Source organism: Leuresthes tenuis, unplaced genomic scaffold, assembly GCF_036924035.1.
Source record: "Leuresthes tenuis unplaced genomic scaffold, fLeuTen1.0.hap1 SCAF_1, whole genome shotgun sequence".
Classification (NCBI taxonomy): Eukaryota; Metazoa; Chordata; class Actinopteri; order Atheriniformes; family Atherinopsidae; genus Leuresthes; species Leuresthes tenuis.
In genome coordinates, this window is record NW_027325355.1 from 26,215,970 (window position 1) to 26,288,058 (window position 72,089).

At 43.7% G+C, this 72,089-nt stretch overlaps 2 protein-coding genes across 2 annotated transcripts in view; one reads left to right on the plus strand and one right to left on the minus strand.

Moving 5' to 3' along the window:
• Positions 1–30,855: 30,855 nt before the first annotated feature.
• On the minus strand, positions 30,856–45,394 carry LOC140291054 (uncharacterized). The gene is made up of 11 exons (XM_072379389.1): positions 45,328–45,394; positions 45,152–45,222; positions 43,557–43,841; positions 40,400–40,899; positions 39,102–39,400; positions 38,844–39,008; positions 37,784–37,954; positions 34,887–35,060; positions 34,275–34,436; positions 32,639–32,685; positions 30,856–32,514 (listed from the first exon to the last, which is right to left on the minus strand). The coding sequence occupies exons 2-11, from the start codon at positions 45,213–45,215 to the stop codon at positions 32,021–32,023; spliced, it is 2,361 nt and encodes a 786-aa protein (XP_072235490.1). The 5' UTR covers positions 45,216–45,222; positions 45,328–45,394; the 3' UTR covers positions 30,856–32,020.
• Positions 45,395–61,196: 15,802 nt separating this feature from the next.
• Positions 61,197–72,089, plus strand: part of LOC140276980 (uncharacterized) — a 21,119-nt gene continuing 10,226 nt past the window's right edge. Inside the window, exons 1-7 of the mRNA XM_072371884.1 lie at positions 61,197–61,239; positions 64,316–64,367; positions 64,455–64,889; positions 64,985–66,605; positions 68,616–68,879; positions 69,368–69,799; positions 71,210–71,638. Coding sequence (XP_072227985.1) covers positions 64,502–64,889; positions 64,985–66,605; positions 68,616–68,879; positions 69,368–69,799; positions 71,210–71,638 — 3,134 coding nt within the window. The 5' untranslated portion in view covers positions 61,197–61,239; positions 64,316–64,367; positions 64,455–64,501. The remainder of the gene's footprint in view (positions 61,240–64,315; positions 64,368–64,454; positions 64,890–64,984; positions 66,606–68,615; positions 68,880–69,367; positions 69,800–71,209; positions 71,639–72,089) is intronic.

Consider the following 72,089-nt stretch of genomic DNA (forward strand, 5'->3'; position numbering starts at 1 on the left):
GTGATACAGAAACAGAACATTATCGTGGACCAGAGACGGAACATTACCGTGAAACCGAACATTATCGTGGACCAGAGATCGAACATTACCGTGGACCAGAGACAGAACATTACCGTGGACCAGAGACAGAACATTACCGTGGACCAGAGACAGAACATTACCATGGATCATAGACAGAACATTACCGTGAAAAAGAAACACAACATTATCGTGGACCAGAGACGGAACATTACCGTGGACCAGAGACGGAACATTACCGTGGACCAGAGACGGAACATTACCGTGAAACCGAAACAGAACATTATCGTGGACCAGAAACGGAACATTACCGTGAAACCGAAACAGAACATTATCGTTTACCAGAGACGGAACATTACCGTGAAACCGAACATTATCGTGGACCAGAGATCGAACATTACCGTGGAACAGAGACAGAACATTACCGTGGACCAGAGAGAGAACATTACCGTGGACCAGAAACGGAACATTACCGTGAAACCGAAACAGAACATTATCGTGGACCAGAGACGGAACATTACCGTGAAACCGAACATTATCGTGGACCAGAGATCGAACATTACCGTGGACCAGAGACAGAACATTACCGTGGATCAGAGACAGAACATTACCGTGGACCAGAGACAGAACATTACCGTGGACCAGAGACAGAACATTACCGTGGACCAGAGACAGAACTTTACCTTGAAACCGAACATTACCGTGGACCAGAAACGGAACATTACCGTGGACCAGAGACAGAACATTACCGTGGACCAGAGACAGAACATTACCATGGACCAGAGACAGAACATTACCGTGAAACAGAACATTACCGTGAAACAGAACATTATCATGGACCAGAAACGGAACATTACCGTGAAACAGAGACACAACATTATTGTGGACCAGAGACGGAACTTTACCGTGAAACCCAACATTATCGTGGACCAGAGATCGAACATTACCGTGGACCAGAGACAGAACATTACCGTGGACCAGAGACAGAACATTACCGTGGACCAGAGACAGAACATTACCGTGGACAAGAGACAGAACATTACCGTGGACCAGAGACAGAACATTACCGTGGACCAGAGACAGAACATTACTGTGGACCAGAGACCGAACATTACTGTGAAACAGAACATTATCATGGACCAGAAACGGAACATTACCGTGAAACAGAAACACAACATTACCGTGGACCAGAGACAGAACATTACCTTGAAACCAAAACAGAACATTATCGTGAACCAGAAACGGAACATTATCGTGGATCAGAGACAGAACTTTACCGTGAAACCCAACATTACCGTGGACCAGAGACAGAACATTACCGTGGACCAGAGACAGAACATTACCGTGGACCAGAGACAGAACATTACCGTGGACCAGAGACAGAACATTACTGTGGACCAGAGACCGAACATTACTGTGAAACAGAACATTATCATGGACCAGAAACGGAACATTACCGTGAAACAGAAACAGAACATTATCGTGGACCAGAAACGGAACATTATCGTGGACCAGAAACGGAACATTATCGTGGACCAGAAACGGAACATTATCGTGGACCAGAAACGGAACATTATCGTGGACCAGAAACGGAACATTACCGTGTAACCGAAACAGAACATTATCGTGGACCAGAAACGGAACATTACCGTGAAACAGAAACACAAAATTATCGTGGACCAGAAACGGAACATTACCGTGAAACAGAAACAGAACATTATCGTGGACCAAAGACGGAACATTATCGTGGACCAGAGACGGAACATTATCGTGGACCAGAGACAGAACATTATCGTGGACCAGAGACGGAACATTATCGCGTACAAGAGACGGAACATTATCGTGGACCAGAGACAGAACATTACCGTGAAACCTAAACAGAACATTATCGTGGACCAGAGACGGAACATTATCGTGAAACCGAACATTATCGTGTACCAGAGATCGAACATTACCGTGGACCAGAGACAGAACATTACCGTGTACCAGAGACAGAACATTACCGTGGACCAGAGACAGAACATTACCGTGGACAAGAGACAGAACATTACCGTGGACCAGAGACCGAACTTTACCTTGAAACCGAACATTACCGTGGACCAGAGACAGAACATTACCATGGACCAGAGACAGAACATTACCGTGAAACAGAACATTATCATGGACCAGAAACGGAACATTACCGTGAAACAGAAACAGAACATTATCGTGGACCAGAAACGGAACATTATCGTGGACCAGAAACGGAACATTATCGTGGACCAGAAACGGAACATTATCGTGGACCAGAAACGGAACATTATCGTGGACCAGAAACGGAACATTATCATGGACCAGAGACAGAACATTACCGTGAAACCGAAACAAAAAATTATCGTGGACCAGAAACGGAAAATTACCGTGAAACAGAAACACAAAATTATCGTGGACCAGAAACGGAACATTACAGTGAAACAGAAACAGAACATTATCGTGGACCAAAGACGGAACATTATCGTGGACCAGAGACGGAACATTACCGTGAAACCGAACATTATCGTGGACCAGACACAGAACATTACCGTGGACCAGAGACAGAACATTACCGTGAAGCCGAACATTATCGTGGACCAGAAACGGAACATTACCGTGAAACAGAAACACAAAATTATCGTGGACCAGAAACGGAACATTACCGTGGACCAGAGACAGAACATTACCGTGGACCAGAGACAGAACATTACCGTGGACCAGAGACCGAACTTTACCTTGAAACCGAACATTATCGTGGACCAGAAACGGAACATTACCGTGAAACAGAAACACAAAATTATCGTGGACCAGAAACGGAACATTACCGTGATACAGAAACAGAACATTATCGTGGACCAGAGACGGAACATTACCGTGAAACCGAACATTATCGTGGACCAGAGATCGAACATTACCGTGGACCAGAGACAGAACATTACCGTGGACCAGAGACAGAACATTACCGTGGACCAGAGACAGAACATTACCATGGATCAGAGACAGAACATTACCGTGAAAAAGAAACACAACATTATCGTGGACCAGAGACGGAACATTACCGTGGACCAGAGACAGAACATTACCGTGAAACCGAAACAGAACATTATCGTGGACCAGAAACGGAACATTACCGTGAAACCGAAACAGAACATTATCGTGGACCAGAGACGGAACATTACCGTGAAACCGAACATTATCGTGGACCAGAGATCGGACATTACCGTGGAAGAGAGACAGAACATTACCGTGGACCAGAGACAGAACATTACCGTGGACCAGAGAGAGAACATTACCGTGGACCAGAAACGGAACATTACGGTGAAACCGAAACAGAACATTATCGTGGACCAGAGACGGAACATTACCGTGAAACCGAACATTATCGTGGACCAGAGATCGAAAATTACCGTGGACCAGAGACAGAACAGTACCGTGGACCAGAAACGGAACATTATCATGGACCAGAGACAGAACATTACCGTGAAACCGAAACAAAAAATTATCGTGGACCAGAAACGGAACATTACCGTGAAACAGAAACACAAAATTATCGTGGACCAGAAACGGAACATTACAGTGAAACAGAAACAGAACATTATCGTGGACCAAAGACGGAACATTATCGTGGACCAGACACGGAACATTACCGTGAAACCGAACATTATCGTGGACCAGACACAGAACATTACCGTGAAGCCGAACATTATCGTGGACCAGAAACGGAACATTACCGTGAAACAGAAACACAAAATTATCGTGGACCAGAAACGGAACATTACCGTGATACAGAAACAGAACATTATCGTGGTCCAGACACGGAACATTACCGTCAAACCGAACATTATCGTGGACCAGAGATCGAACATTACCGTGGACCAGAGACAGAACATTACCGTGGACCAGAGACAGAACATTACCGTGGACCAGAGACAGAACATTACCGTGGACCAGAGACAGAACATTACCGTGGACCAGAGACAGAACATTACCGTTGACCAGACACAGAACTTTACCTTGAAACCGAACATTATCGTGGACCAGAAACGGAACATTACCGTGAAACAGAAACACAAAATTATCGTGGGCCAGAAACGGAACATTACCGTGATACAGAAACAGAACATTATCGTGGACCAGAGACGGAACATTACCGTGAAACCGAACATTATCGTGGACCAGAGATCGAACATTACCGTGGACCAGAGACAGAACATTACCGTGGACCAGAGACAGAACATTACCGTGGACCAGAGACAGAACATTACCATGGATCAGAGACAGAACATTACCGTGAAAAAGAAACACAACATTATCGTGGACCAGAGACGGAACATTACCGTGGACCAGAGACGGAACATTACCGTGAAACCGAAACAGAACATTATCGTGGACCAGAAACGGAACATTACCGTGAAACCGAAACAGAACATTATCGTTTACCAGAGACGGAACATTACCGTGAAACCGAACATTATCGTGGACCAGAGATCGAACATTACCGTGGAACAGAGACAGAACATTACCGTGGACCAGAGAGAGAACATTACCGTGGACCAGAAACGGAACATTACCGTGAAACCGAAACAGAACATTATCGTGGACCAGAGACGGAACATTACCGTGAAACCGAACATTATCGTGGACCAGAGATCGAACATTACCGTGGACCAGAGACAGAACATTACCGTGGATCAGAGACAGAACATTACCGTGGACCAGAGACAGAACATTACCGTGGACCAGAGACAGAACATTACCGTGGACCAGAGACAGAACTTTACCTTGAAACCGAACATTACCGTGGACCAGAAACGGAACATTACCGTGGACCAGAGACAGAACATTACCGTGGACCAGAGACAGAACATTACCATGGACCAGAGACAGAACATTACCGTGAAACAGAACATTACCGTGAAACAGAACATTATCATGGACCAGAAACGGAACATTACCGTGAAACAGAGACACAACATTATCGTGGACCAGAGACGGAACTTTACCGTGAAACCCAACATTATCGTGGACCAGAGATCGAACATTACCGTGGACCAGAGACAGAACATTACCGTGGACCAGAGACAGAACATTACCGTGGACCAGAGACAGAACATTACCGTGGACAAGAGACAGAACATTACCGTGGACCAGAGACAGAACATTACCGTGGACCAGAGACAGAACATTACTGTGGACCTGAGACCGAACATTACTGTGAAACAGAACATTATCATGGACCAGAAACGGAACATTACCGTGAAACAGAAACACAACATTACCGTGGACCAGAGACAGAACATTACCTTGAAACCAAAACAGAACATTATCGTGAACCAGAAACGGAACATTATCGTGGATCAGAGACAGAACTTTACCGTGAAACCCAACATTACCGTGGACCAGAGACAGAACATTACCGTGGACCAGAGACAGAACATTACCGTGGACCAGAGACAGAACATTACCGTGGACCAGAGACAGAACATTACCGTGGACCAGAGACAGAACATTACCGTGGACCAGAGACAGAACATTACTGTGAAACAGAACATTATCATGGACCAGAAACGGAACATTACCGTGAAACAGAAACAGAACATTATCGTGGACCAGAAACGGAACATTATCGTGGACCAGAAACGGAACATTATCGTGGACCAGAAACGGAACATTATCGTGGACCAGAAACGGAACATTACCGTGTAACCGAAAGAGAACATTATCGTGGACCAGAAACGGAACATTACCGTGAAACAGAAACACAAAATTATCGTGGACCAGAAACGGAACATTACCGTGAAACAGAAACAGAACATTATCGTGGACCAAAGACGGAACATTATCGTGGACCAGAGACGGAACATTACCGTGAAACCGAACATTATCGTGGACCAGACACAGAACATTACCGTGGACCAGAGACAGAATATTACCGTGAAACCGAACATTATCGTGGACCAGAAACGGAACATTACCGTGAAACAGAAACACAAAATTATCGTGGACCAGAAACGGAACATTACCGTGATACAGAAACAGAACATTATCGTGGACCAGAGACGGAACATTACCGTGAAACCGAACATTATCGTGGACCAGAGATCGAACATTATCGTGGACCACAGACAGAACATTACCGTGGACCAGAGACAGAACATCACCGTGGACCAGAGACAGAACATTACCGTGGACCAGAGACCGAACTTTACCTTGAAACCGAACATTATCGTGGACCAGAAACGGAACATTACCGTGAAACAGAAACAAAATTATCGTGGACCAGAGACGGAACATTACCGTGGACCAGAGACGGAACATTACCGTGAAACCGAAACAGAACATTATCGTGGACCAGAAACGGAACATTACCGTGAAACCGAACATTATCGTGGACCAGAGATCGAACATTACCGTGGAACAGAGACAGAACATTACCGTGAACCGGAAACAGAACATTACCGTGAAACCGAAACAGAACATTACCGTGAAACCGAAACAGAACATTACCGTGAAACCGAAACAGAACATTACCGTGAAATCGAAACAGAACATTATCGTGGACCAGAGACAGAACATTATCGTGGACCAAAGACGGAACATTATCGTGGACCAGACACGGAACATTACCGTGAAACCGAACATTATCGTGGACCAGAGATCGAACATTACCGTGGACCAGAGACAGAACATTACCGTGGACCAGAGACAGAACATTACCGTGGACCAGAGACAGAACATTACCATGGATCAGAGACAGAACATTACCGTGAAAAAGAAACACAACATTATCGTGGACCAGAGACGGAACATTACCGTGGACCAGAGACGGAACATTACCGTGAAACCGAAACAGAACATTATCTTGGACCAGAAACGGAACATTACCGTGAAACCGAAACAGAACATTATCGTGGACCAGAGACGGAACATTACCGTGAAACCGAACATTATCGTGGACCAGAGATCGGACATTACCGTGGAAGAGAGACAGAACATTACCGTGGACCAGAGACAGAACATTACCGTGGACCAGAGAGAGAACATTACCGTGGACCAGAAACGGAACATTACCGTGAAACCGAAACAGAACATTATCGTGGACCAGAGACGGAACATTACCGTGAAACCGAACATTATCGTGGACCAGAGATCGAAAATTACCGTGGACCAGAGACAGAACAGTACCGTGGACCAGAAACGGAACATTATCATGGACCAGAGACAGAACATTACCGTGAAACCGAAACAAAAAATTATCGTGGACCAGAAACGGAACATTACCGTGAAACAGAAACACAAAATTATCGTGGACCAGAAACGGAACATTACAGTGAAACAGAAACAGAACATTATCGTGGACCAAAGACGGAACATTATCGTGGACCAGACACGGAACATTACCGTGAAACCGAACATTATCGTGGACCAGACACAGAACATTACCGTGGACCAGAGACAGAACATTACCGTGAAGCCGAACATTATCGTGGACCAGAAACGGAACATTACCGTGAAACAGAAACACAAAATTATCGTGGACCAGAAACGGAACATTACCGTGATACAGAAACAGAACATTATCGTGGTCCAGACACGGAACATTACCGTCAAACCGAACATTATCGTGGACCAGAGATCGAACATTACCGTGGACCAGAGACAGAACATTACCGTGGACCACAGACAGAACATTACCGTGGACCAGAGACAGAACATTACCGTGGACCAGAGACAGAACATTACCGTGGACCAGAGACAGAACATTACCGTTGACCAGAGACAGAACTTTACCTTGAAACCGAACATTATCGTGGACCAGAAACGGAACATTACCGTGAAACAGAAACACAAAATTATCGTGGGCCAGAAACGGAACATTACCGTGATACAGAAACAGAACATTATCGTGGACCAGAGACGGAACATTACCGTGAAACCGAACATTATCGTGGACCAGAGATCGAACATTACCGTGGACCAGAGACAGAACATTACCGTGGACCAGAGACAGAACATTACCGTGGACCAGAGACAGAACATTACCATGGATCAGAGACAGAACATTACCGTGAAAAAGAAACACAACATTATCGTGGACCAGAGACGGAACATTACCGTGGACCAGAGACGGAACATTACCGTGGACCAGAGACGGAACATTACCGTGAAACCGAAACAGAACATTATCGTGGACCAGAAACGGAACATTACCGTGAAACCGAAACAGAACATTATCGTTTACCAGAGACGGAACATTACCGTGAAACCGAACATTATCGTGGACCAGAGATCGAACATTACCGTGGAACAGAGACAGAACATTACCGTGGACCAGAGAGAGAACATTACCGTGGACCAGAAACGGAACATTACCGTGAAACCGAAACAGAACATTATCGTGGACCAGAGACGGAACATTACCGTGAAACCGAACATTATCGTGGACCAGAGATCGAACATTACCGTGGACCAGAGACAGAACATTACCGTGGATCAGAGACAGAACATTACCGTGGACCAGAGACAGAACATTACCGTGGACCAGAGACAGAACATTACCGTGGACCAGAGACAGAACTTTACCTTGAAACCGAACATTACCGTGGACCAGAAACGGAACATTACCGTGGACCAGAGACAGAACATTACCGTGGACCAGAGACAGAACATTACCATGGACCAGAGACAGAACATTACCGTGAAACAGAACATTACCGTGAAACAGAACATTATCATGGACCAGAAACGGAACATTACCGTGAAACAGAGACACAACATTATCGTGGACCAGAGACGGAACTTTACCGTGAAACCCAACATTATCGTGGACCAGAGATCGAACATTACCGTGGACCAGAGACAGAACATTACCGTGGACCAGAGACAGAACATTACCGTGGACCAGAGACAGAACATTACCGTGGACAAGAGACAGAACATTACCGTGGACCAGAGACAGAACATTACCGTGGACCAGAGACAGAACATTACTGTGGACCAGAGACCGAACATTACTGTGAAACAGAACATTATCATGGACCAGAAACGGAACATTACCGTGAAACAGAAACACAACATTACCGTGGACCAGAGACAGAACATTACCTTGAAACCAAAACAGAACATTATCGTGAACCAGAAACGGAACATTATCGTGGATCAGAGACAGAACTTTACCGTGAAACCCAACATTACCGTGGACCAGAGACAGAACATTACCGTGGACCAGAGACAGAACATTACCGTGGACCAGAGACAGAACATTACCGTGGACCAGAGACAGAACATTACCGTGGACCAGAGACAGAACATTACTGTGGACCAGAGACCGAACACTACTGTGAAACAGAACATTATCATGGACCAGAAACGGAACATTACCGTGAAACAGAAACAGAACATTATCGTGGACCAGAAACGGAACATTATCGTGGACCAGAAACGGAACATTATCGTGGACCAGAAACGGAACATTATCGTGGACCAGAAACGGAACATTATCGTGGACCAGAAACGGAACATTACCGTGTAACCGAAATGGAACATTATCGTGGACCAGAAACGGAACATTACCGTGAAACAGAAACACAAAATTATCGTGGACCAGAAACGGAACATTACCGTGAAACAGAAACAGAACATTATCGTGGACCAAAGACGGAACATTATCGTGGACCAGAGACGGAACATTACCGTGAAACCGAACATTATCGTGGACCAGACACAGAACATTACCGTGGACCAGAGACAGAATATTACCGTGAAACCGAACATTATCGTGGACCAGAAACGGAACATTACCGTGAAACAGAAACACAAAATTATCGTGGACCAGAAACGGAACATTACCGTAATACAGAAACAGAACATTATCGTGGACCAGAGACGGAACATTACCGTGAAACCGAACATTATCGTGGACCAGAGATCGAACATTATCGTGGACCACAGACAGAACATTACCGTGGACCAGAGACAGAACATCACCGTGGACCAGAGACAGAACATTACCGTGGACCAGAGACCGAACTTTACCTTGAAACCGAACATTATCGTGGACCAGAAACGGAACATTACCGTGAAACAGAAACAAAATTATCGTGGACCAGAGACGGAACATTACCGTGGACCAGAGACGGAACATTACCGTGAAACCGAAACAGAACATTATCGTGGACCAGAAACGGAACATTACCGTGAAACCGAACATTATCGTGGACCAGAGATCGAACATTACCGTGGAACAGAGACAGAACATTACCGTGAACCGGAAAAAGAACATTACCGTGAAACCGAAACAGAACATTACCGTGAAACCGAAACAGAACATTACCGTGAAACCGAAACAGAACATTACCGTGAAACCGAAACAGAACATTATCGTGGACCAGAGACAGAACATTATCGTGGACCAAAGACGGAACATTATCGTGGACCAGACACGGAACATTACCGTGAAACCGAACATTATCGTGCACCAGAGATCGAACATTACCGTGGACCAGAGACAGAACATTACCATGGACCAGAGACACAACATTACCGTTTACCAGAGACAGAACATTACCGTGGACCAGAGACAGAACATTACTGTGGACCAGAGACCGAACTTTACCTTGAAACCGAACATTACCGTGGACCAGAAACGGAACATTACCGTGGACCAGAGACAGAACATTACCGTGGACCAGAGACAGAAAATTACCATGGACATGAGACGGAACATTACCGTGAAACCGAAACAGAACATTATCGTGGACCAGAAACGGAACATTACCGTGAAACCGAAACAGAACATTATCGTGGACCAGAAACGGAACATTACCGTGAAACCGAAACAGAACATTATCGTGGACCAGAGACGGAACTTTACCGTGAAACCCAACATTATCGTGGACCAGAGACAGAACATTACCGTGGACCAGAGACAGAACATTACCGTGGACCAGAGACAGAACATTACCGTGGACCAGAGACCGAACTTTACCTTGAAACCGAACATTACCGTGGACCAGAAACGGAACATTACCGTGGACCAGAGACAGAACATTACCGTGGACCAGAGACCGAACTTTACCTTGAAACCGAACATTACCGTGGACCAGAAACGGAACATTACCGTGGACCAGAGACAGAACATTACCGTGGACCAGAGACAGAACATTACCATGGACCAGAGACAGAACATTACCGTGAAACAGAACATTACCGTGAAACAGAACATTATCATGGACCAGAAACGGAACATTACCGTGAAACAGAGACACAACATTATCGTGGACCAGAGACGGAACTTTACCGTGAAACCCAACATTATCGTGGACCAGAGATCGAACATTACCGTGGACCAGAGACAGAACATTACCGTGGACCAGAGACAGAACATTACCGTGGACCAGAGACAGAACATTACCGTGGACCAGAGACAGAACATTACCGTGGACCAGAGACAGAACATTACTGTGGACCAGAGACCGAACATTACTGTGGACCAGAGACCGAACATTACTGTGAAACAGAACATTATCATGGACCAGAAACGGAACATTACCGTGAAACAGAAACACAACATTACCGTGGACCAGAGACAGAACATTACCTTGAAACCAAAACAGAACATTATCGTGAACCAGAAACGGAACATTATCGTGGATCAGAGACATAACTTTACCGTGAAACCCAACATTACCGTGGACCAGAGACAGAACATTACCGTGGACCAGAGACAGAACATTACCGTGGACCAGAGACAGAACATTACCGTGGACCAGAGACAGAACATTACCGTGGACCAGAGACAGAACATTACTGTGGACCAGAGACCGAACATTACTGTGAAACAGAACATTATCATGGACCAGAAACGGAACATTACCGTGAAACAGAAACAGAACATTATCGTGGACCAGAAACGGAACATTATCGTGGACCAGAAACGGAACATTATCGTGGACCAGAAACGGAACATTATCGTGGACCAGAAACGGAACATTATCGTGGACCAGAAACGGAACATTACCGTGTAACCGAAACAGAACATTATCGTGGACCAGAAACGGAACATTACCGTGAAACAGAAACACAAAATTATCGTGGACCAGAAACGGAACATTACCGTGAAACAGAAACAGAACATTATCGTGGACCAAAGACGGAACATTATCGTGGACCAGAGACGGAACATTACCGTGAAACCGAACATTATCGTGGACCAGACACAGAACATTACCGTGGACCAGAGACAGAATATTACCGTGAAACCGAACATTATCGTGGACCAGAAACGGAACATTACCGTGAAACAGAAACACAAAATTATCGTGGACCAGAAACGGAACATTACCGTGATACAGAAACAGAACATTATCGTGGACCAGAGACGGAACATTACCGTGAAACCGAACATTATCGTGGACCAGAGATCGAACATTATCGTGGACCACAGACAGAACATTACCGTGGACCAGAGACAGAACATCACCGTGGACCAGAGACAGAACATTACCGTGGACCAGAGACCGAACTTTACCTTGAAACCGAACATTATCGTGGACCAGAAACGGAACATTACCGTGAAACAGAAACAAAATTATCGTGGACCAGAGACGGAACATTACCGTGGACCAGAGACGGAACATTACCGTGAAACCGAAACAGAACATTATCGTGGACCAGAAACGGAACATTACCGTGAAACCGAACATTATCGTGGACCAGAGATCGAACATTACCGTGGAACAGAGACAGAACATTACCGTGAACCGGAAACAGAACATTACCGTGAAACCGAAACAGAACATTACCGTGAAACCGAAACAGAACATTACCGTGAAACCGAAACAGAACATTACCGTGAAACCGAAACAGAACATTATCGTGGACCAGAGACAGAACATTATCGTGGACCAAAGACGGAACATTATCGTGGACCAGACACGGAACATTACCGTGAAACCGAACATTATCGTGGACCAGAGACAGAACATTATCGTGGACCAAAGACGGAACATTATCGTGGACCAGACACGGAACATTACCGTGAAACCGAACATTATCGTGGACCAGAGATCGAACATTACCGTGGACCAGAGACAGAACATTACCGTGGACCAGAGACAGAACATTACCGTGGACCAGAGACAGAACATTACCATGGATCAGAGACAGAACATTACCGTGAAAAAGAAACACAACATTATCGTGGACCAGAGACGGAACATTACCGTGGACCAGAGACGGAACATTACCGTGAAACCGAAACAGAACATTATCTTGGACCAGAAACGGAACATTACCGTGAAACCGAAACAGAACATTATCGTGGACCAGAGACGGAACATTACCGTGAAACCGAACATTATCGTGGACCAGAGATCGGACATTACCGTGGAAGAGAGACAGAACATTACCGTGGACCAGAGACAGAACATTACCGTGGACCAGAGAGAGAACATTACCGTGGACCAGAAACGGAACATTACCGTGAAACCGAAACAGAACATTATCGTGGACCAGAGACGGAACATTACCGTGAAACCGAACATTATCGTGGACCAGAGATCGAAAATTACCGTGGACCAGAGACAGAACAGTACCGTGGACCAGAAACGGAACATTATCATGGACCAGAGACAGAACATTACCGTGAAACCGAAACAAAAAATTATCGTGGACCAGAAACGGAACATTACCGTGAAACAGAAACACAAAATTATCGTGGACCAGAAACGGAACATTACAGTGAAACAGAAACAGAACATTATCGTGGACCAAAGACGGAACATTATCGTGGACCAGACACGGAACATTACCGTGAAACCGAACATTATCGTGGACCAGACACAGAACATTACCGTGGACCAGAGACAGAACATTACCGTGAAGCCGAACATTATCGTGGACCAGAAACGGAACATTACCGTGAAACAGAAACACAAAATTATCGTGGACCAGAAACGGAACATTACCGTGATACAGAAACAGAACATTATCGTGGTCCAGACACGGAACATTACCGTCAAACCGAACATTATCGTGGACCAGAGATCGAACATTACCGTGGACCAGAGACAGAACATTACCGTGGACCACAGACAGAACATTACCGTGGACCAGAGACAGAACATTACCGTGGACCAGAGACAGAACATTACCGTGGACCAGAGACAGAACATTACCGTTGACCAGAGACAGAACTTTACCTTGAAACCGAACATTATCGTGGACCAGAAACGGAACATTACCGTGAAACAGAAACACAAAATTATCGTGGGCCAGAAACGGAACATTACCGTGATACAGAAACAGAACATTATCGTGGACCAGAGACGGAACATTACCGTGAAACCGAACATTATCGTGGACCAGAGATCGAACATTACCGTGGACCAGAGACAGAACATTACCGTGGACCAGAGACAGAACATTACCGTGGACCAGAGACAGAACATTACCATGGATCAGAGACAGAACATTACCGTGAAAAAGAAACACAACATTATCGTGGACCAGAGACGGAACATTACCGTGGACCAGAGACGGAACATTACCGTGGACCAGAGACGGAACATTACCGTGAAACCGAAACAGAACATTATCGTGGACCAGAAACGGAACATTACCGTGAAACCGAAACAGAACATTATCGTTTACCAGAGACGGAACATTACCGTGAAACCGAACATTATCGTGGACCAGAGATCGAACATTACCGTGGAACAGAGACAGAACATTACCGTGGACCAGAGAGAGAACATTACCGTGGACCAGAAACGGAACATTACCGTGAAACCGAAACAGAACATTATCGTGGACCAGAGACGGAACATTACCGTGAAACCGAACATTATCGTGGACCAGAGATCGAACATTACCGTGGACCAGAGACAGAACATTACCGTGGATCAGAGACAGAACATTACCGTGGACCAGAGACAGAACATTACCGTGGACCAGAGACAGAACATTACCGTGGACCAGAGACAGAACTTTACCTTGAAACCGAACATTACCGTGGACCAGAAACGGAACATTACCGTGGACCAGAGACAGAACATTACCGTGGACCAGAGTCAGAACATTACCATGGACCAGAGACAGAACATTACCGTGGACCAGAGACAGAACATTACTGTGGACCAGAGACCGAACATTACTGTGAAACAGAACATTATCATGGACCAGAAACGGAACATTACCGTGAAACAGAAACACAACATTACCGTGGACCAGAGACAGAACATTACCTTGAAACCAAAACAGAACATTATCGTGAACCAGAAACGGAACATTATCGTGGATCAGAGACAGAACTTTACCGTGAAACACAACATTACCGTGGACCAGAGACAGAACATTACCGTGAAACAGAACATTATCATGGACCAGAAACGGAACATTACCGTGAAACAGAGACACAACATTATCGTGGACCAGAGACGGAACTTTACCGTGAAACCCAACATTATCGTGGACCAGAGATCGAACATTACCGTGGACCAGAGACAGAACATTACCGTGGACCAGAGACAGAACATTACCGTGGACCAGAGACAGAACATTACCGTGGACAAGAGACAGAACATTACCGTGGACCAGAGACAGAACATTACCGTGGACCAGAGACAGAACATTACTGTGGACCAGAGACCGAACATTACTGTGAAACAGAACATTATCATGGACCAGAAACGGAACATTACCGTGAAACAGAAACACAACATTACCGTGGACCAGAGACAGAACATTACCTTGAAACCAAAACAGAACATTATCGTGAACCAGAAACGGAACATTATCGTGGATCAGAGACAGAACTTTACCGTGAAACACAACATTACCGTGGACCAGAGACAGAACATTACCGTGGACCAGAGACAGAACATTACCGTGGACCAGAGACAGAACATTACCGTGGACCAGAGACAGAACATTACCGTGGACCAGAGACAGAACATTACTGTGGACCAGAGACCGAACACTACTGTGAAACAGAACATTATCATGGACCAGAAACGGAACATTACCGTGAAACAGAAACAGAACATTATCGTGGACCAGAAACGGAACATTATCGTGGACCAGAAACGGAACATTATCGTGGACCAGAAACGGAACATTATCGTGGACCAGAAACGGAACATTATCGTGGACCAGAAACGGAACATTACCGTGTAACCGAAATGGAACATTATCGTGGACCAGAAACGGAACATTACCGTGAAACAGAAACACAAAATTATCGTGGACCAGAAACGGAACATTACCGTGAAACAGAAACAGAACATTATCGTGGACCAAAGACGGAACATTATCGTGGACCAGAGAGGGAACATTACCGTGAAACCGAACATTATCGTGGACCAGACACAGAACATTACCGTGGACCAGAGACAGAATATTACCGTGAAACCGAACATTATCGTGGACCAGAAACGGAACATTACCGTGAAACAGAAACACAAAATTATCGTGGACCAGAAACGGAACATTACCGTAATACAGAAACAGAACATTATCGTGGACCAGAGACGGAACATTACCGTGAAACCGAACATTATCGTGGACCAGAGATCGAACATTATCGTGGACCACAGACAGAACATTACCGTGGACCAGAGACAGAACATCACCGTGGACCAGAGACAGAACATCACCGTGGACCAGAGACAGAACATTACCGTGGACCAGAGACCGAACTTTACCTTGAAACCGAACATTATCGTGGACCAGAAACGGAACATTACCGTGAAACAGAAACAAAATTATCGTGGACCAGAGACGGAACATTACCGTGGACCAGAGACGGAACATTACCGTGAAACCGAAACAGAACATTATCGTGGACCAGAAACGGAACATTACCGTGAAACCGAACATTATCGTGGACCAGAGATCGAACATTACCGTGGAACAGAGACAGAACATTACCGTGAACCGGAAAAAGAACATTACCGTGAAACCGAAACAGAACATTACCGTGAAACCGAAACAGAACATTACCGTGAAACCGAAACAGAACATTACCGTGAAACCGAAACAGAACATTATCGTGGACCAGAGACAGAACATTATCGTGGACCAAAGACGGAACATTATCGTGGACCAGACACGGAACATTACCGTGAAACCGAACATTATCGTGCACCAGAGATCGAACATTACCGTGGACCAGAGACAGAACATTACCATGGACCAGAGACACAACATTACCGTTTACCAGAGACAGAACATTACCGTGGACCAGAGACAGAACATTACCGTGGACCAGAGACAGAACATTACTGTGGACCAGAGACCGAACTTTACCTTGAAACCGAACATTACCGTGGACCAGAAACGGAACATTACCGTGGACCAGAGACAGAACATTACCGTGGACCAGAGACAGAAAATTACCATGGACATGAGACGGAACATTACCGTGAAACCGAAACAGAACATTATCGTGGACCAGAAACGGAACATTACCGTGAAACCGAAACAGAACATTATCGTGGACCAGAAACGGAACATTACCGTGAAACCGAAACAGAACATTATCGTGGACCAGAGACGGAACTTTACCGTGAAACCCAACATTATCGTGGACCAGAGACAGAACATTACCGTGGACCAGAGACAGAACATTACCGTGGACCAGAGACAGAACATTACCGTGGACCAGAGACCGAACATTACCTTGAAACCGAACATTACCGTGGACCAGAAACGGAACATTACCGTGGACCAGAGACAGAACATTACCGTGGACCAGAGACCGAACTTTACCTTGAAACCGAACATTACCGTGGACCAGAAACGGAACATTACCGTGGACCAGAGACAGAACATTACCGTGGACCAGAGACAGAACATTACCATGGACCAGAGACAGAACATTACCGTGAAACAGAACATTACCGTGAAACAGAACATTATCATGGACCAGAAACGGAACATTACCGTGAAACAGAGACACAACATTATCGTGGACCAGAGACGGAACTTTACCGTGAAACCCAACATTATCGTGGACCAGAGATCGAACATTACCGTGGACCAGAGACAGAACATTACCGTGGACCAGAGACAGAACATTACCGTGGACCAGAGACAGAACATTACCGTGGACCAGAGACAGAACATTACCGTGGACCAGAGACAGAACATTACCGTGGACCAGAGACAGAACATTACTGTGGACCAGAGACCGAACATTACTGTGGACCAGAGACCGAACATTACTGTGAAACAGAACATTATCATGGACCAGAAACGGAACATTACCGTGAAACAGAAACACAACATTACCGTGGACCAGAGACAGAACATTACCTTGAAACCAAAACAGAACATTATCGTGAACCAGAAACGGAACATTATCGTGGATCAGAGACAGAACTTTACCGTGAAACCCAACATTACCGTGGACCAGAGACAGAACATTACCGTGGACCAGAGACAGAACATTACCGTGGACCAGAGACAGAACATTACCGTGGACCAGAGACAGAACATTACCGTGGACCAGAGACAGAACATTACTGTGGACCAGAGACCGAACATTACTGTGAAACAGAACATTATCATGGACCAGAAACGGAACATTACCGTGAAACAGAAACAGAACATTATCGTGGACCAGAAACGGAACATTATCGTGGACCAGAAACGGAACATTATCGTGGACCAGAAACGGAACATTATCGTGGACCAGAAACGGAACATTATCGTGGACCAGAAACGGAACATTACCGTGTAACCGAAACAGAACATTATCGTGGACCAGAAACGGAACATTACCGTGAAACAGAAACACAAAATTATCGTGGACCAGAAACGGAACATTACCGTGAAACAGAAACAGAACATTATCGTGGACCAAAGACGGAACATTATCGTGGACCAGAGACGGAACATTACCGTGAAACCGAACATTATCGTGGACCAGACACAGAACATTACCGTGGACCAGAGACAGAATATTACCGTGAAACCGAACATTATCGTGGACCAGAAACGGAACATTACCGTGAAACAGAAACACAAAATTATCGTGGACCAGAAACGGAACATTACCGTGATACAGAAACAGAACATTATCGTGGACCAGAGACGGAACATTACCGTGAAACCGAACATTATCGTGGACCAGAGATCGAACATTATCGTGGACCACAGACAGAACATTACCGTGGACCAGAGACAGAACATCACCGTGGACCAGAGACAGAACATTACCGTGGACCAGAGACCGAACTTTACCTTGAAACCGAACATTATCGTGGACCAGAAACGGAACATTACCGTGAAACAGAAACAAAATTATCGTGGACCAGAGACGGAACATTACCGTGGACCAGAGACGGAACATTACCGTGAAACCGAAACAGAACATTATCGTGGACCAGAAACGGAACATTACCGTGAAACCGAACATTATCGTGGACCAGAGATCGAACATTACCGTGGAACAGAGACAGAACATTACCGTGAACCGGAAACAGAACATTACCGTGAAACCGAAACAGAACATTACCGTGAAACCGAAACAGAACATTACCGTGAAACCGAAACAGAACATTACCGTGAAACCGAAACAGAACATTATCGTGGACCAGAGACAGAACATTATCGTGGACCAAAGACGGAACATTATCGTGGACCAGACACGGAACATTACCGTGAAACCGAACATTATCGTGGACCAGAGATCGAACATTACCGTGGACCAGAGACAGAACATTACCATGGACCAGAGACACAACATTACCGTTTACCAGAGACAGAACATTACCGTGGACCAGAGACAGAACATTACCGTGGACCAGAGACAGAACATTACTGTGGACCAGAGACCGAACTTTACCTTGAAACCGAACATTACCGTGGACCAGAAACGGAACATTACCGTGGACCAGAGACAGAACATTACCGTGGACCAGAGACAGAAAATTACCATGGACCAGAGACGGAACATTACCGTGAAACCGAAACAGAACATTATCGTGGACCAGAAACGGAACATTACCGTGAAACCGAAACAGAACATTATCGTGGACCAGAGACGGAACTTTACCGTGAAACCCAACATTATCGTGGACCAGAGACAGAACATTACCGTGGACCAGAGACAGAACATTACCGTGGACCAGAGACAGAACATTACCGTGGACCAGAGACAGAACATTACCGTGGACCAGAGACAGAACATTACCGTGGACCAGAGACAGAACATTACCGTGAAACCGAACATTATCGTGGACCAGACACAGAACATTACCGTGGACCAGAGACAGAACATTACCGTGAAACCGAACATTATCGTGGACCAGAAACGGAACATTACCGTGAAACAGAAACACAAAATTATCGTGGACCAGAAACGGAACATTACCGTGATACAGAAACAGAACATTATCGTGGACCAGAGACGGAACATTACCGTGAAACCGAACATTATCATGGACCAGAGATCGAACATTATCGTGGACCACAGACAGAACATTACCGTGGACCAGAGACAGAACATTACTGTGGACCAGAGACCGAACTTTACCTTGAAACCGAACATTATCGTGGACCAGAAACGGAACATTACCGTGAAACAGAAACAAAATTATCGTGGACCAGAGACGGAACATTACCGTGGACCAGAGACGGAACATTACCGTGAAACCGAAACAGAACATTATCGTGGACCAGAAACGGAACATTACCGTGAAACCTAACATTATCGTGGACCAGAGATCGAACATTACCGTGGAACAGAGACAGAACATTACCGTGGACCAGAGACAGAACATTACCGTGGACCAGAGACAGAACATTACCGTGGACCAGAGACAGAACATTATCCTGGACCAGAAATGGAACATTACCGTGAAACCGAAACAGAACATTATAGTGGACCTGAAACGGAACATTACCGTGGACCAGAGACAGAACATTACCGTGAAACCGAAACAGAACATTATCGTGGACCAGAGACAGAACATTATCGTGGATCAGAGAGAGAACATTATCGTGGACCAGAGACGGAACATTATCGTGGACCAGAGACAGAACATTACCGTGAAACCGAACATTATCGTGGACCAGAGATCGAACATTATCGTGGACCAGAGACAGAACATTACCGTGGACCAGAAATTGAACATTACCGTGAAACCGAACATTATCGTGGACCAGAAACGGAACATTACCGTGAAACAGAAACACAACTATATCGTGGACCAGAGACGGAACATTACCGTGAAACCGAACATTACCGTGGACCAGAGACAGAACATTACCGTGGACCAGAGACAGAACATTACCGTGAAACCGAAACAGAACATTACCGTGAAACCGAAACAGAACATTATCGTGGACCAGAGATCGAACATTATCGTGGACCAGAGACAGAACATTACCGTGAAACCGAACATTATCGTGGACCAGAGACAGAACATTACCGTGAAACCGAACATTATCGTGGACCAGAAACGGAACATTACCGTGAAACAGAAACACAAAATTATCGTGGACCAGAAACGGAACATTACCGTGATACAGAAACAGAACATTATCGTGGTCCAGAGACGGAACATTACCGTGAAACCGAACATTATCGTGGACCAGAGATCGAACATTACCGTGGACCAGAGACAGAACATTACCGTGGACCAGAGACAGAACATTACCGTGGACCAGAGACAGAACATTACCGTGGACCAGAGACAGAACATTACCGTGGACCAGAGACCGAACTTTACCTTGAAACCGAACATTATCGTGGACCAGAAACGGAACATTACCGTGAAACAGAAACACAAAATTATCGTGGACCAGAAACGGAACATTACCGTGATACAGAAACAGAACATTATCGTGGACCAGAGACAGAACATTACCGTGAAACGGAACATTATCGTGGACCAGAGATCGAACATTACCGTGGAACAGAGACAGAACATTACCGTGGACCAGAGACAGAACATTACCGTGGACCAGAGACAGAACATTACCATGGATCAGAGACAGAACATTACCGTGAAACAGAAACACAACATTATCGTGGACCAGAGACGGAACATTACCGTGAAACCGAAACAGAACATTATCGTGGACCAGAGACGGAACATTACTGTGAAACCGAACATTATCGTGGACCAGAGACAGAACATTACCGTGGACCTTAGACAGAACATTACCGTGGACCAGAGACAGAACATTACCGTGGACCAGAGACAGAACATTACCGTGGACCAGAGACAGAACATTACTGTGGACCAGAGACCGAACTTTACCTTGAAACCGAACTTTACCGTGGACCAGAAACGGAACATTACCGTGAAACCGAACATTATCGTGGACCAGAGATCGAACATTACCGTGGACCAGAGACAGAACATTACCGTGGACCAGAGACAGAACATTACTGTGGACCAGAGACCGAACTTTACCGTGAAACAGAACATTATCGTGGACCAGAAACGGAACATTACCGTGAAACAGAAACAAAATTATCGTGGACCAGAGACGGAACATTACCGTGAAACAGAAACAGAACATTATCGTGGACCAGAAACGGAACATTACCGTGAAACCGAAACAGAACATTATCGTGGACCTGAAACGGAACATTACCGTGGACCAGAGACAGAACATTACCTTGAAACCAAAACAGAACATTATCGTGGACCAGAAACAGAACATTATCGTGGACCAGAGACAGAACATTATCGTGGATCAGAGAGAGAACATTATCGTGGACCAGAGACGGAACATTATCGTGGACCAGAGACAGAACATTACCGTGAAACCGAACATTATCGTGGACCAGAGATCTAACATTATCGTGGACCACAGACAGAACATTACCATGGACCAGAGACACAACATTACCGTTTACCAGAGACAGAACATTACCGTGGACCAGAGACAGATCATTACCGTGGACCAGAGACAGAACATTACCGTGGACCAGAGACAGAAAATTACCATGGACCAGAGACGGAACATTACCGTGAAACCGAAACAGAACATTATCGTGGACCAGAAACTGAACATTACCGTGAAACCGAAACAGAACATTATCGTGGACCAGAGACGGAACTTTACCGTGAAACCCAACATTATCGTGGACCAGAGACAGAACATTACCGTGGACCAGAGACAGAACATTACCGTGGACCAGAGACAGAACATTACCGTGGACCAGAGACAGAACATTACTTTGGACCAGAGACCGAACATTACCGTGGACCAGAGACAGAACATTACCATGGACCAGAGACAGAACATTACTGTGAAACAGAACATTATCATGGACCAGAAACAGAACATTATCGTGGACCAGAAACGGAACATTATCGTGGACCAGAAACGGAACATTATCGTGGACCAGAAACGGAACATTATCGTGGACCAGAAACGGAACATTATCGTGGACCAGAAACGGAACATTATCGTGGACCAGAAACGGAACATTATCGTGGACCAGAAACGGAACATTATCGTGGACCAGAAACGGAACATTATCGTGGACCAGAAACGGAACATTACCGTGTAACCGAAACAGAACATTATCGTGGACCAGAAACGGAACATTACCGTGAAACAGAAACAGAACATTATCGTGGACCAAAGACGGAACATTATCGTGGACCAGAGACGGAACATTACCGTGAAACCGAACATTATCGTGGACCAGACACAGAACATTACCGTGGACCAGAGACAGAACATTACCGTGAAACCGAACATTATCGTGGACCAGAAACGGAACATTACCGTGAAACAGAAACACAAAATTATCGTGGACCAGAAACGGAACATTACCGTGATACAGAAACAGAACATTATCGTGGACCAGAGACGGAACATTACCGTGAAACCGAACATTATCGTGGACCAGAGATCGAACATTATCGTGGACCACAGACAGAACATTACCGTGGACCAGAGACAGAACATCACCGTGGACCAGAGACAGAACATTACTGTGGACCAGAGACCGAACTTTACCTTGAAACCGAAACAGAACATTATCGTGGACCAGAAACGGAACATTACCGTGAAAAAGAAACAAAATTATCGTGGACCAGAGACGGAACATTACCGTGGACCAGAGACGGAACATTACCGTGAAACCGAAACAGAACATTATCGTGGACCAGAAACGGAACATTACCGTGGACCAGAGATCGAACATTACCGTGGAACAGAGATAGAACATTACCGTGGAACAGAGATAGAACATTACCGTGGACCAGAGACAGAACATTACCGTGGACCAGAGACAGAACATTACCGTGGACCAGAGACAGAACATTACCGTGGACCAGAGACAGAACATTACCATGGACCAGAAACGGAACATTACCGTGAAACCGAAACAGAACATTATCGTGGAACAGAGACGGAACATTACCGTGAAACCGAACATTATCGTGGACCAGAGATCGAACATTACCGTGGACCAGAGACAGAACATTACCGTGGACCTTAGACAGAACATTACCGTGGACCAGAGACAGAACATTACCGTGGACCAGAGACAGAACATTACTGTGGACCAGAGACCGAACTTTAACTTGAAACCGAACTTTACCGTGGACCAGAAACGGAACATTACCGTGAAACCGAACATTATCGTGGACCAGAGATCGAACATTACCGTGGACCAGAGACAGAACATTACCTTGGACCAGAGACACAACATTACCGTGGACCAGAGACAGAACATTACTGTAGACCAGAGACCGAACTTTACCGTGAAACAGAAACTTATCATGGACCAGAAACGCAACATTACCGTGAAACAGAAACAGAACATTATCCTGGACCAGAAACGGAACATTACCGTGAAACCGAAACAGAACATTATCCTGGACCTGAAACGGAACATTACCGTGGACCAGAGACAGAACATTACCGTGAAACCGAAACAGAACATTATCGTGGACCAGAGACAGAACATTATCGTGGATCAGAGAGAGAACATTATCGTGGACCAGAGACAGAACATTACCGTGAAACCGAACATTATCGTGGACCAGAGATCGAACATTATCGTGGACCAGAGACAGAACATTACCGTGGACCAGAAATTGAACATTACCGTGAAACCGAACATTATCGTGGACCAGAAACGGAACATTACCGTGAAACAGAAACACAACTATATCGTGGACCAGAGACGGAACATTACCGTGAAACCGAACATTACCGTGGACCAGAGACAGAACATTACCGTGGACCAGAGACAGAACATTACCGTGAAACCGAAACAGAACATTACCGTGAAACGGAAACAGAACATTATCGTGGACCAGAGATCCAACATTATCGTGGACCAGAGACAGAACATTACCGTGAAACCGAACATTATCGTGGACCAGAGACAGAACATTACCGTGAAACCGAACATTATCGTGGACCAGAAACGGAACATTACCGTGAAACAGAAACACAAAATTATCGTGGACCAGAAACGGAACATTACCGTGATACAGAAACAGAACATTATCGTGGTCCAGAGACGGAACATTACCGTGAAACCGAACATTATCGTGGACCAGAGATCGAACATTATCATGGACCACAGACAGAACATTACCATGGACCAGAGACAGAACATTACCGTGGACCAGAGACAGAACATTACCGTGGACCAGAGACCGAACTTTACCTTGAAACCGAACATTATCGTGGACCAGAAACGGAACATTACCGTGAAACAGAAACACAAATTTATCGTGGACCAGAAACGGAACATTACCGTGATACAGAAACAGAACATTATCGTGGACCAGAGACAGAACATTACCGTGAAACCGAACATTATCGTGGACCAGAGATCGAACATTACCGTGGAACAGAGACAGAACATTACCGTGGATCAGAGACAGAACATTACCGTGAAACAGAAACACAACATTATCGTGGACCAGAGACGGAACATTACCGTGAAACCGAAACAGAACATTATCGTGGACCAGAGACGGAACATTACCGTGAAACCGAACATTATCGTGGACCAGAGACAGAACATTACCGTGGACCTTAGACAGAACATTACCGTGGACCAGAGACAGAACATTACCGTGGACCAGAGACAGAAAATTACTGTGGACCAGAGACCGAACTTTACCTTGAAACCGAACTTTACCGTGGACCAGAAACGGAACATTACCGTGAAACCGAACATTATCGTGGACCAGAGATCGAACATTACCGTGGACCAGAGACAGAACATTACCGTGGACTAGAGACAGAACATTACCGTGGACCAGAGACAGAACATTACTGTGGACCAGAGACCGAACTTTACCGTGAAACAGAACATTATCATGGACCAGAAACGGAACATTACCGTGAAACAGAAACTTATCATGGACCAGAAACGGAACATTACCGTGAAACAGAAACTTATCATGGACCAGAAACGGAACATTACCGTGAAACAGAAACAGAACATTATCGTGGACCAGAAACGGAACATTACCGTGAAACCGAAACAGAACATTATCGTGGACCTGAAACGGAACATTACCGTGGACCAGAGACAGAACATTACCTTGAAACCAAAAGAGAACATTATCGTGGACCAGAAACAGAACATTATCGTGGACCAGAGACAGAACATTATCTTGGATCAGAGAGAGAACATTATCGTGTACCAGAGACGGAACATTATCGTGGACCAGAGACAGAACATTACCGTGAAACCGAACATTATCGTGGACCAGAGATCGAACATTACCGTGGACCAGAAATGGAACATTACCGTGAAACCGAACATTATCGTGGACCAGAAACAGAACATTACCGTGAAACAGAAACACAACTATATCGTGGACCAGAGACGGAACATTACCGTGAAACCGAACATTACCGTGGACCAGAGACAGAACATTACCGTGGACCAGAGACAGAACATTACCGTGAAACCGAAACAGAACATTACCGTGAAACCGAAACAGAACATTATCGTGGACATGAAACGGAACATTACCGTGAAACAGAAACACAACATTATCGTGGACCAGAGACAGAACATTACCGTGAAACCGAACATTATCGTGGACCAGAGATCGAACATTATCGTGGACCAGAGACAGAACATTACCGTGGACCAGAAATGGAACATTACCGTGAAACCGAACATTATCGTCGACCAGAAATCGAACATTATCGTGGACCAGAGACAGAACATTACCGTGGACCAGAAATGGAACATTACCGTGAAACCGAACATTACCATGGACCAGATACGGAACATTACTGTGGACCAGAGACGGAACATTACCGTGGACCAGAACATTACCGTGAAACCGAACATTACCGTCAAACCGAACATTATCGTGGACCAGAGACCGAACATTACCGTGAAACCGAACATTACCGTGGACCAGAGACCGAACATTACCGCGGGCGGGAGCGGGTGGGAGTGAGCAATATGAACTTTGCCGCGGGCAGAAGCGGGAGGGAGCGGGCGGGAGCGAGCGGGACCTGGCAGAAGCGGGAGGGAGCGGGAGGGAGTGAACGGGACCGGGCAGGAGCGGGAGGGAGCGGGCGGGAGCGAGCTGGAGCGAGCTGGAGCGACCGGGACCTGGCAGAAGCGGGAGGGAGCGGGATGGAGCGGGACCGGGAGGGAGCGGGAGGGAATCAACGGGACCGGGCAGGAGCGGGCGGGAGCGGGACCGGGAGGGAGCGGGCGGGAGCGAGCGGGAGCGGGAGGGAGCGAGCGATATGAACTTTGCCGCGGGCAGAAGCGGGAGGGAGCGGGCGGAAGCGAGCGGGAGCGGTCAGGAGCGGGAGGGAGCGAGCGGGAGCGGGAGTTAAACTGTCACCAAATTTAGACATTTTTAAATCCAGGTTAAAAACATTTCTTTTCTCATTTGTTTGTGCATGAAATCTGCACGATATCTTTAACTTATCCAGACTGTTGCTTGTTTTAATAATTTTAATTTAATTTTATTATTTAATTTCTTTCTTTTTCTTTTTTTCAGAAGATGTTCAAGCAGGTAAACCATTCACAGCAGGAGCGGGCGGGAACGGGAGGGAGCGGGTGGGAGCGAGCAATATGTATATATATATAATATAATATATCAGAATGGAAAGAACAAATGTGTTAAAGTGTTAAATTATTCACCATTGAAATAACTGTTTAGGATGCTGAAAACCAGGGCTTACATGGAAAAACACAACGGGAATACCATTTAATCCCATTTGAATTCACTTACTCTTAATTACTCTTTAGAGAAAAGCACAAACTTACACTTTATCTAAACAGTGTTGAGAGAAGCCGACTCTGCCTGGAACCAGTCAAAGCTCCGCCCACCAGCTGTTCTTCACTACTTACTTCCCTCCTGGTTCATTCTCACCGACAAATTCAGGGAAGCAATCCCTGATTATAAAGATTCAAACTTGGTAATAATGTCTTTGTCGTTTGAGCATCACTCCAAACAATTAGTTGGGAAACTGTTTTTATCACGGAAGGAACATTTCAAAACTCAAGACTGCTGGTGTCAGAAGCTGAACTGGACGCTTCTCGTTTATATACTGTTTAAATAAACCAGCTTTGGACCGTTTTCAGACCGTATAAAATGAGTAATGTCTCCAGAAATCGGTGTCATTTGGTCACCTTACCTCGAGCACACACTCTGGTCAGCACCCGCTGGCGCTCGAGTTCCCATCCTGTCTATAATTGGACCATCCGCCACAATGAGTTCAATTTGGGATACTTTTCTAATAGCGGAAGTGTGCCAAAGTGAACCCTTCATTTACACTCTGCATTTTCGGACCCTTAAACTGTTCAAAAGTGGCCCATTCTTACCGACTTCAGTTTGGGACACTTTTAACTGGTGAAAAGTGTGCCATATTTACTTGCTTCACATTGGGGAATTTGTAGGATTTAAAAGTTCCCCAGTCTTACTTGCCTCACTTTGGGGGCTAAGGTCCCTGGCCTGGAACACTAAGCCACACTTAAGCACTCCTCCTCGGGCATACAGTCCTGTTGGCACCCGCTGGAGCTCTAGTTCCCATCCTGTCTATAATTGGACCATCCGCCAAAATTAGTCCAATTTGGGACTCTTTTCCAATAGCGGAAGTGTGCCAAAGTGAACCCTTCGTTTACACTCTGCATTTTCGGACCCTTAAACTGTTCAAAAGTGGCCAATTCTTACAGACTTCAGTTTGGGACACTTTTAACTGGTGAAAAGTGTGCCATATTTACTTGCTTCACTTTCCTACTACACACTCCCGTTGGCACCCGCTGGAGCTCTAGTTCCTTTCCAATGCTTCTCCCCACATCCAGGAGCCAGGCTCCAACTTGGTCCACTTCTGTCAGGAACTTCTTCTTATTTCTTACCTTCAAAGAGAACTGAGGAGTTCGGAGTTGGTACTTTGAACCTTTTTCGCTGCTCTGGAGTTTGTTGGGTTAAAGGGATTTGAGCCGTTAACTGTTCTCTGAACCCGTCTGAACATTTTAACCAGAGACCCTTAATTGTCCCGATCATGCTTGGCTGTGTTGCTGCTTTGGTTTCTGAGTCTCAGGTGGGGCTGAGCAGGTTTCCTGGGGGCGGAGTCTGGATCGCTGCTGCTGTCACACCTGCTTCTCATCTGCCCTCATCAGGTCACCTTTATAGGAGCTGCAGGAGCAACCAGTCTTTGCCAGATTGTCTCACTACCCTTGTTGTAATTAGGCCGACTCCAGTGATCAGGACCTAATAAATGTTATTGATCCATGTTCAGTTCAGCTCTAATGTAACTAATATCTGCTGGAACTGTGAAGGAAGGGGACTCTTCATTGATGGTGATGTGTCGCCCTCTTGTGGTGTAAAGATAAACTGCATGATGTCAGTTTAAACTCCATATTTTTACTGAGCTGCCACAGAAAGGACAGATCTGTCAGAGATGAAGGAAATGTGGAAATATATGCAGAAATATATGAAGAAAAGTGGGAATGTAAATATATATAAGTATAAAACAAGACTTTTTAATGACTTGTCACATACTTAAACCTGTTCAGAGTTTAAATTTGAGCTAAATCGTGTTAATATTTGATGAACTCAGATGTATTTCAGAAACAAACAGCAGACAAAGACACGAGGTGCCAAACATATTGAAGCGTTTCATATTGGCCCAGTTCTTTTTTTACTGCTTATTCTGCTGCAAACTGTCAGCACATCTGATTCTTCTCTTTGGGTTTTACACTAAAATGTGTTTCATCAAATCCTCTAAACTGAAAGCAACTTGTGAGAACTGAAACTCTCTCTGTCCCTCTGAGCCATCTCACCACAGCGATAAACATCCATTTCACTTTTTTTCTTTCCCACCTGTGTGCTACTGAGCTGTAAATAGGGTTTTACTGCCTGGGGATGGAGCCCAAAGCCTCCAAGCAGCTCAGAAGCAGTCTAACACCTGGAGCTAACAGCTCACACACAGTAATCCTGGGAGTTCACTGAAAGCTCAGCTTTAGAAACATTTCTTTGGATGCTGGATTTCTTAAACACTTCCCTTCAGAAACAGACTGATTAAATTCTACCTCCAAACCTTTCCCCTCACTCATGGTGGTGTCAGCAGCTGGTCCCGTTACAGTCACTTCTAGCTCTACAAAGACCAAGCCTGAACGCCGACCCGGAGGCTTTAAAAGCTCCCGTTACAAAGCAGCCCGAAGCGGTGACTTTCCCTCCTGATGGCAGCTGCAGAGAGGATTTCAGTGTTTCCAGCAGCCGGCTGGACTGCGACTCCTCTGTGGGTCGGAAACATGCAGATCGCAGCAACATGTCGACTGTGTCACACTCAGATTTATCTGCCTCTTTAGTTCACATTCTGGTCCTTGTTGGATCTTTCTTTACTCCAACATTACAGCTGCTGGGATATCCAGCAACACAGTTAAACACACATTTTATTCACAAATGACCATCAATAGAAATCAAGAAACATTCGTGTTTATTTAATTCTGCGTTACATTTGCTTTCTGTATTATTACCGTCTGCACATGCACACAAACAGACAAATTAAGCATGTAAATGCATGAAAACCCTGTGATGTCCACATCAGTTCACTTTAAATCATGTGATCACAGCAAACTCTATATTTCACACAACAGTAAATGTTTTCCAACTCTTCCCTCTGAACATGAAACAATCACAGGAGAAAATAAGATGGAAAACTGAGCCAGCTGCTCACTTTAAAGCCTTTATGTCAGATGTTGTCCATCTGCCTGCAGGACATCACCACATTCAGCTTCTACTGCAGAAAAAGCTCATTTTCACACCAGCCTTCACAAACACATGCATGGACTGAGAGAAGGAAGAAGAGTCTCTGCAACATCTGGATCCAAACAGCAGCAGCCAGGAAAACCGGCCGAGACGTTCAGGACCTTTCAGTCCAAAGCAGATGTTGTTAAAGTCTAAATGTTGTTTGTAAAGGATCATTTCAGGCCTCTTTGTGAGCGTTCAACATCAACATCAGGATGAACCCTGGCTGCTCAGCAAACTTCTGCTCATTGGAGCAGAACCAGAGAAGATCTGTCAGCAGGTTGGAAATTCATCTGGGCTGACTGCAGCTCAGTGATTCCTCTCTGATGTCACAGTTTGTCACATGTGCAGCAAACTAACTGCAGCTGACAGCAGCTGAATGGTCTCAGCTGCAGTGAGCTGCAGAGAAACACAACATACTGATATTCAGTGTGAAGCTTTGACTGAAAACACAGAAAAACAACATCCTGGAAGAATGGCAGCGTCCATCTTTAAAGGACTGGAAGAGGAAGAAGTTTCCAAGGAATCATTCAGAAGAGTTTCAACCAGAAACTGACTGAATCCATGAATCTGAAAAGGTGTTTCTGAGTGAAAGAGACAGACTGAACTATCTGTTCAACAGTGATTCTCTGACAGGAGGAAACTCTTTGTGCTCAACACAGAGACACAGGAACCAGATAAACTGAACCAGACTGTAAACCCAGGAAGCAGAGGTTCTTCTTCAGTGAATGAGGTGTTGAAGGTGTGGAGGTGGATCAGTGTGTCAGAGGAGACTCTGTAGAAGGACAGAGTGCCAGCAGGACGTCCACATACACTGCAGCTCTGTGAGAGACGGAGGAGGAGGAGGAGGAGGAGGAGGAGGAGGAGGAGGAGGAGGAGGAGGAGGAGGAGGAGGAGGAGGTAGGTATGATGTCTGTTCCTCTGTTATTGTGCCAGACAGAGTAATGTCCATCACAGCAGATCAGACTCCAGGACTGATCATTGTATCCAAACACACAGTCATTGCCTCCTCCTTTCCTGCTGATTCTTCTGTAACTCACTGATATATAAACTCTTCCGCTCCACTCGACCTCCCAGAAACAGCGACCAGTCAGAACATTTCTGCACAGCAGCTGAGGGCAGTCATCAAATCTGTCTGGATGATCAGGATATGACTGAACCTCCTTCACACATGTCACCTTCCTGTTGTTGTCAGACAGTTTCAGTCTCCTGCTCACTGTGTTTGTGTCGATGGTGAGTCGACAGGAATCTGATGGAGAGAACAAACACAATCCAGCTGCAGTTATTGATCTATCATCTGTTCACTTTGATCAGTGAGTGATGTGACAGTGAAGATGGCTGGATGTCATGAATCAGATGAAGAACACACTTACACTTCCTCAGACCTGGTGTCAGCCATCGTTCTCCAGCAGGCTCCACCCTGAAAGGAGGAAAAGAACTGCTAGATTTTTCAGGACTCCACAACTAGTATCTAGAATGAGCCAGTCACATTCCAGCTTATGCTGGGGGAGTTGTGGAGCACATCCTGCCAATCAGAGCCATATATTCTGGTTCTGTCCCAAACTAAAGACACTCTGGGGAGAGGTCTTTGATGCTCTTAAAGAGCTTTTCCAGCAGGATATACCTCGGGATCCTGCTGTGGCTCTATTAGGAGTGATGCCTAAAGGATTGAATGGGGGGGGGGGCAGAGAAACAGCTTTTAAATATATTACTTACAGCAGCACTGAAGTGTGCAACTGTTAGATGGTTGAAACCAGCCCCCCCTTCATATAACAGATGGATCCAGAAGGTTTGGGACCTCTATCAGATGGAGCACATTTGTAAGCCCCAGAACTGTCCTGGTGAAACAGAGGAAGGCTGGATGGAGCAGCATTTTACATTTTAACATTTTACGGAGGAAACAAGCCCTAAATGAAGGAAAAGGAGGAACCAGCCGAGGCTACGATAGGCTGAAGATCCTTTGTGAATACGGCCACTGACCTGTTGATAGACCGGTTCAGAGACTTGTATGAATCTCATTTTTCTCAGGGCAGCTTGGATATGAAATCCCTTCACAAGCTATTTAACATATTTAACCCCTTGAAAAACTTCCTGAAACTATGTTCAAAGCAGCAATGCATGAAATGTCTCAGAACTGTACATATTACCCGACAATAAAAGTGCAAAAATACAGAAAAAAACTCTTGGTGGCGCATAATCATCATGCTCACCGATCTCTGGATGGATTGAGCTCAGGCACACAGCGTGATGGCACCCAGGATAACCACAAGATTGCTGCTTCTCTGAGCGAGAGCAGAGCAAAACTCTACGCTTTGGATCCCAGCCGCAGCAACGCCGCAGCAACGCCGCAGCCACAGCCACAACGCAGCCGCAACCACGCCGAAGCCGCAGCCACAGCCACAACGCAGCCGCAACCACGCCGCAGCCAAAGCCAATGCCGCAGCCACGTGACGCTTCAGCTAGCATTAGCACACGGAGGCTAACCGTAACGCTTTGAAGCGGATTAAACTCACTTCGGTAGCTTTTAACCGGCCACCGCTCAGCAGCAGTAAGAGTATTTACGGCTGACTCTATCCAGAGCTCAAGCAGGAGCTTTCTGACGTTATTTTATTCAAGAGCGAACCTTTATCTCTGGTGATGTATAAACGCACAGCTCCGCAGGAAGAGGTTCTAACCCAGGACAGGAAGTAGATGGGTGGAACTGATCGGGGCTAGAAGTGATTTGATTGTTTTGACGTGTCTGATATTTACCACGTGTGCAAAGTTGTTTTGGGAAGTGATAAGAAGTCTGAGAACTAGCAGCTGTGTCGGGGAGTCTCGAGCTAAATCAGGACACTGAGAATAACAGACTCCCCAGTTAGTTTGTCCAGAAGAGGCTCAATAGATACGAACATCCGGGCTTCGTGGCTGCTGATGGGAACATGCAACATCTTCAAGGTCACCAAGAAGCGGCAGATTCTACTTAATGAGAGAAGCACCCACAGTAAGGCAGATTTTAGGGAGTTTTACCTGAGATTGTGTGGATCCTTCAGTGCGGCCCTCAGCAGCTTCACTCCTGAGGCTCTTGGATGGTTGTAGCTCAGGTCCAGCTCTCTCAGATGGGAGGGGTTGGAGGTCACAGCTTCAGCCAGAGAAGCACAGCCTTCCTCTGTGATCAGACATCCTGACAGGCTGCAGGCACACAGAACAACACTCATGGCAGATGGTACACACTATGCAGTCCATGCTCAGCATGGGTATATGTTGCCATTATAAGTGACAGTTCTGCAGATCAGCCTCTAAAGACTGAAACAATGACACTGAGGAATGGAGCGAGAGTCAAGCTGGGTGTGAATTACGGATTTTGACTCATCTACCAACTTTGGCTGGCTGTTAGATTATTACAGCATCCTAGCTGTGGTGCAAATGAAACCAAAGAAAAATCCCACGAGGGAGCTCCCTAATCCAGAAAACCCACAGAAAACCCCTTCAACTGGCTGCTCTGAATGTGTCTGTTGGCTTTCAGCTCCAACAGGTCATGAGTATGATTTGACAAAAGACAACAAAAAGATCCTCTTGACAGGTTTTCCGTTGACTTACAGCCGGTTGGAAACCTTACGAAAGACGGGAATCAATCCTGACCTGAGTGCTTCCAGTCTGCAGTTTGGATTCTTCAGTCCAGCAGACACCTGCTTCACTCCTGAATCCTGCAGGTTGTTGTTACTCAGGTCCAGTTCTGTCAGCCTGGAGGACGGGGAGCTGAGAGCTGAGGACAGAGCTGCACATCCTTCATCTGAGAGGTTACAGACGCTCAGCCTGAAGAGACAATTACAGACAAAAAGAACAGCTGCCATCAGAATTAATCACCTCTAATGCTGAATGTGGACTGAGAGACAGCTTATAGGGAACAGCAGCTTTATAAGCCTGTGATCAGCTTTTAATGCTCTTTTTATTGCTTTTTCAGTTTTTGTAATAAACTTTGTAATTGATTCCATTCAGCATCTCACACACATTTTCCATGTATATGAATCATACAAATACTTACTCCAAATAATACTCCAGGGATCATAAACTTAAATAGATTAAAATTCACAATTAAACTAAAAAAAATGTTCTGCATCAGAGAGTCTAGTTTCCTGAAGTGATGCTAAAGCAGACTTTTCTTGTTTCTTCCTTTTAATTACGCGGCCCAGTCCCTGGACATTCCAAGGAGTAAGTTTCAGTGAACTAGACATGAGAGCCACAGAGCTGGGAAATGATTAAATAACTGTGCTGACTGCGGGGGAATTAAACACAATGCAAGCAGCTGTATGAGAGAATAAACCTCGACTCCAGTCATCCAACAAAAGGAAAATGAAACAAAGAATGGAAACAGCAGCATCCCCCCTCCCCCATCCTGTCCCCGTACACAGGAGCAAACTACCCCAGAAGAAGTCACTGGGCAGACTTAACATAGTCCGAATCCTAGGTCAGCAGGTAGATCACAGGAACAACTGAGAGCCCGGAACAGTGTCCACAGCCCAGGCTGAGCAAAAAAAACGCTGAGAGACGCCCCAGAATGATTCAACTATTCTCTCAGAGTCCATGTGGGGGTCCCACAGTGTTCAGGGGGGCTCAGTGTGCATGTAGAGTCCGTCCTTTTCCATCAGAGCTGCTAACGACAGAGATGCAGAAGAAATTACCTCATTTAAGGGCATCCAAGAATGCGGCCGCAGACTCAGGGCTGTCAAAAAGGCGAATTTGCCCTTCGTGGAGACACCGGAGGCGGGCTGGGTCGGCAAATCCACGGGATTTCTTATGAGGATTTCTTATGGAGTTTCTTTATCGCTGCTCTGAGCACAGCCTCTCTTTGTGAATATCGCAGAAACCGGACCAAGACGCTTCTCGGGGGCTTGTCTGGGGCCGGAGCGGGAGCCAGGGCTCGATGGGTGCGTTCAGTCTCCAGCGGGGGATAATCTGCAGGCAGGCCGAGTAAAGCTGCCAATGTTGTCTGGAGACAGTCCGCCAGAGGGATGTTGCCCTCCGCTTTCTCTGGAAGGTTCAGCATTTTTCAGCTTTTTACGACAGTTTCCAGGTCGTCAGTTTTCAGCTGCTTCCCTGTTTTTTCCACGGCGGCTGTGCAGGTGTCATGGCCCCTGCGGCTGTCCTCTGGGGCGGAGACCCGATGCTCGACCTCTTCCATGCGCTTTTCCAGGTCCGTCCCTCGTCAGAGCCGACAGAGAGCTCTCCACCGAAGTGACAAACACTTTGATTTCCTTCAGAGCATTGGTTGGTTAGCTTAACTCTGAGAAGTTAGCATCACCTTGGTTCGCCTCACCGGGACACATGGGGCCGCTGGTCGAGCAGTTTTCTTCTTAGCGGCGGAAGCCGCCGAGGAAAAAACAGGAAACTCTTCATGGTGTTGCGCTCGAGGCATCTGTGAGGTACAGTTCGACCGATGGTACCGAGTTTACATGGAGAAAGTTCCTCATTTATCTGAAGCCTGGAGTGGAGAAAAGTCTCAAGCCCCCATCTTGGTCCGGGTCACGTGACCGCCCCCGTGCGGTGGTTTTTAATGCTCAAAGACATCATGAGTGGAACAAGGAGGCCACATGTGGCTGAGCCTTTCCACCTTGGAGCTGCAGCTGATCAGAGACAGTCTCAGAATCTGATTCAAACAGCAGATGGTTTCATGGGGAACAAACCTGAGGAGCTGATCCCATCAGATCGATGCCGACTTCAGAGCTGCCACCAGGAACAAAGTCTAACATTTCTCAGCACATCGTTCCCTCTGGGATAATGCAGTCATCTCAGTGATGTCTCTCTGATAGATCTCAGTGGGAAGTGTTGGCTGCCTCTAAACTGAGCTAAAGAGATAATCCTGATTTCTGCAGCTGTGACTGGATGGAACTTTTACTGACTTTATAAATGAAGCTTTTTCTAATATTTGGACAGATGACAGACTCACTGTTAAACTCATGAATCAGATTTAAGTGACGTGTGTAACACGGAGTTTTTGGACAGAAACGAGGCAGTTTTTCTGCACTGTGTGGACACAGAGTGGATGCAGATAGATCAACATTTCCTCCTTCAGTCTCTACTCTGACACTCTGGATGCCATATCACTCTGCAGTCAGACCTGTGACAGGTTCAGCTTCATCACTGCACTCCAGACTGTAGAGTGTCCTCTCTGTGGAAACTGCAGATGTGGAACTGATCAGATATGTTCGGCAGACTGACTTCAGTTCCAGGATCCATCAGTAAATCCTGAGCTTCTGGAACTGAATTTAAATACTTTGGTGTCCCTAAACAAGAAGAAGATGGAAAGCAGTAACAAATACAAATCACAGACTTTCTATCAGTGCTGTTAACACTTTCATCTGTTTGGAGAATTATTCTCACTCTGTGCTGAAGATTTCACCCTCTGATATCGTTTCCTTTTGGGATAAATAAAGTATTTTTCATTTCATTCACTGACACATTTTAACTTCTTCTTTTGTAACATCAACTGTGACGACATGAACTCATCCCACTCTGCTGCAGCTTGAACACAGCCTCACCTGAGAGTTTCCAGTTCACAGTTTGGACTCTGCAGCCCAGACAGCAGCTTCACTCCTGAATCCTGCAGGTTGTTGTTACTCAGGCCCAGTTCTGTCAGCCTGTAGGACAGGGAGCTGAGAGCTGAGGACAGAGCTGCAAATCCTTCATCTGAGAGGTTTGAGACGCTCAGCCTGAGGAGAAGATGTTAAATAGTCCTAAATTTAGTCCTATTTAATGAAAACAGTCAAATAAGGGACAATAATGACATGAAGCTGCTCTGCAGCCACAACATCTCTGTAACTTCTAGTTAGGAGTCTCTGAATCTGGTGATATACACTCTGCTTTCATTCTTGGTATTTTATATGGATGTTTTAATGGACTTTAATTACTAATCCACAGCAGAGATGATGAAAAGGTCTCCCATCGGCCACAAATATCTCACTGTACACAGAAACACTATCTGTGATTCATAAAGGCTGATCCACAAATATAGAGATTAATCTGTAGTTTCATGCTTTAAAATGGAAGAAAAACACATGCAGAGAGTAAATTAAAATGTCACATGACTGATCACATGACCGATCAGCTGCTGGATGCAGCAGAGGAGCAGGAGCTGTTCAGCCTCTCATCTTTGCCTCCAAAGTGATTGTGTCTGTTCTGATAACTGCAGTAAAACAGACGACACATGAACAGCCCGACTCACAGTTCAGTTTGGATCCTCCCAACAGTCAAAGCTGAAATCAGCTGGAATGTTCAACTTTCTCATGTTTATCCTGTTATCTGATGAAAACAAGGGCTTTTCTCCAGATTTCACAAGTTAAACAACATGTGTTTGAGGATGGAAATGACACGCTTTAAGAACACTACAACAAATATTCTGAATCATTTCCTGTAACTCTACCAGACTATAAATAAATGTTCCAGCCACAGTTCATGTGTGTGCTGTGCACACTCGATCAGAGGAAAGTGACACAGATCTGGGGGCATTTTACTTTGTGGCTTTTAAAACAGATCTGAAGATGTTTTCAGGTTCTTGCATCACAGAGACTGTATGAAGCTGAAACAGCAGAGAAACCTGACCTGAGAGCTTCCAGGTTACAGTGTGGACTCTGCAGTCCATCAGACAGCTGCTTCACTCCGGAGCCGTAGATGCTCAGGTCCAGTTCTGTCAGGCTGGAGGACGGGGAGCTGAGAGCTGAGGACAGAGCTGCACATCCTTTATCTGAGAGGATACAGCTGCTCAGTCTGAGGAGGGAATAATGAGATAAATCTGTGACTTTCTCTCCTATAAAACCAGCAGCAGTATATTCATACACATCCCTCTATCTCTGCACTTACACAGCTTTGTTGGAGGCTTTGACCACTGGCAGCAGCCTCAGAAGAGCCTCCTCTGAAGCAGAGTATTTATTCAGGTCAAACACATCCAGATGTTCTCCTGATGACAGTAAGATGAAGCCCAGAGCTGACCACTGAGCAGGAGACAGTTTATCTGTGGAGAGACTTCCTGAACTCAGGGCCTGTTGGATCTCCTCTACCAGAGAACGATCATTCAGTTCATTCAGACAGTGGAACAGATTGATGCTTCTCTCTGCAGACACATGCTCACTGATCATCTTCTTGATGTAATCGACTGTCTCCTGATTGGTCTGTGAGCTACTTCATGCCTGTGAGCTACTTTCTGTGAGCAGGCCTCGTAGGAGCCTCTGATTGGTCTGCAGGGAAAGACCCAGGAGGAAGCGGAGGAACAGGTCCAGGTGTCCATTTGGACTCTGTAAGGCCTTGTTCACAGAACTCTGGTAGAAGAGAGTCTCTTTCAGTGTTTTAGACCTCTGAGACGTCGATTGTTCTCCCATCAGGTTGACTCCAGAGCTGATGAAGGTCAGATGGACATGAAGAGCAGCCAGAAACTCCTGAACACTCAGATGGATGAAGCAGAACACCTTCTCCTGGTACAGCCCTCTCTCTTCTTTAAAGATCTGTGTGAACACTCCTGAGTACACTGAGGCTGCTGAGATATCGATGCCACACTCTGTCAGGTCTGATTCATAGAAGATCAGGTTTCCTTTCTGCAGCTGCTCAAAAGCCAGTTTTCCCAGAGACTCAATCATCTTCCTGCTCTCTGGACTCCAGTGTGGATCTGTCTCAGCTCCTCCATCATACTTGACCTTCTTCACTTTGGCCTGAACCACCAGGAAGTGGATGTACATCTCAGTCAGGGTCTTGGGCAGCTCTCCTCCCTCTCTGGTTTCCAACACATCCTCCAGAACTGTAGCAGTGATCCAGCAGAAGACTGGGATGTGGCACATGATGTGGAGGCTTCGGGATGTCTGGATGTGGGAGATGATGCTGCTGGCCTGCTTCTTATCTCTGAATCTCTTCCTGAAGTACTCCTCCTTCTGTGGGTCAGTGAACCCTCTGACCTCTGTCACCATGCCAACACAGCCAGGAGGGATCTGATTGGCTGCTGCAGGCCGTGTGGTTATCCAGAGGCGAGCAGAGGGAAGCAGGTTCCCCCTGATGAGGTTTGTCAGCAGCACATCCACTGAGGTGGACTCTGTAGCATCAGTCAGGGGCTCCTTGCTGTGGAAGTCCAGAGGAAGTCGACACTCATCCAGACCGTCAAAGATGAACACAACCTGGAACTGTTCAAAAATACTGGTTCCTGCTGCTTTGGCTTCATTAAAGAATTTATGAACAAGTTCCACCAAGCTGAACTTTTTCTCTTTCAGCACATTCAGCTCTCTGAAAGTGAATGGAAACAGGAGCTGGATGTCCTGGTTGGCTTTGCCTTCAGCCCAGTCCAGAGTGAACTTCTGTGTTAAGACTGTTTTCCCAATGCCAGCCACTCCCTTTGTCATCACTGCTCTGATTGGTTCATCTCTTCCAGGTGGGAGTTTAAAGATGTCTTCTTGTCTGATGGATGTTTCTGCTCTGCCTGCTTTCCAGGATGCTGCTTCAATCTGTCTGACCTCATGTTCATCATTGACCTCTCCAGTTCCCCCCTCTGTGATGTAGAGCTCTGTGTAGATCTGATTCAGAAGGGTTGGGTTTCCTGCTTTAGGAATCCCCTCAAACACACACTGGAACTTCTTCTTCAGAGCAGATTTAAGTTTAGGCTGACACCTGTGAAGAGCCTCTGAAAGACAGAATAAGAGATACAATTATTTTTGTGTCATTAAGCAGTTTATAGTATCAATAAAAAGTAACCAAACTCCATGAAAGGAGTTAAATTGTGTGTTTTGTGATTGTAATGTGCTTTTTTCAAATGTTTGTCTTTTTTATTACTGCAAATGAAGCTGCCGTTTCATCATTTCAGATCAATCTCACAACGTATTATCAGTTTGGGGAAAGAAAGAATGTAGTTATTTTATACATACATATATATATATATATATATATATATATATATATATATATACTGATAACATTCTGTTTAAGTTTACATGTGTAGGACATTACAGACTCCGACCTCGAGTTGGTACGTATTTGAAACTCACAGTAACCAACGTTATTTTATCATATGAATAATCTGTTTCCTCATGTTTTCTTTATACCTTATTTCATGTCTGTGTTATATCATCATACCATGTGCTGGTTTCAGAACTGTTTGAATGTGTGTTGGGATAAAATAATGGAGAAATTAGTTTTTATCTTATTAAACTTTTAACTTTAGATTAAAAGCCCCATTCACTATGCCTAGAATCTTAAGCATAAAGTTTGCGGACATATCATCGGCTGAGAGTTACGAGCAAAACTCCGCCTTCGCTCATGAAAACTCGGGAACAACGCCAGAAGTGGGCTTATGCTTACATTTACCTTTACCTTACCATACCTTGAAATTCGACATGACAGGCTGAATGAAAGATCAGAAGAAAAGGGTCGAAGCTTTGTTTTTCGTCTTGTTCTGACGCCGTCTTTTGTTTCTCGTGTTCTATGTTTTTCGCTTCGTATCTGTCCAGGCGCTGCAATTGGCCCATCGCTAAGCCCCTCCCACAATCAGCTTCTGTCCAATCCTACGTTAGCAACCGTAACTATGCACAAGAGGCCAGTCAAGCTTTCGGCAGAAAGCGACATGCAGAAGCGGTGTGCATACGGGATTTGCAAGTCCGACAGTGTTGCTAACGTTAGCTAACCATAGCTTTTTGTGATAACGTTAACAAAGACGTCTCTGTTAAACCTTGAGCCACTGTGTGATATTTAAGCAAAATAAAAACTAACCGATAGAGACAAGTTCTGACATACTGATATATTTTAGCATTTTGTGAAGGGACGCCCTACAACTGACTTCCCAAATCTTGTGGCTTTTTTTCTTTTTTAAATTGGCAAACAGAACGATAGTAAAAGCTAATATAACATTTAATTTAAATTTGAAGAATATATGTTTTTTATTCAAAGTGTCAACATGTGGTGCTTGGCGCTTACAGTGAGAGCGGAGTACGTCTCTCTCCATTTTGAGTTCCTTTTCGTTTAAACTTCGCCAACATTTAATCTAGAGAACGCATATTGGAAACCTTTTTGCTTTCCTTACTTTCCTTTTTGGGAAAACTTGACTGGCGTAGCAAAAGTAACCAAGGGGGCGGGGCTTAGCGAAGGGTCAATCGCTATCACCAAATAGACAAAACAAACTTTTTGTAGACCACGCAACTTTTCTCCCAAATTAATCCTTCTTCCAAAGTCCTTCTGATCGACATCTTGTCCGACACCACTGCGCATAATTCCTGGCATCTTTGGCCGAGAGACACGAGAGACGCGAGACATCACCTTGACGCACTAAGAGCCCGGCAGCTGAGCCAAAGAACCAACACCATCGCCCTAAGGACCGAGAGTAACCGCTTGGGGCATCGCTCTTCAAAACGGATGGTGAAAGAAAAAGGAAAAGCTGTTCGACGAGCGCGTCCGAGAAGCTCCGCAACTCAAAGTAAGATCCAATCTCTGCCGGCCTCGGAAGTGATGTGCCTTTGCTTGGTGTTCAGATAGATGTCGAATTAAAATAACCATTCATTTATCCACCGTAATTAACTCCTATCCGTACTTAGCCATAGACCGTGAGAAGAATTAGAGTTCCCCCATATTTCTCTATTCTCTTGCCTTTACATCAAGTCATCTCCTATAACCATGTATGTAATCTACCGTTAAGTTGTTATTACACCATGTTCTGAGTGCAATTTTAAGGTTCATGTTTCTGTTAATGTTCAATAAATAACCCATATTAGTAACTAGTAGTGGTTGACTGCTTCTCGAGGTAATTTCGGTTAATTCAAGCGAGAACTCCTGAAGCAACACTTTGATAAAGATAAAGAATCCTAATTCTGTTTCCTCCCGACTGACCGGGAGCTGGTACTCCAACGAAGGTCATGAATATTAAATTAATTCAATGGTGAGAACGCTACAGAGGTTAAAGAGGGAATCCAAAAAAGTGCACGTCAAGGCAAAAATGGACCAGCTGGTTGTGTGGCTGAACCATTCGCGATGATCCGTCCTGCACCCACAGAATCACTGTCAGTGCAGGGGTGCATTGCAACGGAAACGGGAACAGGACAGATTAACCCTCCTTATTGACCACATATAGCCTACAACACATAACAACCAACAGCTTCCTGCCTGCCAACAACATCATTTTGCTCTTTACTTTGCGAACAGTGTGCTGAACTAAGGCTAAGCACATGTCACACGTGGTGTTAAAGGGCCCTAAAGGATGACAGCTCTTTGAGAGAAGTTTCAATAATTAATAATCTTGTCAATACAACTGAAAATAAAACTATAAGCCCTTATTACAGAAATTTGTGGCCTTACCTTTTTGTGCCGATGAGCCAGACAACAAACACAGCTGAGAGGAAAGTGTACTATCTAATTTTTGGAGATGTTCCATCATCTTCCTGCAGGCTTCCTCGCCTTTTCTTCTTACATCATCAATGAGTCTTCGTGCCTTATCTGCTCTGCTCGGGTTCTCCTCGATTATTGCTTCTTTCTCCAAATCATTGAAGACACCATCTGCTAAGAGGGCATCGAGCAGCTGCTTGAGGATTTCTGCTGGCAGCCTATCCACAAACTCCAGACGTATTCTGTTGAGTTCGCTCTCTGCAAGATGTCACAGACATAAACACGAATCTCACTTCTCAGTAAATGTTGTTGAAATGTAGAAATAATGCGTCTGAATCATGACTGCTTCAGGGGTTCATGTACATTTTGAAAGCTGACGGTCAGTGATGGATGATGTCATCAGCTAGCTTTCATTGTGCTTCTGTGTGCAATGAGAACAGATTTTTTGACAGAAAACATTTTCAATGTAATGAAATGTATGTTCTTTACAGATCGAGGTCCAGAATTTTGCATCAGAACTAATGGATGGTTCTTGTTGACATTCTTTTGAAAGTGTCTACTTTGAGTTTTCTGTCATTTGCTCATTTTGAAGAGACGGTTTTGTTGATAAGGGGATATCATACAGCTGTATACCTGTATATCTGTGTGGAAGATTTCCCACAAAGTGTTTCTTCCTGACACCACACACCCAAACCAAGTGGGACCAGAGTGTTAATGTAAACATGTTCATGATATAAAAGGTTGAACGTCAAGGTATTCCAAAAATTGGGGTAAATGTGGTTCTTGTGATTTTATGAACCTTCCAGGCTGTCAGAGTCATTGCTGTTGTCCGTGTTTCAGAACAAAGATTTCTTGATCAGAAATGGTTTGTTCTATGTTCAACCAGATGGTTTTGATGGATGGATCCGTTTGAAGATAAATTAAAGCTAAAAGGCAGTGATGGAGATCTGAAGCATTTTCAAAATAAACACAATTAGAAATAAAACTTTTTCAGATTTTTGTTTCCAAAACCCAACTAAAATCTTGTATAAGTTGTGCAGAGTTCATATCTATGTGCCATTAATATCCTGACAGCTGCACACAAAGCTCTGAACCTAATGAGTTCTGACATATCCTCTCTGATATAAAGGCTGATGTGTTCAATCAGACATCAGCAGGATAGAACAGGCTCCTTTACTTGTTTCTTGTTATTCTGGACCAGACATCGCCCAAAAACTCATCTACAATCTGTTCAATGATGGCATCACACCGATGGCAGCCTGCAGAGATCTTTAAATTAAAGGAATCTAAATGACGTAAGACTGTTGTGAGGTGCTTATCACCATGGTAACTGCCGTTTTTCCTTTAATGTCAGAGCTGTGACTGACAGGTGACCCGTGGGGTGTTGAACCCTGCACCTCTTCCCCACTGCTGCAGTTGTATTAAGGGTTTATAACGTAGTTAAAGTCGAACAGTCACTGCTAACTGAAGGACCCACGCAGAAACAGCCAGAGCTGGGATTGGTCAGTTTGAGCATCATGTGTGTCTGCCTCACTGATGTTTCCATGCAGAAACTGTTAGACTCCTACCTGCTGAAGGTGGTGGAGCTGCCTGGGGTGGAGGGTCGTCCACGTGCTCCACAGGTGTCTCCATCTTTGCTCTAAAAAATAAAAAGAAGTTGGAAAGTTCTCTGTAATGCAGCAAAAACTAATAAAACTGATGCAAAAGTAAATCACAAAGTACGTAACAAGAGTTCAAACATCACCGTGAATCTAATCTGAGTAAATTTCAGCTTCAGTTTACTTCAGAGGCTGTCTTTCAACAGCTGAATGTACCAGTATGTATGCAGTACAGACTCTAGTTTTGGCACGACCGGTGGTTCATATTCAGGTTGAAGTCTGGATGTGATTGCTGCTGCTGGTTCAGATACTTTGGGCTCCTATTTAGCACAAGCTAGTGGTTTTAGTGTCCTCACACTGATCCATGCTGCTGGATTCACATCAGCTCACACACTTTCTGCCTTCAGCTGCAGTCAGAAACAGTCAAAGAGTAAAAAATCTCTTCAATAATTTGTCCAAGTAAATCACAACTTTTATGTTCTTTACAGATCGAGGTCCAGAATTTGGCATCAGAACTAATGGATGGTTCTTGTTGACATTCTTTTGAAAGTGTCTACTTTGAGCTTTCTGTCATTTGCTCATTTTGAAGAGACGGTTTTGTTGATAAGGGGATATCATACAGCTGTATACCTGTATATCTGTGTGGAAGATTTCCCACAAAGTGTTTCTTCCTGACACCACACACCCAAACCAAGTGGGCCAATGGGACCAGAGTGTTAATGTAAACATGTTCATGATATAAAAGGTTGAACGTCAAGGTATTCCAAAAATTGGGGTAAATTTGGTTAGAAATGCATCCTGCAGGAACACTGCAGACTGTCAGGAACCACCAGGGGGCGCTCACTGCTCTCTGTTAAATATTATTCACCCACTGATGAGCCCACACAGAGGCTCCAGACACATCTGAGTTCTGATCCTCCATAAAACAGGTGGAGGATCAGAGTCCAACAGGATCAGAGTCCAGGATTAATCTGGATCTCATATCAGGACTCAGAGTTTTATTGTGTTCAGAGAGCAGAGATGAACAGAGTGTGAGTGAACAGCACATTCCAGTCAGAGCTGGTCTGTTGGAGGAGAAAACAGCAGCAGGCTGAGTGGGAAACATTTCATGTTGGTAACAAGCTGCAGCTCCTCATCAACACACTGATTGTTGCCGTTTACTCTCACCTCACATGACTTGTGTCTCATCAGCTGAGGAAATCTCTCTCTGCTCGGAGACTTTGTTAAATGAATCAAAGTGTCACTTACTCTGCTTCTTCCACGAACTTCTTCCCTCTGCAGCTCTCTGCTGTCCGGACCGGGTCTGTGTGGAAGAAGAGGAAATCCTCGGCTTCTTCTCTGACATCAGTCCTCTGTGTCTGCAGGCTGCCGTCACTCTGAAGCTCTGAAAGCATAAAAGAGTCTTAAAGCGATCAGAGGTCAGCTGCTGCAGCTTTATATGACTTTAATTCATCAATAATTAACCTGCAGAGCAAACAGTTTAAACAGAGCTGAAGCCTTCAGTCCAATCACTGATCAGCACCAATCAAACTTGTGCATAAACACGCTCACCGGCCGCTTCATTGGGCTTAATATTACTGAGTTGGACCATTTCTTTGCCTTCAGAACTGCTTTAATTCTTCGTGGCGTAGATTCAACACAGTGTTGGAAACACTCCTGAGGTTTTGGTCGTAGGCAGAGTTTCAGATTCTTGCCAGAGAGGGCAAAGAAACATCCGTCTAACAGCCATACTGGAGCTCTGAGCCAACCGCACTGTGTGAAGCATATATAGCAGAGCTTTAGAACTCGCTTAGGGCGCAACATCATGGGGCAAATATTCTTTTTGTGCCCCTCACAAGCGCACGCTCATGCACGCTCATGCACGCACAGCCACTGGAGAACTGCTGTTGTCACCATGTAACCGGCGCACGAACAGCAGCCACCGGGCTTCATCTGCGAGAATTGGGTTTTCCTAGAAATGAGGTCAAAAGGAGCTGAGATAGCAAGGAGAGCCGGGCTGAAGAAGAAAGTACCACGAGAAAGAGAGGGAAATGGAGACAAGACAAGATGGAAAGAAGGTGTCAATGAGCTCAGTAAGAAAGAAATGGAGAGAGGCAAAAAGAAAAGCCAGAACCAGAAACAGGGCCAGTGCTTTGCTACAGTCAGACACCAACTCCCCTGCAGCTGCTGAAACTCCTGAACATCAGCCTGAGCATCTTTATTCAGTGACACTTTTTAAACATCATTTTCTTTAGTTTTATTGCATTTTGGAGGCAATTCAACAACATTTCACAACCTGTCATTTTCATGTTTTATGAAAATAAACAAGTTCATTTCAGATTATTAAAACCTTTTGTGTGATTCCTTTATAAATAAATGAGGGCCAAATAGAATTGTTTGAAAGTTTGACCAGATATCTTTGTTGGTAGATTTTATTTGGAAAAGAAAGTGCAAAATTTCACAGATTTTATAGAGAAACAAAGAGTTTGCCATAATTTCATTAATATTCAAATACTTTTCCCATTAAATATATTGCTAAAAAAGGAACTAAAAAGCTTTATAAAAATGTACATTTTATAATCACGATGTAATCAAAATGTCTTAATTTTGCTTTGAATGTGTCCATGACAGGGTGGACATATTTCACTGTTTTCATGTACTTTGTTTGCTTGCATTTTATTTATAAAAGGTTTGGGAGCTTGACCAACATGTATTTCTAACAGAATAACATCTACTTAATACAACGAATATGAAGGTTTTTTTATATGTGAAGGTCTTTCTTTTAAAATATTACAATTATGCACAGCTAATTTAAAGTGAGTGTTATTATGAGAAATAGCTCACAGCGTGACCTCAGCCTACTTCTCATTTATTTCCAGACAGCTCACTTTTTTGTCACTGTTGAAGCTTGTGAATATATTTCAAATACAGCAAAATATGTTTATCTTTCACCAGTGTAGCGACCTGTTGTTGGACCTGACTTATCATTTATTCTGAAGTCAAAATCTGAACATATACCGAGACTACAAAGCCAGTTTTTGCAAAATAACTTAATTTGTCTAGTTTTTGTTGGGATAAAAGAGCCTTTTTCTTTCTCAAGATCACATAATATCATGAGGAAATGAGCTTCAGAGTCTCAGAAACATGTTAACACACAACTTTGTTACCGTTTTAACAGCTGTGATGGAGCTATAGCGTTCGGTCAGCACATGCACGTGTAACTCTGTTTGCTGCGCAGACTTTAGTAAATATCTGCTGGGTAAAGATGGAGTTTAACCAACTCCCCCGAGCATCTCTGCAGCTTGTTTTCCACTGAGCCTTATATCTCATCAGTGACCAGTTTAAGAAAGAAACTTCTCTGCTTTTGTACCTGTTGCTTCAGTGGGTTCATTACAGATGAGAATTTGTCCTCAAAGTTACAACAATTCCTCCAAGTGAAGCTCGTTTTTAACTCCAACATTCATCAATAATCGTTTATGTATTTACCTCTAGGTAAACCAACTCCATCTCATTGATCCCGAGGTGCTCACTGCCCTCTGGTGGCCACGCTGAGTCACTACAACCAAACACCAGAATTACGCTGTAAGAGATGTGGTCAAAGGTGAAGCCGGTAAAAAGAGGTACTCTGAAAATAATAATCAGAATGGAAAGAACAAATGTGTTAAAGTGTTAAATTATTCACCATTAAAATAACTATTTAGGATGCTGAAAACCAGGGCTTTTATGGAAAAACACAACGGGAATACCATTTAATCCCATTTGAATTCACTTACTTTTAATCACTCTTTAGAGAAAAGCACAAACTTACACTTTATCTAAACAGTGTTGAGAGAAGCCGACTCTGTCTGGAACCAGTCAAAGCTCCGCCCACCAGCTGTTCTTCACTGCTTACTTCCCTCCTGGTTCATGACAAATTCAGGGAAGCAATCCCTGATTATAAAGATTACCACTTGGTAATAATGTCTTGTTTTTATCACGGAAAGAACATTTCAAAACTCAAGACTGCTGGTGTCAGAAGCTGAACTGGACGCTTCTCGTTTATATACTGTTTAAATAAACCAGCTTTGGACCGTATTCAGACCGTATAAAATGAGTACTGTCTCCAGAAATCGGTGACATCTGGTCACCTTACCTCGAGCACACACTCTGGTCAGCACCCGCTGGAGCTCGAGTTCCCATCCTGTCTATAATTGGACCATCCGCCAAAATCAGTCCAATTTGGGACACTTTTCCAATAGCGGAAGTGTGCCAAAGTGAACCCTTCGTTTACACTCTGCATTTTCGGACCCTTAACCAAACAAGCCCGTCTTTGGCTTTAATGAGTGAAATCACTTAGGAAAAACAACAACAAATAATACATAAAAATGTTCTGGAATGAAGCTGTTCTACAATGCAGGGGCAGCGACTTAAAGCGTTTGTTTTTCATCTGGTTCTGGTTGGTTCTGGAGACATAAAGGAAGGTTGGATCAGACTCTCTATAAGTTTTAACTGGAAGAAACTGGAGCAGATGATTGAGATCTTATTTAAAAGCAGCTGTCAAAATATACAACAAGATCATTCATAGAAGAGTAAATATTACAAGCAAATGGCCTTGGACTACCTTATCATACAATACAGAGTATTACCTCCGTCTTATTTTGATTAAACTTCAGGAAGTTTAAGCTCATCCATGACCTGGTGTCATTCAAACAATGAAATAAGTGGTTTCAGCAAAGGCTTTACTGGGGATTTCCACCGGGGACGTAACGGCTGCGCCACGATTTTGCTCCGTCCTCTGCCCGGTGTCAATCCCCATCGGGCGCGTAACAGCAGCGGAGCGCTGGTTTGTGAGCAAACCGTATTCCCGCGAGATCACCAGATCCCGCGATAATCCGGAACGTAAGCGAGATCGCGCGATGAACTGTGCGTATAAAGGAAACACCAATAAACAGCTTCATTTGCTTTTCCGGCGTGGAATTACCCGTTGATTTGACGATCTAGCTTCTACTTTTCGGCTTCTATCATAAGTGTGCTAGTCAGTTTCTATATGTGTGCAATTGAGGTTTTATTTTGAAAGGGGGCGGAAGTTTATTTTGTTAATTCTGTGTCATGTGCTGGTACAATCTGCTCTGTTGAGCTTGACGCGGTTCAGCAACGCTGCTGAGCTACTGCTGATCACGTCCCCGGTGGAAATACGTAAATTTATCCCGATCCCAACTCATAATTTGTAAATTTAGCCACAAACTTTTGTTCACAAATTCTGTCCCCATTTAAAACGGGTTATGAATAAATGCATATGCCAATAAAACCATGCATTTGTAAATGACCCACCAGTTTGAACAGTTTATCCATGCATTTATCTACCGTTTTCAGCTTGGCACCAAATATCTAGGGTTTGTACATTTATCTATGGATTTATACTGTGTATAAATCGGCCTGCAGTCCAGATGTTTCACCACCTGAAAACATTTAGACTCAGGACTGCTGAGCAGCTAGAATCCTCCATCAGACAGGAGTGGGACAACATTCGTCTCCCAAAGGTCCAGCAGCTGGTTTCCTCAGTTCCAGATGTTGTTAAAAGAAGAGGGGATGCTACACAGTGGGACACATGTCCTGACTTTTATGAGACGTGTTGCTGCCCTCAAAGTCAAGATGAGCTGATGTTTTTAATGAAAAAGTTAAAACTTTAAACATTTGACGTGTTTTTAATGTTCTTTTGTGAATAAAACGTTCGTTTACGAGATTTGCAAAACATTTTGTTTCATTTTCACACGTTAAACAGCATCTAAACACAAACTTTATTAGGGTTGTATAACTGGAGGTGGGAGAAAATAAATAAATAAATCAGAACCACGACAGCCCGGCGGTTTTATAAATCATCTTTATTTCATGTCGACAACCTACCTGTGATCCAGTCACTCCAAGAAATGTTGCACAGAATAATCATAACCATTTCATTTCTTCACCAGTAAACACAGAAAGTAGTGAAAACCATGCTAAATAATGCTGAGTAGATTCTAACTGTACTTATGTTTCCATCTTAATGTCTTTAAAATCCAAAGCGTTCCCCGCAGAGGATCCTTATGAGTGAGTAAAACTGGTTTTTAAGGCATATCCTGAGACTTGTGAAGGTAAAAAATGTCGACCAAACAGGAGGTCCGACTCTAAAGAGCAAAGACGTGTCTTTATATGTAAGATTTACCTGCTCCTTGGCTGCATTATTGAAGGCAGAGCACAAACAGGACCTGAAACACATAAGATGACAGTTTACAGAAAATGCTCCTCAGTACAAGACAAACAGCTCAAGGCAGCATTCAACAATCACACTACTCGTGATTTTATGTATGTTGTGGAATATCTGTGCAAAGAAAAAGGTGAAAATGCTTCCTGTGATCACAGTTTCTTTCTGTTTGGCACAACTTGAACACATCTCAGCTGGCTGGCTTTTAATGCCTCAACATTAAGGCACACTTACTACTCCTCAAGCTCATTTCTCCTTCTACCCAAAAGCTTCAGTTTGATCGGGAACGATGTGCTTTGACTTTTATCCTGGTGTAATTGCTCCGATTTTGCCAAAATGATTGAAAATCTCGTCCTCTTTGACAGGCCTTTACCTCAGGCACATGTTTAAGAATATAACTCATTTAAGTTTTAACAGGCCACAGAAGAGATGATCCTTTTTTTGTTTGATCAAAATCACAGTTGGTGTGTTTTCTGAAAAATACGAGTTATAAACGTCTTCTTTCATGCACAATTTCTGCTCCATCGGTGCGATTTAACCAGACATCGCGATAAGCCTCAGAGTTTAACCTTAAATCACCCCAGAGTCCCATAAGTTACCATCTTTATTTGAGCTCTGAAGCAGTCAGATATAAAAACAGTAGATGAAACCAGATCCATGTGCTGTTTATCACCACAGCAACAGGTGACTCTTCATTTCTCAGTGAAATTTGGGACAAAAAGGAGCTTATTTTAAACCGAGGAGCTGCATTGGCACCATTACATTTGGCAGTTTGGCATAAAAAAAAATATGAAAAAGCATGATGAAAGTGACGTGATTTTACTGTCTGAAGCTAGATTAACCTCCAAACTACCATCAGAGCGATTATTCCTGAATGCTGGCCTGATTTTAGACCCAACTTTGTCACATGCTCCCCACCCTCTGCTCTACATTTCCTTCAACAACTTCGGTTGCAGCCGGTAGAATTCACCCAGAGCCCATCAACCTGTTAATCTCATGAAAAGCGCCTGATAAAAACCCTTAAATACCAAAAGATGGAACCTGGTAAGGTGCTTATCTCAGTTTGTAGTCAAAATGGCTGTATCCACTTCTGTTTAGAAACCCTTAATAGACAAACGCTTGATTTAAATCGGGAGTTATAAAGAAGTATTAATTCACCATTGCAGAACAAGGTTCAATGTTAGAGACATTACCGCTGCCTCTCAAGCTTCTTTTTATCAACTTTCAAGTGTGTCAACAGCTTCAAAAAGGTCAGCGTTAACTAAATGCTGTTTCTGCAAAGAAATGAAGTCATTTTTCTGCAGAAAAGACGCTTCTAGTTTTCAGAGGAGATGGATAAGGGATGAGCACTGAGAACCGGTTCCAAAAGCAGCTGAATCTTGTGAGTTTGAGTTTAACAGGTGCTGTAGCAGCGCACAACCACTCTAAATCAACAGCTTCGTACACGTGTTTGTGTGCATGTGCATGAGCTGCCAGTTCAGAAATAAAGTTAATAACAGGGCTATAACATCACGACAGAAAGAGCCACAGCAGCGGTATCGTAGCTGTTATGTGAGGCCTTAAAAGGGAACTCCAGTATTTTTAAACCTTATTTCTGGCATGAAATACGTTCATCTGCTCACTGAGAACAGTTTGGTGAAAGTCGGCGTCCTTCAGAAGATATTTAGATAACTGGAGCTCCATATAACGGAGTGAACGGGGCTTAGAGGATGCAGCCTCTAAATAAGGCATTATCTGTCTGTATTTCACCAATACTTTAAGAAGAATGAATGAATGAACGTGTGCTATAGCTCTGTTAGCTCATAGCTGCTGTGTTGTTGTTATTGGCGGCTATCGGGGGGCTTATAGAGGGCTTTCTGCACACTCGTCTGCTGGGATGACGTCATCGACACCCGCCGCTGCAGCACAGCTCATTCACTCCGGTAAGAACGTCCATCTTACTCAAAGTTGTCAAAATCTGATAAATATCCTGCCAAGTTGCACAAAACTATCAGCAGCAAACTCTGTGAAGCTGCAAACGGACAAATCACTCATTCAATAGTTTTTCTTCTGAACAGAAAACCTTTTTCTCCTATCAGGAGCCAAATCATCTGTTTGTAGTTTTGGACCGACTCCACGGTGGTGAGATCAGGGTCAGACCAATGTTCCCTCTAATTTTTCATGTGTCTGGGCAAAGGCAAAAGCTCCCTGAGCACACTGAGGACCACGGTGCGCAACATCAGATGTGCACGCTGTGACCACACCTGTTAAAACCTTGGATCATAGCAAGTTACACGGCTTATTGAAAGAATCAAATCACAGCAGCAGTTTGCATTACTTTACTTTTAATAGAAGCGATTTGGCCCACTTAAAATGAAAAAGACACGAATCTTGTTGGTGTGTCGTATGTTATATGTTTTGTGTGTTATGTGAGAGTCATGCTTTGGCCTGGCTGAGGGTCCTGTTCTGGAACAAATGACGCCTTTCAGACAAAACATTTTGCTCACATTAAAACATTAATACTGTGTAAATTCTCTTTGGCTGTAAAATATCTAATTACACAGTTTTTTAAATAAATAAAAATCTTGATAAATGTCACAAGAATATGCACAAATTTGACTTTATTTGAAATAAATTGCGTTATATTGAAAAATGGTACAGAAAAACACATTATTGGTCTTATTAAATAGATTAGATTCGGTCTAATATTGATTAATACTTTTGTGGGGAATTTTATTTTATGCGCTGCATAGATTTTCTTGAGAATGTGCGAGCAGCGCTCAGAGGAAACATTGGGTCAGACCATCTGCTGCAGGACTGTTTGTTCTTCTGGTGACTGAAGATAGTTCTTTATTCCTCTGGCTGGATGTTTGGGCCGGTTGTCCTGCTGCAGAATGAATGTGGGACCGAGCAGAGCCAAAATAAAATGGCCTTTTATTACTGCCCTCTAGCGGTTAAACTGCACAGCTACATTAATCAGTGCTTTCTGATTTAACCGGAAGTTAGATTACCAGAACCACGGTACAGCGAGAAATATAAAGCCTGTTCTGTTTAAATTTACTGTCACATGAAGTAGCCACGATTTAGCACCACATTCACTCATTTTGGACTCATCATTTCAGCTGAATAGAAGCAGAGAAAACAAAGATGCTAACTGCCGTTAACTAGCTAGCGCTAACTGTAGCTTGGTTTACACTTAAAGGAAAAAACTGCGCCTTTCACACAAAGAGGCCACCAATTTATTTACATTCAGTCACTAATCCGTAAAACAATTCTCCGCTGTTATCAGATCAAATAGCTTTATGTTACGTCTGTCAAGTGCAGCACAGCGTTAATATAATTTTATTTTGAAAGTCTTACAGGAAGTGTCAGTCATTTGTAATATCTCCAGCTTTACCTTTTCTGTAGATACCATCTGTGGCCGCTAGAGGGCAGAAACGCCCTGCTCACAGTATAAAGACTGAATCTGTGGACTGCAGCTGGTTGCCTTCATCATATGAACAAAATGACTTTATAACAAACAGATTTCACTCCATTTCAGACACAACGGGACAACAATGCTTTCAGTAAAACATTCAAACTAACAAATTACAACAATATTTACGAGGAGTTTCATCCTCAAAGGCTTTTAACAGTTACTGTGCAGGTTTGAAACTGGTCCTACTTTCCATCGATCCATCTTCACTGAGTAATGATAAGAAATGTAAGCTGTGGTAAAACTCCAGCATTCATAATCTTAATTAAATATGACAGTGTTGTTAAAATATTAATATAACTGCTCTCTTCCGTCATAAAACCTCCTTTTGTTACCAGGTTCCATTTTGAAGGACAAAACTCCAAAAAAAGAGACAAAAGCTTCAAGAAAGACCAAACTTCTGTCAGAAGAAGAAGAAGACAGAGAGTAAGGGGGAGATAGAGATGGGAGGAGTGGCTAGAGAGAGGGTGAGAAGATAGAGAGGAGGGGCAGGAGGAAGAAGATGCCGGTGAAGAAGACAGAGGGTGGGGCCAGGTGGCCCCCAGGGATTCCCAGAGGTAAAAGTAGGGGGTCTATGTAAAAAATATTGATATTTTTAGCAGAAATATTAAAGTTTTTTCGGTCATATTTTCATCTGTAAACATGAGGCATTGCATACCAACATTACAACTCATCATTTTTCAGGTTTCTTCACGATGTTAGTTTTGAGTTGATCAACACAAACACACACCCCTCTGGTGGAAGAATGCTGTAACTACACCACCTTCTATTTATCTATTGTCGAGTGTTATTCATGAGTAATTTATCTCACTTTCTCATTCAGTCAGTTACAAACTGACAGGAGGGAATAAACAGTCTGTTTCTTCTCTATAAGACTAATTAATTACAAATGTTCAACTTCAGGATGTTCAATGAAAATGAAGTGGCAGTCCTCTCCGTGCTACTCCCAAAAAAGTTATATTGGACCATAATATGTTATGTGTATTATATTTCAAGACTTGAGTAGTTCATAACATTACCACAAAACAATCAGATAAAATAAAGATGCTAGCTGACGGTAATTGAAGCTTGTTTACGGACTGTCCTCTAATTAGACGGAAGAAAATAATAATCAGCTCGTTGTTTCCACTTAAAATAGCGTTGTTCAGACCATCATTACAGTATGTAAACTTCCATTAATCACTGACTTTTCTTGTGTTTAGTCGATTCCTTTTATTTTGATAGAGTCACAGGAAGTGCAGTTTATACACAATTCCGCTAGCTTTGTTGTGGTTGTAGTTACCATCCATGGCCACTGGAGGGCAGAAAAACGCCCGCCTGAACATAAATACACATCCAGCCTGTTTGTGGTGATGTAGCCAGAGTAGCTCGCTGAACTGGCTCTTTAAAACTTAATTAGCAACATTATCTCAGTTTTATGACGGATTTAGACGCACTCTTGAAAACTCTACCAGTCTATTAAGTCACAAGTTTAAACACCACGGTACACTCTCCTTTTCAGGAAATCTAAAGCTGTTTGTGGATCATTTTCCGCTGAAATGTTGTTTTATAACCCCGAAAATAATTAGGGCAAACAGATAATCTGGTTCGGTCAACTGTTAGACTTTTATGCTGATGTAACCTATATTTATTCATATTTATTTTGTTTCTAAACAGATTTCTCATTCAGGTTTGAGGGTGTAGTTGCTATTTATAACCACCAGGTGGCAGCATGCAGTCTGTCACAGAAGCGACAAGCCTCTTATTTGTAATAAATTAAGTTATTTTTGAAGAAGTTTGAACAGTTTTCGTGTCAGTAACACCTGGAATCCAAACATTATTGCCCTCGGTGTTATTCAATAATCTAAGAGACTCTTGATATGACTTTAATATGATTCTGTTTCCTGCTCTTTGTGTATTTTACATTATATTCCTTCAGTATGAAGAACTGTGATAAAACACATTTAAAATAGCTAAAATCAGTGGGAATTTTATTTGTTTAGACACTTACTGAAGTCAACAGACAGGGAAACATGATGTGAAATAAATATCTTTTATTGTTTTCATCATAGTCATAATTGTTGTAATTATGAACACGAGCTGTCGCAATACTCCAGAATTTTGCCAAAAAACAGCAACCATTCGACGGCACCGCTGCGTCTCTCAGGACCCAACCATGCATAAAATCTCCCGTTAAAAACAGAAAAAGGAAAATAAAAAATATATATTAAAAAATTATGCGTACCACTGATATACAGATCTGATATAAACAGGCGTATTGGTCACAAACCAATCAGAATTATAAACATGGCTTCTTTTACAATACACAGACCGAACAGGTGGGATATAAGAGTACCTTTTTAAAAAAAGAAGAAGAAGGGGACCATTTATTTTACACATCTGTACAAGTCATCGTCTTCATGTTCTCACCCCCGACAGTCAGAATGCTCGAGGCATTTGGGGTGCAGTGTCCAGTGAGCAAAATCTGCAGTAAATGCACATGAACACACACACACACACACACACGTCCATCCATGCGTCCAGGTGTGGCAGCAGTGGCTAAAGAGAGAACTACAGGTGTATCTGCAGGTGACAAATACAAGTACCGAAGAGTTAAACCACTGTGGTGAAGGAGGCCACCTGATGGTAAAAATGACACATCAATACATTCAGTAGAAGCTCACCGGACCTCCAACACACACACACACACACACACACACACACACACACACACACACACACACACACACACACTGTAAAAATAAAAACAGTCTTTAAAATGTGCAAAGAAAAGGTGGCTGAACCGAGCTGCTCCAGCGACAGCGACGGGGAACCGTGAGAAAGCATCAGTGGATCATCAATAGTGCATAATGGTAATCAAAGTTTAGCAGTGCTGGGTGCTGGCGTCTCACCTCCTTCTGTACCGGACAGTTTCTCTGACGGGAGGCCGACACACCTGTAGTCTACGGGACTTTCTGTTTGGACACGTCTTTGTTCAAATGTAGAAAAAAAGAGGAAAAGAGGCGTTTCGGCTTCCACAACCGGTGTGGAATCACCGGCTGACGGGACACGTTTCCCACAGAGCAAAGCCACAAAGACACGAAGCTCAAGTGCCTTCAGAAATGTTCTTCCTGCCGTCCCTGAAGGTGCGACCTGTGGAGCCTTCACCTGCAGAACAGGAGAACAGCGGGGCGACTCGTACCAAAGTCAGCTTCCTGTCATTCTGATCCTTCTCCGGTCCGCTGCAGACATTCTCCCTGCTCCAAAAACCTGCTGGTTGCACCTTTAAAAAGCAGAAGACCGTTGAGTCTCTTCTGGAAGCTGCTGAAGCCGTGGAGCTGTTTGTGGTTTGGATAAAGTGACGAGTTAGACTCTGATGATCGCTCTGAACAGTGAATGAGATCCTGTAAACATCTTCTCCTGCAGGCGTGCACGAGGCCAGAGAACGACCACAAAGCAACACGGGAGAAGGCGGGATGCTGCGGCGGCAGAGCAGGAAGACACCTGTCGGCTCAAATCAAGTGAAAAGGGTCCGAGTCTGCAGCGCTGACCTGATTCTGCTCCCTCTGAACTCCGTCTGCAGCCGTTTCTGAGCTTGTTGCTGTCAGAGATCTGTGAGCAGGTCTGAGGAGCAGAAAACATCCTGGAGGGGGGGCTCCAGCGCTTTGGACCAGTTCTCCGTGTGATGACTAAAGTCTGCTCACGTTTCAGGAGGCAAACGCCTGCGAACTCCTTCATTACACACGAGTTTCAGACTGTCCGCCAGACTGGGAGCTGCAGCACCAAACTGAGTAACTGAGCAAATACCGAGAAGCAGGAGAAAAGTGCATCTGACGAGCTGCAGCAGCCGGTTACCGCCGGTTACCGCTGGTTACCGCCGGTTACCGCTGGTTACCGCTGGTTACCGAGCTGGGAGCTGGGCTCAGAACCGCCTCTGCCACAGGTTTCTGCTCCAGAAAGGCAGAAACAGACGGGACGGCTAAACTGAGATCAGATCAACAAAGGAGGGAGGGAGGGAGGGAGGGTGGGGGCAAAGACGAGGGAGGCACTCAATGCAGGAAGTGATGACTCATGAACCATGACGACATACATTGGTCATGTGACTTCTTCAGCCCAGCAGCTGTGTGTCAGATACAGATGTTACTGCAGTGTCACTCACTCCACATGCAGGCCGTATGCCTGGCCCCTCAGGTCCCTGTACTCCCTCCAGTGAGGCAGCTCAACTCGGACTGGGTAGCGGCCTTCCTGCTGGATCACCTGAGCTATGAGCTCTGGAGACGCCACGTTGACAATATCGTCCGAACCTGGAGCGCCAGATGGGCCCATACAGACTCTTCTGTAAACGCTGGGAAATGATGCTGCTGTGTCAGAGTTGAACATGTTTTCACACAAGTCTGGAACTGCAGAACTCCCTCATTTAATAACCTGAGATGGTTCATTGAGTTTAATAAAGAATCTGTTCCACATCAGTTAAGACTGAGTTAGTTTCATTTTTAATAAGTTATTTCTGACCTGTTGATTTGTTTGTTATGGTTTTATTTTCTAAAGTGTTTTATCCATAATGTTAGAAATATTTTTAAAAGTAATTTAAATAGTTGTCAGAGACATTTGTACATAAGAACAAGATGATTAATAATTGTATAATATTTGACCTAAATGTATTTTAGTGTAACAGTTCTGTATCATTTTGTGGAGTGCTTACTTAATGATATTAATTACTGCAGTTTTCTCATTGGTTAATACAGATAACGTGATGTAGTATTTGCTTAGTGAAGCTATGGAACCGAGAGTGCACACTAGTTTCTGACCGTACTTGCACATGAATATTATTTTGTTTTATTATTGCACAGTTTTGTTTTTTGTAACGGAAACAAAGGTTTTTCAGTAAACCTTGAAGAAAAACACTGACTGTGGAGTTTTAATTGAAGCACGCGTCGGCTACATGCTCGGGATCTATAGTTTGGTGCGCTCAGCAGAAAATAGACGGAGCCACATATTATAGTTAATACATTTTTTAGATCATTGAAGCTTATTGAGGATTTTATAAATACATAATTTTGCAAATGAAGACTGATATGTAGCTGCTTCACTGCCTTCTATCTTTAATATCTTAGAGAGACAACATAAAGAAAAACTGCCACTTTAGCTGTACTTTGATCAATTTGATTGTAGCCTTTTAAGCCCTTAAATTAGCTCAATAATTCAGGCAGTACAAATACATTCTCTGTCTAAACGTCTCTTTGGTAGAATTTGATAACTAATTCTCTCCGACTCTGATATTGGAAATATATCTGTCTCTCATTTTTAATCACAAAAAAAGAACAAAACCGAAAAACAACTCCCTTCAATCAGACTGAAGTTTACAGTGGCCCTGAGGCTCAAAACACAACAACATTTAAGAAAACACGACGACATTTAAAAAAGCACAACAACATTTCAGATTACAGAAAGGGTAGGGACCATAGACATTATAAACCTATATTCTTTATAAGTCAATGGTAGGGATCAAGGGGACAACACTTCTTGTTTGTGATTGGACGAACCCAAGTCCGACGACATGTCATTTCCTGTTACCCTCATCAGCGTCCTTGTGGGAATTTTAAACCCAGTTTGAAAGGATAGAAAAAAAAACGTTGACTCTTTGGACTCTGAAGGCACTGCTGAAAGATTTTGGAGTCAGGAGACGGGGCGGCTACTCATCGCACCTGAAGTCAGACGGGCCACTGTATCAGAGCTGTATCACAGCTGTTTGGGTACAGAATAAAGTGCCTGACCTTAAAACAGAAACACGGCCTGTGTGTCAAACGGGAGACGGTAATGCAGATGCTCCTGTTTTCTGCTTCAGAGGTTACATTGTGTGTCTCCCCCTGCAGACAGAACTGCAGCAACTGCTCTGTTCACCCCACAATCAAAGTGTTTGGATTAATCAGCAGAAAATAAGATTTATCATGATGATAGGCTTTCATTTTGATTAATAAAGTTTCACTGACATCTAGTGGTCATACTCTCTGCATTTTACCCACACTTCTGAACCCCCAAATACCAGCGAGTTTTATGTTTTATGTTTTCTTTTTGATATACATGTATAAATATATATATTATATTCATTCTGCACCTTTTTGACAGTTTCACAACGTTTTATACACATGTATGATATTATTAATCAGATAGATAGATAGATAGATAGATAGATAGATAGATAGATAGATAGATAGATAGATAGATAGATAGATAGACTGATTGCTTGATTGATTGATTGATTGATTGATTTCTTGGTCCACTGCTGCCATCTAGAGGAGTTGTGCCTCACACAAAGCTAAAGCTCAGTCCAGAAGTGAAAGTTAAAACAGCGGAAATTACTGAACCTCCGTGCAAGTACGTGCGCGAAGCTCTCTCTGTGATGTCTTTGAACTCAGGACCACACAGGTAAGGTTAAAGAGCAGATTGTCAGTTTTAGATGTTTACATATTAACACCTTTTCAGATGAGGAACACAACAGCTGTTGCGCCGAAAAGTGACTGCTTTCCGAAAAGTGACTGCACAGTAAAACTCTAGATTGGAAGGGGTTACATACTCTGTCTTTTCATTGATAGTAAAGTAAACCGGGTGCACGTACAGTGAATTTGGTCAGTGTAACGCCTTCCAATCCAGAGTTATACGGTGCCGTCACTTTTCGGTAGGGCTTCTCCTGCCGAAAAGTGACGGCACCGTATAAGTCTTTATTGCAAGGAGCGCTAAAGAGCTTTACATGTGAGGTGAAGAATCTTAAATTCTATTCTGAATTTAGCAGGGAGCCAATGAAGAGAAGCTAAAACTGGAGAAACATGATCCCTGCTGTTAGATCTCATCAGAACTCTGGCTGCAGCATTTTGGATCAGCTGGAGGCTTTTCAGAGAATATGTGGGACAGCCCAATAATAAAGAATTACAGTAGTCCAATCCAGAAGTAAGAAATGCATGGACTAGTAAAAGTATCTGAAATGAACTTATTTAATTTTTCTTTGTATTGATCATCTAGATGAAGTGTAATTACTGGTTCGGCTGAACTGGATATTTGATATATTTAGTAGATGTATGTTTTCACAACTCTACTTTGCAAAACGGAAGAAGCTGCTAACCCAAAACCGCATTTCTACAATAACAGTTAGAATATCTAAAATAAATCGACATCTTTACATTTTTTAAACATCAGTCATATAGATGAAGTGTAATTACTAATTCGGCTGCAGTAGATATTTGATATATTCAGTAGATATATGTTTTTAAAACCCGACTTTGCAAACTGAAAGAACTACAAAGATGGCGCTAATTTGTATCAGATACAATACACGGCACAAGGGAATTGTATTTTCTTTTTAGAAGGTCGTATTTCTTATAATGTGGAGTGTACAAGGAGAGATTTAAAGGGGTGGAAAACACATTTATGTGATCAGATTTTAAATATACAATTGTAAAATTGGTGAAAATGATTTTACTATATTTGATGGGCCCCCACTTGGTGGCCATGCCCATATGGGTGTAGTCACATAGCTGAAGTCAATAACTATAACAGTTGGTCGCATATCTGTAGCCTTCCAAATGCACTGTCAAGGTCAATATTTCAAGGCAGGACTAATCTATAATCTTCATACTGACATATACTCACCAGGTCAAGGTCTTTTCACAAATGTCTTTCATTCTGTCCTAAAACAAAGGATTCATTAATTTTCCCCTCTGTTTGGTGTCAGCCTCCTTCAGCTGTAGTTTCTACAACCATTTGATGGTCCAGCCTGGACCATTTCTTTTCTTCTTTGGTCAGAAAGAACCTTCAAGGTATTGATGATTTTCCCAATCATGTTCATAATTTTGGATTTGGGCTAGTGTTTTGCTTTATTTACCCATAGGTGGGTGACAATGGGCCCCTGAGCATGGGCATGTCAACATCCAACACCCCCATGGCAGGGCACTCAATTGCCCTATTTTGCCTGACACTAAAACATTCATTGTGTATGTTATAATACTTCGACTCGTTCATCCCTATATTAATCAGCCCAACTTCTTTCATCAAATCAGATACACATATAACCAGATAGACATTTGTATGTGTCAATGTTTATGTCGACTTAAGCCGACAACCAGTCGATGTAATATGAAGTGGTTTGCTAACACATTCAAGATGTAAAATCTAAATGATTAATACATACATAAATAGGAGTCATGTTTTGGGGTAAGTAGCTCTTTAACCAACTTGGAGTGGTTGCCAGGTTCACTAGTACCCGCGGTTTTTACGTATTATGTGACCCGTCCGCCTCTATTAGGTCAACAACCACTGCTACAGTATGCTACGAGGCAAGCTAAACGTAAAAGACGGTTACAACCACGTCTTTACGCTAGGACGTACACAGGCTGTAAAGCGTCGGATTCAAATGATCAGCTCGTCATCAGGCTCTGCAGTGGCCTGCCAAGGAGCCATTCATTTGAATCAGGTGTGGTGGGGGAGGGAAACATCGACAACATGCAGGGCGGTGGGTCATGAGGACCGGAACTGAGAAACACTGATTTAGAGGAAGCCTGGATGAGTGCAGCTGAAGGACAGGTGTGAGAGCAGGAGCTGACCAGGCTCCGCCCCGGACTCCCTGGAACCTGCTCCGTCCCACCCGATGCTCAGAATCAAGAATCAAGAGTCTTTATTGTCATTATACGAGATAACGAAATTTTCTACAGACTCTCAGCTTAAAGGCACAATAAAACTGTACACTAAAGAAAAAACTGTACTCGTAAAACATAATAAAATAGAATAATAATTGCACTTAGTGCAAGTCCCAGTTTGGAGGTGGAAGTGGGAGTCTGTGAGGTTGGGGGGGGGGGGGGGGGTTAAATGAGTGTTCTGCAGGGGGATGTGTGTCATTACAGGGGGGTGACAGCTCTTGGGAAGAAGCTGTTCCTGAGCCTTGTGGTGCTGGTTTGGATGTTTCTGTACCACTTTCCTGGTGGCAGCGTTACAAACAGCCTGTTGCCCGGGTGGGGGGGATCATTAGCGATGCGTCCAGCCCTCCTCTGGACTCTGGAGGTGTAAACACAGTCCTCTGTGCACCCGGGCTAAGTCCTTCCTGCTCTGTGCCGTGCAGCTACCGTAGCACACTGTAACACAGAGACACAGAATGATCTCTATTGTTGCTCTGCAGAGGTTTGCGAGCAGCTGAGAGGAGAGTCCAGCCGGCTCAGAAACCTAAACACACACCACAGCAAGCAGCATGTGACAGTTATCTCAGTTTAGAATAAATTCTGCAGGTAAATGAAAGCAAACTTTGAAGCAATGACAGAAAAAAAGTATTTATTTTTTTTAAAAGATTACTTTCTGGAATAAAATCAGATTTGAACGTTGTATGTTGAACAGGGCTCACAGGAAACAAGGAGACTCACAGTTGACTGGAGTCATCTCCATGGGTCTTCACTGGGGAGGTGATGTTCTCTTGTCCCTTTGTTCATTTTCTGTTGTTTCTGTTGTTTTTTTGTGATCGAAGGTGCTGAACAGTTGATGGAGTTCGTCATCAGTGGAAACTTTGAAGCCAATGTGTAAGCTGTGCTGTGTGCCACATAGATATTTTGTACCTGTTTGACTGTCTTTGTTAATCCAGTATAGACGTTATTTTTGTTTTTCAGATAGGTAAAGTCGGGTGTGTGTGCAGAACACACAGAAATCAGCGGTCATGGCCTGTACAACTCAGTCCGCATTAGAGTATGTCAGGAATGCCAGAATTCACCTTGTGCAGGAATTAACGAGTCTCTCTGTGATTCTGGAGAACTTGCACCAGAAAAGAGTTCTCAGTGCTGAAGAGGTCAGTAAAATACAGGCAGAGAAAGATGACTATGACAGAAACAGAGCAATAGTCGACTCCGTCACTAAAAAAGGGGAAGCAGCCTGCTACGAGTTACTCAGGATTATTGACACGACGAGGAAGAGGACCATAGGAAGGACACCTCGTTTTCCTGAGAATAAGAGCGACGCTTCTCATGAAAACAAGTTTGACCTGCACTACTGGATCAGCTGCTTTTCTTTCAAAGAAGACCTTCTAATGGAGGGAAACTACTTCCAAGGTATTTAAATCTGACTTCTGATGGGAAACTAATATTCTGTGAAGGAGCAATGGTCAGTTAATTTTCTTTCTATTCTTTCACGGTTTTTATTTTAGGACCAGGGCTGTGCCACAGATATCAGGCAAAGCTCAAGTCACGAGCACGAAAACTTTCAAAAGAGTTTTGGGTGGCAAGTAAAAGGTTGTTTGAGGAAAACAAGACGCCTGATCTGTCATTCACTTCACTTGTATTAGATACACAAGATAAAGGCTCTGCATCTAAAATAAAGAAACTGAAGAGGAAGAAAAGTAAGATGAGTCGTCCTAAAAAGCTAAGAACATACATCCCTGAGGACAAACCAGAAATCTCTGCCAGTGGCCTGCTGAAAAAAGATAAAGACGTGCTCTTGGTTGGAAAACCTGGAATTGGAAAGACAGCCCTGACTCGTGAAATGTTGAGACTCTGGGCAGAAAGAGACGACAATGAGCTGGATTACATGTTTTACTTTGACATGAGGGACACCGCTCACTTCACACCGACCATGAGTTTGGAGGATCTTCTTTTCAGTGTTTACAGTGAACCAGATGAAGGCAGAGATGAGGTCTTACAGGACATAAAGAGGAACTCTGAAAACGTTACACTTATTTTTGATGGACTCACAGATCTCTCTCCATCAGTTGTTCAGAACCTTGCAGAGAAAAACCTCCTACCTGATTCAAAGATCATCATAACATGCAGACCAGACGATGAGGATGACTTCTTCTTTGATGAACCTCTCAGAGTGGAGGTGAAAGGCTTCAGTGAGCAGACCATAAAGACATACTTATCTGCAACGCTGGGTGAAGATCACCAGAAGGTTTTGAGTCGTGTGGAGTTGTTAACTCTTTGCCATGTTCCCATGTATGCACTGATGGTGGCTGCCTGCTTTTCATCAGAAGACTCTCCACAAACAACAACTACAACTGAAATATACATCAATATTGTTCGTTTTTGCCTCCAGATGAACAGCAACAGAACGCAGAACAGGAATCTAAATCCATTCATCAGGTCTAAGGGAAAGGAAATACTGTCTTTGGCTGAAGGTGCTTTCATTGCAACTCAAAGAAAAACTGTGAACCTGCCAGAGGTGCAGTGTGAAGACAGATGTGTCCTTTCCTTCCTGAAACCACTTGTTGTCAAAGTCGCCCTGACTGAATCCGTAACTAAACATGCATTTCTTCATTACACCATGCAGGAGTTTTTTGCAGCACTGTGGCTGTTGAAGAATCCTGATGAAATCAGAAATGTTTTTCAGCAGAGCCTCACTGAGGAGATGAAACACATGAAACCTCTGATTCCTCTCATGTGTCGGTTACTGAATCAGAAAAGTCCAAGTTTGATGAGCTGTCTGATTCCTGCTGAGGAGCTCAACAGTACATGTGAGTGGTTCTTCAAAGAGATGATGGCTACTTTCCTCCCTGTGGCTGACACTGAGGACAGTGGGCCTGATGTCCCCTTAGTGTTCTTATGCCAGTGCCTGTATGAGTCCCAGCGTCCTGAAGCATGCATCTACCTCCTGGATAAACTGGACTACTCTGTTGACCTCAGTGGAGAGAATCTGGATCCTTACTATTGCTGTGCTGTGGCCTTTGTAGTCACTCAGTCCAAGGAAAGGAAAATACGTCTGAACGTTGCAGACGTGACGGTATCAGAACTAGGAATGAGACGACTGCTCGGATGCCTCCAAAATGTCCAGTGGTATGTGTGAACATGTGCTTTTAGTTTCACGTGACTGCTAATTTTACAACATCCAGAAGTTGGACATAAAAAGGAAACGGATGATGAAATTCATGCTAAACTTCACCAACATTAGATATAGAATCCACACGGTACATTTGTTTGTTTATGCACTTTTATTCAAAGCAACTTGCACTCATATCCCAGGTAGGCAGGTACCTGGGGGTCTCAGGACACACCTGCTGGAGCTAGTGGGGGGGGGGGGTCAGGATTTGAAACCCTGATCGCCCACATGAAAGGCAGCAATCTTATACTGTCCAGTTGCACATGGTACATACATATGATTCATACAGAGCCATTTCGCCACATCCACCAACATATTTATATAGTTTTGTGTTCAGATGGGACTTTCATCAGATATGCAGAGTCTGATGAACATTGAATGTTGTGTGTGTCAGATATGAGGACCTCCTTCTTTCATGGCACAGCAGCAGAGTTTGCTGTGGATACATCTGGTAAAAATGTGCAATTGCTAACTTGATAAAGTAGCAGGATGAAAGGTTTACACATTTCCTGAGAAAGTGTGAAGAGTAAATTGTTCAGAAGTCGAAATATAAGAACTATCACTTCCTGTTCTTAGTGGGGGGGGCGATGGCGTTGGTAGGATATATTTTTAGGGTGCAACAGTGATAAAACCGTCCAACTTTTGTGCCGTTCTGACTCATGAGTGATTGATAAAGACTCTTATTCTCATGAGTGATATTGAAATTTGCCGAGCTGAGACCAGCGCGCCCTTCTGCAAAAAGTCAGTTTTCTAAATGAAGTTTGACCAACTTATTATCTGTTGTCTGACCACATTTGAGGTCGGTCTGGTGAACAAGGTCAGAGTAATAAGTCCCAGAGGGAAACATGTAACTCCCAGCTGGCAGTGGGTGGGGCTGTGGCAGAGAGACAGTGATGACATGCAGATTTCTTGGATAGTGTAGCGGTATGATTGCCACCTTTCATGTTGGTGACCTGGGTTCATATCCCCTGCATGAAAGGTACTACTACCTCCTTAGGCAAGGCCCCCTTACCCTACCTGTAAGTCGCTTTGGATAAAAGCGTCTGCTAAATGCAATAACATAACATAACATATTCTTTAGGTGCCTGCAGAGATTCTACGTCTCTTTGAGGCTGATTGGATGTTGTATGTGTGAGTTCATAAGAGCTTTAATAAGGGAAACGGGACTTCTTTCTGAATCTTTTTGGATCTTGACGATCCAAATAAAAGTCCTTAGATCATGATTACCATGACCTGGATGACTGAGAATCTTCAGTTAAGATTTCAGGTGCTTCAGCTCTGAAGAAACACTCGAGCTTTTTATAATCTTTATTTAGAGACGGCCACATGTGACCAGTTAAAGAAAACTCTTTCTGGAGATTGCTAAAATGTAATATCAGTAAATTGCGTTCACAAAATGTTTAGTTTCCTGACTCAAATGGCCACCTTCCTGTTGGGTTTAGGCTTTTGTGGAGCTTTATTTGTTCTGTCTGAGTGCAAATAAAATGGATTTCTATGTGTTGCCATTTCAGGGCTCCACAGTCGGTGGCACTTTTGGCCCATTTTTCCTGAGCCGTGCAGGAGAGCCACACATAGTCAAAGTTTGTGCATCTCCTTGGGCACATTTACACAAATTCATAACTGTTTGAGCATGTTCAGGCCTCCAAAAAACAATCGAATAACCAGAAAAAGAACAAACACTACAGATACAGTAGGTCTTTGCACTGCAGTTGGTGCTCGGGCCGAACTGGTTCTGGCTCTCACAGCGTTTTCAACACTTATTTCTACCAAAGAAAGAACTTCTTCTTCAAAGTCCAGTTGCTCTTTCTCCAGCTCTTTGGATCACCATGACCCAGATGACTGAGAACCTATGCTGACACATCACATTAGTTTCCATTGTTTTGTCCAACCCCTGCATAATAAACTGAATGACACCTTTTGGTTGAGTAGTTGAACAGTGAAGAAACAGCCTCCTCTTTAAATTGCAGGTGTGACCTCCTGCCTCAGCAGCTCTGGAAGATTTTCCTCCTCAGTGAAGAGCAGATGGATTATGAGACCTTGCTCGGTCTTGATGGAAACCAGTTACATCTTCCGGTCTCTGGTAAAAGACAGCTGTTTGAAAGAGCTGTGAAAGTCATGCAGAGGATGTCTCCAAAGGTTAACGTCTGCCTCTACTGGAACAGAGCAGCTCCTGTCTGCCAGAGTCTGTGTGAGTCCCTGTTGGAGGCGATGCCATTCATCAGCTCACTCAGGTGAGGAAAAAGGATTTCATTCCTTTCATTCCTTTCAGTCTGTCAGTATTGAAATAAAAATCCTCCTTTTTGGTGGAGACTTTTCAACCAGTGGGACAAGAGGAAACTTCTTTTTAATGGAATGGCTTCACCATGGTGTTAAAACTTTAATTTGAAGGGATCGTGTGAATTACTCTTGTGATTCATACCACTAATGACACGAGTGGATAAACTTTATAGAATGAGAATGACCTCATTGTGTTGGATGAATTCATGAGGCTGGTGTTGGTTTTTTTCTGTCCTACACTTAGACACTTAGACATTTTCAGCCATTTCACTGTCAGCCAGCGTTGTGTTTTATATCCTTACTGCCATAAAGAGCTGAGTAGCACAGACCTAGTTTCAGTATTTAATTTGGTGCTACAGTAGAACAGTATTTAATCTTGATTTTACAGTAAGATAATCGCCTGCATCAGAATTATATTTGATATATTTTTGTCATCTCACAGCTTCAGGATGACTGACAGAGGTCCAGGTTTACAGAACAAGGAGAAACACAATGAGATGTTGAAGCTGGAACAGGAAAGACTTTTCCTTGATATTTGCCTCAAAACAACACATCACAATAAACACAACTTGCCCAGTTTTATGGATAAGCTCCACTCATTGTTTCCTCTGAAAACTGACATGAATAACATCCTTGATCTGTATCAACGCTTCAAGAGTGAAGGGTTTTCAGATGTCATTCCTGAACTGAAGCCCCTTTTCCAGTCAGCTCCTGCAGTCTGGTCCATAAACCTCTCAGAGAGAAAGACCTCCATCCTCCTGGAAGTGCTGAAACTCCAATCAGAGAAGAAACAAGTGGAGCTGACAGGCTGCTCACATGAAGAGAGTGAAGTGAGGAGTTTCCTACAGTGTCTGCCTTATATCTCACAGCTCAGGTAAATTAATTTAACTTTACAGAACTAACTCTATATTTAAGAGGAACATTTTAAAAGATCAGTTTTAAACTCCATAAATTTCAGTGTCTCCATATTCTTCTGAATAATTGTTGGATTTTTATTTGCACTTAAAGACTTTATCCACATGGAGTCATATTTCAGTTTGATAGAAACTTTTTCCCATTTCAGAGGGAAACATTGAACTCTTTACTGCGCTATAATTACTTTACTGTTTTGGTTGTTTGTTTTCTTGCAGTCTGATATTTTATCTGCATGTTTGATCAGTTTATAAAACTGAGTTTCTGTTAAAGATGAAACAAAACAACTGAATATATAGAAATAGTTAGTTTCACCATGCTTCTGTTAGATCTTTGGTGACATGATTCTGAATTGATTGTTGATTTAAACGACTTCTCTGTACAATCAGCAGGAAGGTTGAGTATTTTCAGGCTGTTCTTCCAGTCCATCGTGTCAAAGCACTCCCTCCTGTTTTTAGTCCTCTGAACAGCAACATGAAACATGACCGGCTGCTGAGCTAACGTGTCTTAATGAAGCTCTCTGTCTGAACAAATGAATCCCAGAGAAGAATGTGGGAGAACAGTGATTTTTAATGAGAAATATTTAGCTGCAACAGTTTGGAAACATGTGACAGTCTTCTGTCTGCATGAGAAGAATGAAATGATGTGAATAATAAGAACTCTGTAGCTCAGAGACAACAACACAGCCATGTTAATACCTCCTCATACACAAAGAGAAGAACATGCAGTTAAAGCTGCTGTTGGCTTTTTCAGTTTCTCAGCAGCTAAAGAACAAAAAGGAGCTTCTCTTTCAGCTGAATTTAACAGCATTTTAAAAGTAAATGAAGAAAACAAAGAAAGCTCCATTTAGCTGCCTTTTTAACCTGTGACTGGAGTGAACTTTACTGACCATGATGAAGATTGTAGCAGCTCTATAGAGAGCAACACATTCAGATTACAGACAGCAATGAGTCATCATCACTCTGTGTCTCCACCTGCAGATGTTGTGCAGCATAACTGTGATTTACATGTGTGTTAAATCAGCAGCAAGGTGAAGCATCAGCACCTATTGGACATGATATGGACTCTGGATTTCTTCTTTCACCGCTCTTTGATTTTAGTTTGGTTATTTGACTCTTAAAAGTCAGACAGCAGATAAAATGACGCTGACAGTTATAATTGAGTGATTTCAGTGTCAGGATCAGTGTTTGTGTTGTGAGTCAGTAACAGTCTAAAAACAATGTTCAGCTGCTCTGATGAAAGATGTGTTTAACATGGAAGTTCATCATATACAGGACAGACATGTACAAGATGGACTCCATCAGTAGTGTGTGGTTGTATTTATGCAGCTGAGATCAAATCATCTCTAAATGTTTCCTTCTTATTCTTCCAGTTTGGATCTTTGGAGCTCAGGTCTTCAAGAAGAAAGCAGGTTCTTTGTGAATCTGTTCTGTTCAGCAGCAGAGAGAGAACAGCAGACAGGAGAGAAGATGCTGGAGCTGTTATCATCAGTGTGCAGATATCAAACGTTTCCTTTTAATCATGAAGGCAAATATCAATGTGATTTTCTGCTGGATCTGTGCTCCCATGTGAAGGACCGTGAGAGTAAAACAGGTCTGAGTGTCCTTCCATCATTACAGTCAGTTTTCCAGTCAGCTCCTGCAGTCTGGTCCATAAACCTCTCAGAGAGAAAGACCTCCATCCTCCTGGAAGTGCTGAAACTCCAATCAGAGAAGAAACAAGTGGAGCTGACAGGCTGCTCACATGAAGAGAGTGAAGTGAGGAGTTTCCTACAGTGTCTGCCTTATATCTCACAGCTCAGGTAAATTAATTTAACTTTACAGAACTAACTCTACATTTAAGAGGAACATTTTAAAAGATCAGTTTTAAACTCCATAAATTTCAGTGTCTCCATATTCTTCTGAATAATTGTTGGATTTTTATTTGCACTTAAAGACTTTATCCACATGGAGTCATATTTCAGTTTGATAGAAACTTTTTCCCATTTCAGAGGGAAACATTGAACTCTTTACTGCGCTATAATTACTTTACTGTTTTGGTTGTTTGTTTTCTTGCAGTCTGATATTTTATCTGCATGTTTGATCAGTTTATAAAACTGAGTTTCTGTTAAAGATGAAACAAAACAACTGAATATATAGAAATAGTTAGTTTCACCATGCTTCTGTTAGATCTTTGGTGACATGATTCTGAATTGATTGTTGATTTAAACGACTTCTCTGTACAATCAGCAGGAAGGTTGAGTATTTTCAGGC

Excerpts from the sequence above, each read along its gene's own strand:
- LOC140291054 (XM_072379389.1), bottom strand. The coding sequence starts at position 45,215 with ATGGAGACACCTGTGGAGCACGTGGACGACCCTCCACCCCAGGCAGCT. Across the intron at positions 39,401-40,399 it reads GTATTTTTGAACAGTTCCAG|GAGACAGTCGATTACATCAA; the intron begins GTTGTGTTCATC and ends CAGACCAATCAG. Across the intron at positions 39,009-39,101 it reads AAAGCCTCCAACAAAGCTGT|ACTGAGCAGCTGTATCCTCT; the intron begins GTAAGTGCAGAG and ends TTCCCTCCTCAG.